The following is a 69,893-nucleotide window of genomic DNA, read 5'->3' as shown; positions in this document are numbered from 1 at the left end:
AGGAAGATGAGATTCCTTTGCAGCAGTTGAGGCTCTGGCTGCTGGCTCTCGTGGTCTTGCTGCATCTAGACGTTGGTGGCTGTTGCCTGGACCTTTAGGACCAGCTGTCAGGCCATGCTGGAGGCATTCACACCTGGCTGGGGCAGCTCACCTGGGGAAGTTCACCTTGGAAAGTGGCAGGCACTGCTGGCTCTGCTCCAGGCTCTGCCTGATCACACCATCACAGAGTGTTAAGGGCTGGAAGGGACCTCATCCAGTCCAACAGAATCACAGAAGGATTGAGGCTGGAAAAGTCCTCTGATATCACCAAGTCCAGCCTGTGACCTAACACCACAACATCAGCTGAACCATGCCACCAAGTACCACATCCAAGCTCTTCTTCCAGACCTCCAGGGATGGTGACTCCACCACCTCCCTGGGCAGTGCATCCCAGTGCCTAACCAGCCTTGCTGGGAGGAAGTGCTTCCTAATATCCAACCCAAACCTCCCATAGAATCATAGAGTCAATAAGGTTGAAAAAGACCTCAGAGATCATCAAGTCCAACCTGTTACCCAACACCTCCTGACAACTAAACCATGGCTCCAAGTGCCACATCCAATCCCCTCTTGAACACCTCCAGGGATGGGGACTCCACCACCTCCCTGGGCAGCACATCCCAATGGCCAACAACTTCTGGATCTGGTGCAGCTTCATACCATGGAATCATAGAATTGTCAGGGTTGGAAGGGACCTCAAGGATCATCTAATTCCAACCCCTTCCCTGGCAGAAGGGCCTGACCCCCACCTGACTACAGATTCCTTTTAGGTGGTTGTAGAGTGATAAGGTCCCCTCTAAGTCTCCTCTTCTCCAAGCTGAACAACCCCAGCTCCCTCAGCCTTTCCTCAGACAACTTTCCCTCCAGAGCAACCCCCCTGCCAGAGCAGGTCACAGAGGAACACATCCAGGTGGGTTTTGAATATCCCCAGGGAAGGAGACTCCACAACCCCCAACCTGGAGGTTGTAAGATGGAGCCCTGGAACCAAGCTGCTTAGGTGTCTAAGCACACCAACCCTAACACCATCCTGTGTCAGGGGGTAGTGAGAGAAGGAGCCATTTCCAGTGCTGGGCCCCTCAGTTCAGGAAAGATGTTGAGTTGCTGGAAGGTGTCCAGAGAAGGGCAACAAAGCTGGGGAGAGGTCTGGAGCACAGCCCTGTGAGGAGAGGCTGAGGGAGCTGGGGTTGCTTAGCCTGCAGAAGAGGAGGCTCAGGGGAGACCTTCTTGCTGTCTACAACTCCCTGCAAGGGAGGTTGTAGCCAGGAGGGGGTTGGTCTCTTCTCCCAGGCAAGCAGCACCAGAACAAGAGGACACAGTCTCAAGCTGTGTTAGTCTCAAGGCTGGATGTTGGGAAGAAGTTCTTCCCAGCAAGAGAGATTGGCCATGGGAATGTGCTGCCCAGGGAGGTGGTGGAGTCCCCATCCCTGGAGGTGTTTAAGAAGAGCCTGGATGAGGCACTAGGTGCCATAGTTTGATTGATGAGATGGTGTTGGATGATAGGTTGGACTGGATGATCTCAAAGGTCTCTTCCAGCCTGGTTAATTCTATTCTATTCTATTCTATTCTATTCTATTCTATTCTATTCTATTCTATTCTATTCTATTCTATTCTATTCTATTCTATCCTATCCTATTCTATCCTATCCTATTCTATTCTATCCTATCCTATTCCATCCTATTGCATTCCATCCTATCCTATCCTATCCTATCCTATCCTATCCTATCCTATCCTATCCTATCCTATTCTATTCTATCCTATCCTATTCTACCCTATCCTATCCTATTCTATCCTATCCTATTCTATTCTATCCTATCCTATTGCATCCTATCCTATCCTATCCTATTCTATTCCATTCCATTCTATCCTATTGCATTCTGCTCTACTCTATGCTATTCATTTGCACATTCTCCTCACCATCAGGTCTTGGCTTGTTGCCTGTGCTCCTCCCAGCACCCTCCTTGGCAGTTTTCACATGTTTCTGCTCTGTCTCCCTGGACCATAAATCATAGCCCCAAGAAAGGCAAGCTGGGCTGACAGAAGACATCAGCAATAAGCCAGACAAGAGCCGAGGTAGCCTGGCAGCAGAAAGCAGGGCAGTGCTTTAATAACAGCAGCTATTTGCTTTATCGGGCAATCGAAACCTTCTCACCGCCTCTGCCTCAATCCTCTGTGCCAGGGGACAGGGGGGGACAGCTGGAATGTAATAAAAGCTGACCTGAGCTGTTGTGGAGACTCTCAAGCACAAGACAACGAGGAAAGGACCCAGATGTTTCAAACAGAGTCTTGCTAGCACAGCCCTGCTGCCGTTGCCGTGTCTTTCGCAGGTCCTTCGTGGGTGACTCACGTTGGTCCAACACCACAGCAGGATCTGTGCCCAGGGAGGTGGTGGAAGCCTCATCCCTGGGGGTTTAGAAGGCCAGGCTGCATGTGGCTCTGAGCAACCTGATCCAGTGGAGAATATCTCTACCCATGGCAGGGGGGTGTGGAGCTGGCTGATCCTTGAGGTCCCTTCCAACCCTGACAATTCTATGATTCTATGACCTGCCTCCCCATTTGGGATTAGCATCTGGGCTGGGGGGGTTGGGTGCTCCATTCCAGCCCATGTGGTTCTCTACACCAAAGCCAAGTGAGTGCCAAATGCCCCCACCACGACTGAGAGTGCCTACCACCAGCTGAGCCTGGCAGGAGGTGAGGACCCCAAGCACCATGAGGTGACAACCTGAGTGGCTTACAGACCTCCCTGGAAGGCCATGGAATGCCTTGTCCCAGACTTGCCCAAAGCATTGTCCTTCCTCAGGCTGTGCTGCTGTCTGGCACACAAAGTGGAACAGAACCTTCTAAATATAGAGGGGGGGTTTAATGGCTACAAGAGGTGAAAATGTCCTGGATCCATTTATCTTTGCAGGAGAGCACCATGGGGATTTCATAATTACACTGTGCACAGCCAGTTGCTATGGAGCTCTCACCAGTCCCTGTATCCATCAGCCAGAGGAAAAATGGGTCAGTGTAGCTCTCTGCAGTCACCAGTCCCCAAATCTGCTTCCTCCCTCAAAGAGAGGCTGAGGGATCTGGGGGTGTTTAGCCTGGAGAAGGGGAGGCTCAGGGGAGACCTCCTTGCTCTCTACAACTCCCTGAAGGAAGGTTGTAGCCAGGTGGGGGTTGGTCTCTTCTCCCTGGCAAGCAGCACCAGAACAAGAGGACACAGCCTCCAGCTGTGCCAGGGGAGGTTTAGGTTGGAGGTTAGGAAAAAGCTCTTTCCAGAAAGAGTAATTGCCCAGGGAGGTGCTGCCCAGGGAGGTGCTTGGTGCCATGGTTTAGTTGATGAGATGGTGTTGGATGATGGGATGGACTCGGTGATCTTGAAGGTCTCTTCGAACCTGGTCTATTCCATTCCATCCCATTCCATTCCATTCCATTCCATCCTATACTATACTATACTATACTATTTCTATGACAAATAAACCCCATCCCAACAACTTCCCTCCAAGTGCTTTGGGAAATGGATGTGTAGTGCCTTGAGCACCTTTAACTAGGTTTCTGTAAAAGGTCAGAGCAGCTGTGTCCTCCTCGGATCCTGAGGAGGAAAAGCCAAAGCAGACAGCTGAGCAGCTGTCCTCAAGGTGGCTTTGACCTTATCAGATGCAGGCAAGGTAGGAAAGCACATTAAATAAATATTGCTGGTGCAATTAGGCAGCTGCCTCTGAGGCTGGGACAGTGAAAGCTTCTGCACGGCCAGCAGGGGGGCTGTGACGTGGGCTTGGAGCTGCATCACCTCCACAGAGCGTCAAGCAGTGGAAAGCAGTGGGGTGTGTTGCAGAGATGATGGGTTTTAATCATCATCATCCTCTCCCAGCCCCCACTCTGGAGCAGTCCAGAGGGCTGTGTTATCATCACTCATGTCCAGTGCAGGAACTTGCAGATCTCTCTTTTAATCAGTCAAACTGCTGGAGATGATTAGTTCTTTGCTGCCTCAAGGAGATGGTGCCTGGCAGGGGAGGTCATTCCAGGAGCCAGCTGCATCAGGCAAGGGACAGTCACCTCCTCCTTAGCTCCAGGCATGGCTGTGAAGGGCACCTTCTCTGGGGCAGCAGGATGGGAGCAGCATGGCACCAAGAGTCACAGAATCAACCGGGTTGGAAAAGACCTTTGAGATCATCAGACCTTTAAATCATCCAGTCCAGCCTGTCACCCAGCACCATCTCATCAACTCAACCATGGCACCAAGGGCCTCATCCAGGCTCCTCTTAAACACCTCCAGGGATGGGGACTCCACCACCTCCCTGGGCAGCTCATTCCAATGGCCAATCTCTCTCTCTGTGAAGACTTTCTTCCTACCATCCAGCCTAACCCTCCCCTGGCACAGCTTGAGACTGTGTCCTCTTGTTGTGGTGTTGGTTGCCTGGGAGAAGATACCAACCCCCACCTGGCTACAAGCCCCAAGACTAACAAGACAAGCCCCCAAACCAGAACTATCATCATAGAAGCCCTAATGAGCACTTGTGTGCAGAGAGGAGATGCCCAGGGATTTCTCCTCTCACAAACACCCAAAGCTCCTGGCCAAGGTGGTAATTTGTAAACCTCATTATGCCATCAGAGCAAGCTGGATGCTTTGCAGTGCTGCAGCCCAACAGGCAACCAAAGCCTCTTCTGGGATGTTAAGAGCAAGAGCTCAGGGAGGAAAAGGGCCATGGAAAGAAGGGTTGCTGATTTTCTGGTAAGGAGAGACTCCCACAGGGAGTGGTGATGCTTGGGCATGTCCAGCAGCTTGGGGAGGCTCAGCCTGGCCTCAGCTGCCTGCTCAGGCTGGGAAAGCAACAGCAAGCGACCCCAAGTTTGTGAAGCTTGGGGAGATGCTGAGGTATGAAGAAAGGCTGAAAGAGTTGGGCTTGATGAGCCTGGAGAAGAGAAGGCTTCAAGGAGACCTTATTGCAGCCATCAAACCATTTAGGAGAGTCTATGAGAAAGAGGGAGACAGACATGTAGCAGGGCCTGTTGTGACAGGCCAAGGGGTGATGGCTTTGGCTTGAAAGAAGGATACTCTGACTAGAGAGAAGGAAGAATATCTTTTACAGTGAGGGTGGTCAGAGCCTGTCCCAGGTTGCCCATAGAGGTGGTAGCTGCCCCCATCCCTGGGACCATTCCAGCTCAGGTTGGTTGGGGCTCTGAGCAACCTGCTCTGGTTGCAGATGTCCCTGCTGGCTGCAGGGGGGTTGGACTGGATGGCTTTGAAAGGTCCCTTCCAACTTAAACCATTCCATGCTGCCATGTGCAGGGAACCCCACACCCCCCCACCCCCAAAGCTGTCATGAAAGAGAAAAAAAGCCAAATCATTCCCAGCCCCAAGTCTGGACTCCCTTTAGCCCTCTCCTGGAGGACAGGCTGAGGGGGCTGGGGTTGCTTAGCCTGGAGAACAGGAGGCTCAGGGGAGACCTTGGTCTCTCCAGCTCCCTGAAGGGAGCTTGTAGCCAGGTGGAAGTTGGTCTCTTCTCCCAGGCAAACACCACCAGAACAAGAGGACACAGTCTCAAGCTGTGCCAGGGGAGATTTAGGCTGGATGTCAAGAAGAAAGAAAGATTGGCCGCTGGAACGTGCTGCTGAGGGAGGTGGTGGAGTCCCCATCCCTGGAGGTGCTTAGGAAGAGACTGGATGGGGTGCTTGGTGCCATGCTTTAGTTGATCAGATGGTGTTGGGTGATAAGTTGGACTTGATGATCTCAAAGGTCTCTTCCAACCTGGTTAACTCTATTCTATTCTATTCCATTCTATTCCATCCCATCCCATCCCATCCTATCCTATCCTATTCCATCTCATCCTATCCCATCCTATCCTACCCTGTCCTATCCTATCTTATCCTAATTAAAGCAGAGGCTGGTGCCACGTCCTGCAGCTGTGGGCACATCAGCTTGCCCATTAGTGCTGGAGGGTGCTGGCAATTAAAGCAGCTCTGGCAATTACTCCAGCGCTGCCTTGTTGGACTTGCTGTTGTTTTTCCACTCTCTTCTGAAGAGGGCTGCAGACCCCACGCACTCTTTTGATGGAGCTGGGAACTGGGCCCTGCTCCAAGTTCCATTTGGAGGGTTATCAAAGACTTGATGTACCCAAGGCACAGCTGAGCTGCAGGGAAAGAGGAGAATTTACCTAATGTTAATGTAAAAACTGATCCTGCCAGAGAAAAGAAATAAATAAAAGAGAGTCTGTGCTTTGATAGTTTCTAAACCAAGAGGTAGTCCCAGAGGTGAGCTCCTGCCCTGCCAGAGAGGAGGAAAAGCATAATGTGCACTTCTGAGGCTTTCCAGAGCTGTTCTGCGCTCTGAGGTTACACCTTCTACGTTTATTTATGTGCTGGTGACTTAATTAGCTGCTCTCTTGTCTCAAGTGGCAGCCAGATGAATCAGCACTCTCCGTACACATGCAAGGTCTCTGCTCAGGACCAAGCTCCTGGCAGCCACAGCCCTTCAAAAATCCACAGCAGAGGGAGGGTTGAGATCACCCCCACACACACACCCAGGGCCCCAGCCCAAAGCATCCAGCTCTGCTTTCCCTCCCCTCCCCCCCAGTGTGTCTTTGACAGCGCTGCCAGCAGGGGGTAAAAGCAAGGACATCCTCTTGCTGTCAGTCCTACCTCAGGCTGTATCAACCCAAGACCTGATGTGACCCCAGAACTGGCACTCATGTCCTGCACCAGGTCCAGACAAGGTCAATGAAGCTGGGGAAGGGTCTGGAGAAGAAGTCTTGTGAGGAGCAGCTGAGGGACCTTGGGTTGCTCAGCCTGGAGGAAAGGAGGCTGAGGGGAGACCTTCTGGCTCTCTGTAACTCTCTGAAAGGAGGTTGGAGTGATGTGGGGGTTGATTTCTTCTTCCTAGTAACAGGTTGCCCAGGGAGGTGGTGGAAGCCTCCTGCCTGGAGGTGTTTGCAGCCAGGCTGGATGTGGCTGTGAGGAACCTGCTGTGGTGTGAGGTGTCCCTGCCCATGGCAGGGGGGTTGGAACAGGCTGAGCCTTGAGGTCCCTTCCAACCCTGACAATTCCATGATGCTAAGTGGTAGGACAAAAGGAAATGGCCTCAAGTTGCACCAGGGAAGGCTTAGGTAGGACATTAGAAGAAACTTCACTGAAGTGGTTCTCAGCCCTGGGCTGCCCAGGGAGGTGGCTGAATGCCCATCCCTGGAGGTGCTTAAAAGGTGCAGAGCTGTGGTGCTGAGGGACATGGTTTAGCACCAGACTTGGTAGAGATAGAGAATGGTTGTGCTTGATCCTCTTAAAGGTCTTTTCCAACCAAAGCAATTCTGTGAAGGGATTGCTCAGGGACAGGGAGTTGAGGGTGTGAGAGGAGCTGATCCTTCCTCTCCTTCCCCTTCAGCCCAGGGACTCAGCACAGATCAACTGGAGCTTATGATACTACAACTTGTCAGATGAAAGAGCCAGAGAATGTAGATGAAAAGGCTTCTTCTGATTAACTTTGTGTTTCCTGCCTTTGTTGGTTATTCCAGCAGAGAGCAGTTGCCCCCACCCCACGCATCACCTTGCAGTGGCCAGCAGATCCCTCACCTTTCAGCACAAGCAACCTCTCCCCTGAGAATCTGCCCTTTGCAGAGCTGAAACCCTGTATCCAATACCCCACTGGCAAGCCCAGATAAGCCCCTGCAAACCCAGGGCTGTGGTGGTGGACTTAGAATACATAGAATACATAGAATACATAGAATACATAGAATAAACCAGGTTGGAAGAGACCTTCAAGATCATTGCGTCCAACCCATCAACCAATCCAACACCGCCCAAGCAACTAACCCACGGCACCAAGTACCCCGTCAAGTCTTCTCCTAAAAACCTCCAGTGATGGTGACTCCACCACCTCCCCAGGCAGCCCATTCCAATGGGCAATCACTCTTTCTGTATAGAACTTTTTTCTAACATCCAGCCTGAATCTCCCCTGGCGCAGCCTGAGACTGTGTCCTCTTGTTCTGGTACTGCTTGCCTGGGAGAAGAGACCAACATCCGTCTGTCTACAACCTCCCTTCAGGTAGTTGTAGAGAGTAATAAGGTCACCCCTGAGTCTCCTCTTCTCCAGGCTAAGCAACCCCAGCTCCCTCAGCCTCTCCTCATAGGGCTTATGTTCCAAACCCCTCACCAACTTTGTTGCTCTCCTCTGGACTCGTTCCAGCAAGTCAACCTCCTTCCTAAACTGAGGGGCCCAGAACTGGACACAGTACTCGAGGTGCGGCCTAACCAGTGCAGTGTACAGGGGCAGAATGACCTCCCTGCTCCTGCTGGCCACACTGTTCCTGATGCAGGCCAGGATGCCATTGGCCCTCTTAGCTGCCTGGGCACACTGCAGGCTCATGTTCAGTCTACCGTCGACCAGCACCCCCAGGTCCCTCTCAGCCTGACTTCTCTCGAGCCACTCTGACCCCAGCCTGTAGCTCTGCATGGGATTGCTGTGGCCAATGTGCAGAACCCGGCACTTGGATGTGTTAAATCTCATGCCGTTGGACTCTGCCCATCTGCCCAGCCTGTCGAGGTCCCTCTGCAACTTGTCAACCCCCTGCTCAACCCACACCAGCCCAGCTGGGCAGGTCACAGCCTGCAAAGCCACCCTAAGGACCTGGGTGAGATGGACCCAGAGGACATTTGACTCCTGAAGGCTCTTGAGCTGCTTCAGGACCATGGAGGGAGGTCACATCTCCCCCCAAGCAGGACCCTGAGGGTGTCTCATTGCTCAGCAGGAGCAGCTGCATCGTGGTGCATGGGCAGCACCCCCCCAGGTGCATGTTGGTGTGGCTGCTGCAGAGGGGCCCTGACTTCTACCCAGGGTTTTGCTGAGCTGATTTTTATTGCCAACAGCAGAACAGGTCTCTTGCTGTCTTGTAAGCTGAGCCCACACAGTCTCCTGCTCACTGTGCTGCAAGCCTGAGCCATAAAGTTTCACACATTTCCCCCTCCCCCCCCAAGTGCCTGGCTCCACTTCCCCTCAATGTTTCCATACACCACAGCCAGGATCACAGCACACACAGGGCACTGCCAGCCAGATGCCTGCATCCCAGCACCTTCCTGGGCAGCCTGCCAGGCCTCCCAGCTCAGGGGAGCTGCTGCCCACCCAATCCCTGTGCCAGCACCGGGATGGGTGTGAAGGATGGAGCAGGTGCCCATGCCCAGGGAATGCTGCAGGATGCAGAGCTCCTTCCCAGCTCTTTCTTGTTTTCACTCCAGCAGGAGTTTGGTGGTGGTTTGGGTGTTGGGATTTTTTTTTTTGCTAGCAGATGGGAGTGGGTTGCAGCATTATTTGATTGCTACCTATTTATGGCAGTCTCACAATATTCTGTTCCACCAGGGCAAGAAGCCATTTGCAGAGGGTTGGACATGTGAGTGGGAAGTCTTCTTGAGCTGCTTTTCTTCGGTCGAGGGATTATGCAAGAGGAGATGGAGTGCCCAGCCTGAAGCATCCGACTGGAGAGCTGGCCTGCAGAGCTCAGGCTATCAGAGGGGCAGGGAGGGCTGTGCCATCCCAGCTGTCTTAGACTGGGGATGAGAAAGAAATTCTTTCCTGGCAGGGTGGGGAGACACTGGAACAGGTTGCCCAGGGAGGTTGTGGATGCCTCAGCCCTGGAGGTGTTCAAGGTTAGGTTGGATGAGGCCTGGAGCAAGCTGGGCTGGTGGGAGGTGTCCCTGCCTGTGGCAGGGGGGTTGGAACTGGATGATCTTTAGGATCCCTTCCAATTCATAGAATCAAAAAGGTTGGAAAAGACCTCAGAGATCATCAAGTCCAACCTGTCACCCAACACCTCATGACAACTAAACCATGGCTCCAAGTGCCACATCCTGTTCCCTCTTGAACACCTCCAGGGATGGTGACTCCACCACCTCCCTGAGCAGCACATTCCAATGGCCAAGCTCTCTTTCTGGGAAGAACTTTCTCCTCACCTCCAGCCTAAACTTGAGACTGTGTCCTCTTGTTCTGGTGCTGGTTGCCTGGGAGAAGAGACCAACCTCCACCTGGCTACAACCTCCCTTCAGGGAGTTGGAGAGAGCAAGAAGGTCTCCCCTGAGCCTCCTCTGCTCCAGGCTAAACCACACCAGCTCCCTCAGCCTCTCCTCATAGGGCTGTGCTCCAGACCTCTCACCAGCCTTGTTATCCATCTCTGGACACAGCATTCCATGATTCTGCAGTGTCCTGCCCAAGGATGGAGGTGACAAACCACCCTGCTTCCCCCAGCCCAGCTTTGCTCAGCACTTCCCGAGAGTTGTAGTCTGCTCCCATCTCCTTTCTCAAGCCCAGCTTGCTGCCAGACTTTGCTCCTCCAAATACAGCTGGGTTTAGGCTTTGGAGAAAGCCTCTTTTAATCTGTATTTGCTGTGAGAAAGTGTGACTTAGCAAGGCAAAAGCAGAGAGAAGCCTGGCTCACCTCACACTGCACAGCCTGCCTGCTGCATTCCCTTGCAGCCCGGCTTTCCTCGAACCACCCGCCCCATCACGGAGAGTGAAAAGGCTCCCCAGGGTAAGAGCTCCTAAAATAACAACAGTCCCCACTCCAGCTCCAGGAATGGAGCTTCCCAGGCCTTTGCATGCCTCTGCTTGTCCCCTACACCCCAGCCCTTGAGCTCAGGAGCAGCTCTAGCTGTACCCAGAGGAATCAGCAGGGACCCTCCTGGCTCAAGGCTACGATGCCTCAGGAGCAGGCTTCTCCCTGCACCTGGGGCTGCTGCTGTTATTGCTTCCACGGCAGAGACAATATGATTTATTGAAGGCTTTGTTTATTTATTTATTTCCCAGTGGTTCATCCAGGGCTGTAGGTGTGGGGGAGAGAAACTGCCTCATTATTGCCCTGCTCTCTAATCCTGTCACCTTTGCAGCTGCTCTGCAGTGACGCCGGCACTCCGCCGCTTTGCTCTGCTCTGACACCAAGGTAAAAAAAAGCCAGACAGAGGAATGCAGAAGTGTGAGGCCAGCTCCAGAAGTCACATTCTCCTGGCCTTTTCATGGAGAGCCACACACACAGAAGAGAAAGCTCCAAGGAGACCTTAGAGCAGCCTTCCGGCACCTGAAGGGGGCTACGAGAGAGCTGGAGAGGGACTTCTGATAAGAGCTTCAAGTGATAAGATGAGAGGGAATGGATTGAAGCTTGAGAAGGGCAGATTTAGACTGGAGAGGAGGAAGAAATTCTTTCCTGGAACAGGTTGCTAGGGAAGTTGTGGATGCCTCCTCCCTGGAGGTGTTCAAGGCCAGGCTGGATAAGGCTTTGAGCAACCTGGGCTGGTGGGAGGTGTCCCTGCCCCTGGCAGAAGGGTTGGAACTGGATCATAGAATCAATAAGGTTGGAAAAGACCTCAATGATCATCAAGTCCAACCTGTCAGCCAACACCTCATGACTACTAAACCATGGCTCCAAGTGCCACATCCAATCCCCTCTTGAACACCTCCAGGGATGGGGACTCCACCACCTCCCTGGGCAGCACATTCCAATGGCCAACAACTCTCTCTGTAAAGAACTTTCTCCTCACCTCCAGCCTAAACCTCCCCTGGCACAGCTTGAGACTGTGTCCTCTTGTTCTGATGCTGGTTGCCTGGGAGAAGAGACCAACCCCCTCCTGGCCACAACCTCCCTTCAGGTAGTTGTAGACAGCAAGAAGGTCTCCCCTGAGCCTCCTCTTCTCCAGGATGATCTTTAAGATCCCTTCCAACTCAAACCATTCTGTGAATCTCTGGCTCTGCTTGGGTCTGGAGGCAATGTGCTGGCAGTGTGTGAAGCTGTCCACATGCATGAAGGACATTCAGGCACTTTCCAAGTGGAACATGCACCTCTGCCTGCTTGGGGTTGTATGCCCAGACTGAAGGGACACTGCTCACACACAGAAGAGACCTTCCCTGCTCGTGGCATCCAACCCAAGAGGTCCTGAGCAAGGGCTGCATAAGCTTATAAAGGCTCTGAGGATCCTAGACTCATACAATCATGAAATCATTTTGGTTAGAAAGAGACCTCTAAGATCATTGAGTCCAACCATCAACCCAGCTCCAGCATGGCCATTAAACCATGTCCCAAAGTACCATGCCTAGACTCTCTGGTTTTGGACTTATTTCCAGTTTGCATAGGAAATAATGGGACTTTCCCTTATCCCTCCACATAACAGAGTGGCACCCAGAAAGCAGGAACCCCCCCTAATAAACCCCACCTGTCCACCTCAGAGCCTGCAGGGTGCTCACAGAGTAGCCTTTGATCTGAATTCCCACATTTCCAAGCACCCTGGTGCTTCTCAGCCCTGCTTGGAGTCTTCCTTCCAGTGGCAACAACCCCTCTTTGGTTAGGGGGGTTTGGGGGTGCACACACAGCACCCACCCCGTGCACAGCCTCAGCTTGGAGGGACATGGCCTGAGCATCACTGCTGGATGCCAGGCTCTGCTGACAGGGTCTCTTTGCTACCTGCCTGGCACAGAAAGAGCTGAGCTGAAAGGCTGAAGAGAAACTGAGCTGAAGCTTCTTGGCACAGGCTGCCCAGGGAGGTGGTGGAGTCCCCAGCCCTGGAGGGGTTCAAGAAACACTGTGGCCATGGCACTTGGGGACATGGTTTAATGGCCATGGTGGTGTTGGGTTGATGGTTGGACTGGATGATCTTGGAGGTCTTTTCCAACCAAAACAATTCTCTGGAGTAGGATTTGTAGGGCAAAAACTCCACAGGAAGTGCTTGGATATTATTGTCTCTGCTGTCATTAAGGGAGGGAATGGTCTGACCAGATGCTCTCAAAGAGGCTGCTGGATTCATCAGTGAACACCAGAGAAACCATAATGACTAAACATATTAGATAGGGAAAGACAGCAGAGGATTAACTTCAGCACTTAACTGCAGTGCCTCTAATCTTCCCTTCTCTCTCTTACTTTCCTTCTCTTCCCTCCCCTAGTTTGTCCACATGTGCTTCCAGAGAGCATCCTTCAGGGAAGAGGGAGGTGTGAGATATGCCAATGTTTATTTTAACAGCTCCTTTTTTTAGGGCTCTGCTGTGAACATGCTCCTCCTGTTGAACAGGCTTGTTGCTATGGGATGAAGCTGCCCAAGTTCCCCTGGTTTGTACTTTTCCTCCTCTGTTCCTTACCTGCAGCTCTCCTTCCTTGCCGAAGGACACCTTTGGCTGTGCTCCTGAGGCACCGGTGACCAGGGGTGCGTGGTCCCATGGGGAGTCCCTACCCTGCACATCCATTTCTTCCTATGGAATTCATTGGCTGCCACCAGTTTTATGTCCTCATGGAGCTTCAGCTGCAACTGGGCTGAATCAACCTTAGTGTTCTCTACAGCTGCCTGAAAAGAGGTTGAGTCAGGTGGGAATTGGTCTCTTCTCCCAAGGAACAAGTGCTAGAAGGAGAGGAAATGGCCTCAAGTCTCATCTGGGGACGTTTATGCTGGATATCAGGAAACATTTCTCTGCTGACAGAGAAATGACAGAGAAATGTCAGAGAAACTCTGACAGACTGCCCTGGGAGGTGGTGGAGTCCCCATCCCTGGAGGGGTTCAAAAAATCTGTGGCCATGGCACTTCAGGACATGGCATAGGGAATATAGAATAGAGTATAGTGATGTTGGGCTGGCTGCTGCACTTGATCTTAGAGGTCTTTTCCAGCCTTAATGCTTCTATGATTCCACATAACCAAGGGGCTATCTGGACTGCTGCAGGGAGCAGGCAGTGCTTGGGCAGCTTCTGCAGCGCCCCAGGACTCCTGTGAGGATCAGGATGGGTGTTGGAGGTAACACAGCACTCGTGACACCGATTTAAGAGGCGAGAACAACTCCATTAATACTGCACTTGATATTTAAAATGCCAAACATGTTGGAGCAGCACTGTGGATTACCAGGTCTGGTGGCCTGCTTCCAGTAGCAGCAGCAGAGAGCATTACAACTCCTAACACAGTCCATTAGGTAGCATCACCCCCAGGACAAATGTCTTCCTGACCCTTAGCCGACAACCATCGTGTGCCCTGGTGCGTGAGGGCTGATTGCCCTTCTGCAGGTTTTTATCCCATCTGCTTTAACTGCTGAGGTTATTTTTTATGCTGAAGGCTGGAAGATTTTACAGCTCTTTATCCCAGATTTGTGCATGCCCAGGCTGGTGGGGCTGGGGCTCCTCAGCCTGGCTTCCAGCCGAGGATGGGCATCACCACCCTCAGCACCGCTGTATCAAGCTGGAGCGTGAACATCTGGCAGTCAGAGCAGCTTCTCTTCCCTCCCATTAGGATAACACAGTAACAATGGGTGGTAATTAAAAGTCTGAGGTTTTTTTTCCCCCTGTGCAAAACATGGGTTTGAGGCTTTGAAAGAAAGTGCTGTGGCTAAAATCTGGGCACAGAGGTTCCTTCTTTCAGAGCAGCTTCCCCTCCTCTGCCTCCGCTGCAGCAGCAGCTGCTCTGCTCCAATCCCCTGCACCTCAGCCCTGTGTATGTCAGTATCATGTTAGGTGCTTCAGGATGGTCAGCAGAAATGTGGGATCTCCTCCCCCCCAGTATTTCCAGAGGCTGGCTTCTGCTGAGGAAAACCAGTGGCCAGCCCAGCATCCAGCAAGGAGATGCTCAGACCTGGCTTAGCATCACCATCAGTGCCGCTGTCACTGCAGGTGCAGCAGAGCATCGCAGCCCTGGTTTGCTCCGTTCACTGCAAATCCCAAATGCCTCTGGCCACTGCTGCCTCGGTGATTTGGGTCGATTCTTCCTGCTGTTTCAGGGGGGGAGGATAACAAAGAAGAAAAGTGGAGATTTGGAAGCATTTTTCAGCTCCTGTCTGAGCCCTTTAATGCACTGTGCAGCCTGCGCCTTCGCGGCTGAAGGCTGCCAGCTCGTGAGTGATGTGTTCAGGAGGAAGTCTTGCTGGAGAAAACAAATATTTGTGTTCAAAGGCAGGCCTGAGCCAACACCTTTTCTTCAGGCAAATCCTCCTGGATGGCAGGTCTCACCCAATTCTCATTTCTCACAGCGCTGTCTGAAGCCCAGCTCCCAGTGCCACTTGGAATCCCCAGGATGATTCTTCTCACCACCACACTCCGGGAAGCCAGCTGTGTCCTTCCATCCTTCCCACCACATCTGCTCCCAGGTGATCCCAGCTGTGTCCTTCCATGCTTCCCACCACATCTGCTCCCAGGGGATCCCAGCTGTGTCCTTCCATCCTTCCCACCACATCTGCTCCCAGGTGATCCCAGCTGTGTCCTTCCATCCTTCCCACCACATCTGCTCCCAGGGGATCCCAGCTGTGTCCTTCCATCCTACCCACCACATCTGCTCCCAGGTGATCCCAGCTGTGTCCTTCCATCCTTCCCACCACATCTGCTCCCAGGTGATCCCAGCTGTGTCCTTCCATGCTTCCCACCACATCTGCTCCCAGGTGATCCCAGCTGTGTCCTTCCATCCTTCCACCACATCTGCTCCCAGGGGATCCCAGCTGTGTCCTTCCATGCTTCCCACCACATCTGCTCCCAGGGGATCCCAGCTGTGTCCTTCCATCCTTCCCACCACATCTGCTCCCAGGGGATCCCAGCTGTGTCCTTCCATGCTTCCCACCACATCTGCTCCCAGGGGATCCCAGCTGTGTCCTTCCATCCTTCCCACCACATCTGCTCCCAGGGGATCCCACCTCTGTTCTTGCCTAACCTGCTAGTCCTGGAGAGTGAAGCCAAGTGGCATCAGCATATTTTTTCCCTGGGCCTTTCTCCTGCCCACTGCTCACCACCAGGACCTCTGGCAAACTCCTACTCATCTGCCCAGTTGAAATCCCAGCAGAGAGGCTCCACCTTGCAGAACTGCAGTAAAACTTCCATTTAATGCCTCCTTCACAAGGGGAATCTCCCCTGAGCTGAGGTCAGCCCCTCTGAGTGACCCTTCACAGCCACAGCATGCCTGGTTTATTATGGCATGCCATGGACAATATGATGGCAAAAGGAGACTGCTCAGGCCACGGAGAGGGAAAGCTTTAACAGTCATTCAACGTGACAGTGCCCTAGTGGAATGTGACTGGTATATACTAAACTGCCACAGATGGCAGATTTATGTTTCCTTTCCCCAGGGTCCCTTGCACTGAGTTGCTGGGACTTGCTTTGTGTGTTTGAGGAAGGACCCACAGTGCTGCTGCAGGTGCTTGCAGACACCTTCTCACATTTTGCCTGGCAGCCAGGTGCTTACAAAGTGCAATAAAAAGATGGGGAAATATGCACAGACAGGTATTAAAAAACCAAAATGATCCAGAAATGATGAGGTCTTTAAAAGCCAGAGGAGAAAGAGCTCAGCCCTTGTCTGTTGAGGGGGAGATGATTCATTGCAAAGCAGCCCCAAAGCTGGGAGAACGCTGAGGGCCAGGAGGGAAGCAGCATCCTAGGGACAAAGGCAGCAGCACAGCAGCTGGAGATGGCCCAGAGCCCCTCTCTGGGTGTCAGCCAGTAGTCTGAGGTGGATCCAGTCCAAAGCTGTTTCTCAGGGTCATTTCTACCTCCTCTTGGAGGGCAGCAAAGCCATGAAGCTGGCAGTGCCCGGGGTGGCCATAGCTGCCAGCGCAGCAAGTTCCTTATGTAATCCCTCCTTTGCATTTCTCCTCTCAGGCTTTTTTTTTTTTTGGGTCTGTATTTGACAGATTTGCTTCAAACCCAGCATGGGAATACAAATGACATGTTCAATAGAGATCAGCTCATGGCTTTACAACATCCCAGAGAACATAAGTACCACATTATCACAAGTCCTCGGCGCAGGCTGAGAACAAAAGCCTGGCGCAGGGCGCTCCGGCGCGGGGCTGTTTGTCAGGGCTTGACAGATCTCTCCTCACAGCTCTGCTGCACACAAAAGCTGCTTCCCTCGGTGATGTGTGTCCTCCTGTGATGATTAGACACCACACACTTCACGGGACCTGAACTTATTCAGCCTGCTGGACCTGGGGACTCTTAACAGGAGGAAGAAGCTGCTTGGGGTCAGTTAAAGCTCTGCACGCCGGTGCCTGTTGTGCCGCAGAGAAGCTGTGGCCCTGCTTTCTGCTTGGAGGTGACGAAGGTGGCCATCCCTGCCAAATGGCTTGGGAATCAGTTTTAAGAGGCTTTCAGCAAATCATTTGATCCCTCTCCAAGTCAGCAGAGCTATTGCTGCTCCTCCTGCTTCATGTTTGCTCTGAAAATTCTAGGAAGAGCTTCATCCTAGGCTTGCAAGTTGTCCATCCACCTCCCCATTTCATTCTCCAGCACAGCAGATAAGGCCACAGACTCATCAAGGGACTCAGGTGAAGCCCTGGAACAGGTTGCTCAGGGCAGTGGTGGCATGCCCATCCCTGGAAGGATTTAAGAGCCATGTGGACATGGTGCTGAGGGACAGCAGACTCAGTAGCTCTGGGTTACCAGTCGGACTCACTGATCTGAAAGGTCTTTTCCAGCCTCAGTGGGTCCAGGAGTTTTCCCTTCTGTGTTGGTATCTGGTTGCTGCACTCTTGCAGCTAACAGCTTGTGCAACACAGTGAATATAATCCATGCCCATCTGGCTTTTATTTAGTTGTGACGGGCCTGATCCTGCAGTGTGCTGCTGGGTGGAGCTGAGCCTCTGCTGAAGGGCCTCAGCACCCAACCGTCATGCGGGAGGGACATGCCCAGGGTAAGCTGATCTAAAGGGGGGAAGAGGGGATGTTCACATTCAGTTTTACAGTGCTGTAAAAGGAGTCATTAGGAAATCAGCCTCTAATTGCCCTCTTAACGACTCCTGCTCTTCCACACTCGGAGAGCATCATCTCGACTGCAGCAGGTAGAAGAAGAGAGCAGCTTCGCCGAGGTGCTTTACGACTTCATTAAGCCCCAGGATTTCACATTAATAACCAGCAGCTCCCTCCAGCTCCATTTCCCCAGTGAGGGCAACGTGGGGACCGGTGGAGGTCCGAGGCAATTTGTAAACACCAAGTATTCAAGGGCTCAACAGCTTCCCCAGAAAGTTTTAATTGCAAGCCCAACAAATCGCTGCGCCGCAGCTTAACGCTTCAGCACGGCGCTCTCAGATAACGAGGAGCTAATTAAGGGGCCAGGATTCATGGGTGGGGGGGTTGGTTTTTGGGTTGGTTTGGGTTTTTTTTTTTATGATCACTCCCTCCATATGGGCTCTGCATGCAGTGCTTGCAGAACTAATGAAGGTCAAAGGAGGAACAGTGAAGGAAGAAAAGGAAAATTTTTAGCTCTCTGCGTTGTGATGATGCTAAGCAACAGCCAAGCGTTTGCTGCCTGGGTTTTTAGGCCAGGTGCTGAGGCAAACTTCATTTAATTCAAGGGGACAGGCTGGGGAAGAGCTGTTGCAGCTCTCAGCTGCATTTCGCGGCCCTCAGCTGCTCCCAGGGGCTTTGCCACCAGTGGAGGAAGGCTGAGCTGCGTTTCCATAGGGTAGTCCCCGAAGCCAGACTTCCATGGACTCACAGAGTCCTTTCAGTTGGAACAGCCCTCTAAGATCACTGAGTCAATCATCAACCCAACACCACCAGGGCCGTTAAACCACATCCCGAAGTGCCATGGCCGCGTATTTCTTGAACACCTCCAGGGCTGGGGACTCCACCACCTCCCTGGGCAGCCTGTGCCAATCCCTGACCGCCCTTTCAGGAAAGAAATTGTTCCTAAGCTCCAGTCTAACCCTCCCCTGGTGCAATTTGAAGCTATTTTCTCTTGTTCTATCACCTGATCCTAGGAAGAAGAGACCAAGCCCAATCTCACTCCTTTCAGGTAGTTGTAGAGATCCATGAAGTCTCTCCTCAGCCTCCTCTTCTCCAGACTAAACAGCCCCAGTTCCCTCAGCCATTCCTCAAAAGGCCTCTCACCAATCTTCCCTGCACACAAAACCAGCTACATGAATTGTTAGACAAGGACTAGAGGGGAACCAGAAGGATCATGGTTATGAGCTGGAGGGAGCCTGTGGTTAGAGCTGGCCAGACAGAGCTGGGCTGTCAGGAGGCTCAGAGCTGTGTTCCCACGGTACCTTCCTGCCCACATTTCTCCTGTAGCCAGGCTTAAACCACAGCAGTTGCTCTGTCACCTGATGACCCCTACCCAGCCAAGAGCAGGGATCAGGCAAAGCACTGAAGAACCATGGGCTGAAGTGGAAAATGATTTAGTGAAGCATCCAAACTAATACCAGCAGCAATGTAAAGCATATAAAGTCACACTAACCTCAGTGAATGCAGGTGGTGGTCATGGCAAACAAAGGCAGTCCTCAGGAGCAGGATCTTCCCTCCAGGGAGGAAGATAAGCAGTAGAAAGGAGAAACAGAAGGAGCCCCCTCTGAGCAAACTTCCCCCTTTATACTGAGTATGACAATTATGGGATGGGATACACCTAAATCAGGTCAGCTGCCTCCAAACTGCCCATGAGCTACAAGCCTTGGCTGGCCCAGCAGAACCACTGCATGTGCCCCAAATCTGGGCAGGTATCTTCCAAGGGTGACCAGGACAGCTCCTGGGAAACTGATTTGTCTCAAAGCAAAGGGCAGAAAAGGACCATGGCTTGGGGAAGTGCAAGGATGAGAGCAAACCCCATCAGATACTCCGTTCACCTCCAGCAAGGTGTGGACCACCGTTGGTTCATGTGACTCAGAGGATGAAGGACAGCAGTGCTGTGATGTGAAAAATTAGATGGCTTCCAGTTACTTGCTCATCAGTTAAGCTGGGACTCATCAGAGTTACAGTGCCACAGTACATTAGAGCTTGGAAGGTGTAGGGGAAGATTATCTATACAACAAGAGGAAGGGACCTCCAGAGATCATCCAGTCCAACCCCTCTCCCAAAGCAGGATTGCCCAGGGTGGTCTGCACAGGAATGCATCCAGATGGGTTTTGAACGTCTCCAGAGAAGGAGACTCCACAACCTCCCTGGGCAGCCTGCTCCAGGGCTCCAGCAGCCTCACTGCAAAGAAGTTTCTCCCCATGTTGAGCTGAAATCTTCTATGCTCCAGCTTGTACCTGGGGTTTCCTGCCTTATTACTGTGCACCACCAACAAGAGCTTGGCCCTCTCCATTTGACAGCCACCCCTCAGATATAGCTAACACTGATGAGATCCCCTCTCAGCCTTTTCTTCTCCAGACTAAACACCCCCAGGTCTCTCAGTCTCTCTTCACAGGGGAGATGCTCAAGTCCCCTAAGCATCCTCGTGGCTCTCTGTTGGATTCTCTCCAGCAGGTCTCTGTCCCTCTTGACCTGGGGAACCCCAAACTGGACACAGCATTGCAGGTGTGGTCTCAGCTGGGCAGAGCAGAGGGGCAGAAGAACCTCCCTAGCCCTGCTGGCCACACTTTTCCTGCTGCACCCCAGGATCCCATTGTCTCTCTTGGCCACCAGGGCACATTGCTGTCCCAGGCAGAGCTTGCTGCCCGCCAGCACTCCGAGGTCTTTCTCTGTGGAGCTGCTTTCCAGCAGGGCAACCTCTAACCTGCCTTGGTGCCTGGGTCGATGGGGCAGAACCCCTCACAGATTCCTAGTCCAGTGCTTTGGCATTCATCCCTTGTGAAACATGAACAAAACACAAACACACCCACACCCAGCCCCCTCCCCAGAGCAGGGTCAGACGCTCCTCTGAAGCTCCTGGCTGACTCCCATGCCTAAATTTGGACCAGCAAGCCTCGTGCACCAAATAATTAAGTCATAGGCTATAGAAAGCAATCCTCTGGGATGTACTTGTCTTTGAGTGGCTCATCCACTTGAGAAGCAATACATACCATTAAGGATATGACCATATGGCATCCATTTATAGACTATTGCACTACGGGCAAAGAGGACAAAGGTACACCCCTCAAAGCACTTTCTTTCCCTTCCCCCCTCCCCCCCTTTCTCATCTCATTAACTTTGGGTACATGCTCCAGAAAAAGCTTCTCTGCCTTTGTTGTGTTCAAGGACATTTTGTGCTGTTGAGCCTCGTCTTAAAACGAATTGCACCAGGGAAATTAGGATCTGGATGGTGCTGTGCCCCAAAGCAAGCAGAATTATTTTGCTTTTCCCTAATCCAATTGCATTTTATTTCCCCCTCCCCCCCCCCCCTATTTTTGGGGGGGTGGATCAATGTTTTGAAGCAAACAGGTTCTGCACATTGGCCACAGCAACCCCAGGCAGTGCTACAGGCTGGGGTCAGAGTGGCTGAGAGCAGCCAGAAAGAGAGCTTGGCCATTGGGATGTGCTGCCCAGGGAGGTGGTGGAGTCCCCATCCCTGGAGGTGCTCAAGAGAGAATTGGATGTGGCACTTGGAGCCATGGTCTAGTAGGCATGAGGTCTTGGGTGACAGGTTGGACTTGATGATCTCTGAGGTCTTTTCCAGCCTTATTGATTCTATGATTCTGTGATCCAGTTCTGGAGCCCCTGTCCACAGCACAGCTCCCATTTGTTTCACTTAGCTTCCCTCTGCCCAGCAGCTCCTCCCTGTGCAAATCCAATCCCCCTCTACTCCGCTCTGGGGAGACCCCACCTGGAGTACTGCATCCAGTTCTGGAGTCCTTCTTACATGAAGGATCTGGAGGTGCTGGAAGGTGTCCAGAGAAGGGCCAGGAGGATGAGCAGAGGGCTGGAGCTGCTCTGCTATGAGGACAGACTGAGAGAATTGGGGTTGTGCAGTTTGGAGAAGAGAAGGCTCTGAGGAGACCTCATTGTGGCCTTCCAGGATCTGAAGGGGGCTCCAAGAAAGCTGGGGAGGGACTTTTGAGGGTGTCAGAGAGGGATAGGACTGGGGGGAGGGAGATGGAACAAAACTAGAAATGGGTGGATTCAGATTGGATGTTAGGAAGAAGTTGTTCCCCATGAGGGTGGTGAGAGCTTGGCACAGGTTGCCCATGGGGGTGGTGGCAGCCTCCTGCCTGGAGGTGTTTGCAGCCAGGCTGGATGTGGCTGTGAGCAGCCTGCTGTAGTGTGAGGTGTCCCTGGCCATGGCAGGGGGGTTGGAACTGGCTGAGCCTTGAGCTCCCTTCCAACCCTGACAATTCTGTGGTTCTATAAACCCCTCCGCCAAAGTGGTTAGATCTCCATGAACACCTACAGAGGGCTTTGAGAAGAACCATCTGGTGCTCACACAGGGTGGTGAGCACAGCTCTGTGCTGTGCAGGTGGGTAGGAAGCAGAATATGCAAAGCTGACCAGGGTCAGGGCTGGGTTGGCCACCAGAGAAGCACCAGAGGCTCTCTATGAATCCCTCTGCTTCCCAAAGGGAAGAGAATAGGATTAAGGGAGGGAGGCTGAAGGGCTGGGAAAGAAACTAAACCTGCTGGGATGGAAATAAGAACAATAAACTGAAACAGAGACAGAAAGCAATATCAAACCAATATCAAATCGATATCTAACCCAAACCATGCTGGCAATGACATCACCAGCACCACTGATGCTGGGGGCAGGCACAGGGGAAGTCCCAGACTGGACTGAGCAGCAGATGGGAGCCAGAGTCAAGAGCTGGGTTCTGGAACTGCTTTCAGGAGCTCATGGATCAGGATCAAAGGCAGAACAGAGAGAGTCTCCTTGGATGCCAGCCATGGAAAAGGCTTGACCCTGGTGATTCCTCTGCTTTGTATATGAAAATTTGAATGTGATGGGTATGGAGTGGAATCCCTTGTTGGTCAGTTCAGGGTCCCCTGTTCTGTCCACTCCTCCTCACAGCTGCCACCTCTGACTTCGTGTACCCCGAAGTGGCACACAAGATGAGGCAGTGCCCTTGGTCTGCAGCCCAGCCCTTGGCAGCCATAGAATCATAGAATCAATAAGGTGGGACAAGACCTCAAGGATCATCAAGTCCAAGCTGTCACCCAACACCTCATGACTACTAAACCACGGCACCAAGTGCCACATCCAATCCCCTCTTGAACACCTCCAGGGATGGGGACTCCACCACCTCCCTGGGCAGCACATTCCCATGGCTAACAACTCTCTCTGGGAAGAACTTTCTGCTCACTTCGAGGAGTCACTCTCCCCATCAGCCTTCTCACTGCCAGGAGCAGCCACTGGCTGTGCAAACCTGCCCTGAACTTCAGAAAGTGCCTCACAGAGCAGAGACTGAGCTGAGAGGTCAAATCACTGAGCAGAATCCGGTCTGTTCTGACTCTAAGCAGGACTGGAGCCCAGCTGCTGGGACAATACTCTGCACTAAAAAGCAGCTCAGCCTGGAGTTGCAGCTACCACCAGCAAGACCATGCAGGAGAATTATTATTACCCTGGTGCTCCTGAGGAGCTCTGCAGGGAGCAGGTTCACTGCTGGTGCAGGCATCAGTGTCCATCCCATTGATTGCAGCAGTTGCTGGATCCAGCTCTCAATCTATAAACTCAGCACTCTCCCCTTTAATGAGTTTGCACTGAAGAAATACCTTAATTAAACACAAATGGCTGTGGGTGCCTTACAGTTTTTTGGCTTTAACAGGTTTCTCTTTTGCATTGAGGATCAATACTGCTGCCAATTACACCATGGGGCTCTAGCCCACGTTTTTGAGCTTCTGGGAGGGAAAACCACTGCTTAATATTGAAGACCTCCACAAGGCTGGCAGTCCAGAGCCCTGGCAATAAGATATGTAGCACAGAAAGGAGTCCTCAGAGAGCTGTCCCCATTCTGGACCCAGCCAGCATGCAGTGCTGACACTGGGCAGTGTCTCAGCCCCCTGTGGCCGGCTCAAACATCTCCATGTGGAGGATCGTTTGCTGCTCATGGTTTAATCCAGCCCTGAGGAACCACATTGCACCATTTGGGTTTTTTTCCTCTCCCCTATCTGCTGCAAAGCCCAGCAGGGCCCTTCTGCTAAGGCTGAGAGGCTGCAACCCCTATGTGCATTTTGCAGCAGTCTCTGCTTGCTTATATTCAGTATTTCCTGACCTCAGTGCTCCAAACTCCTTCCAAGGGCCCTGATGCACCCAACTGCCCTGTTGCAAGGCTGACCCTCACGAGTGACCAGAGCTTGCCTGGAAAACCACCATGCCTGCTGCTGCTGCTAAACATGGTGCCCTGCTTCTCTGCTTGGAAAAGAGGCAGCAACAGTCCTGTGACACCAGAGTGAGGCCTTTGCAGCTTGCACAGGTACCAGACATTCCTCCTGTCCATGAGATTCAGCTCAGTGGGCTCCTTGGGTGGGCAGTGAAAGCAAGATGGGTCAAGTCCTTTTGCCCTGGGCCAGCTGGGATGTGGGGATTACTGAGTACTGCTTGGGGCAGAGGGGAAAAAGGAGGCTTACATCTGAGATGAGAGGGGAAAGACAGAAGCCCACATCTCACATCAGAAAGGAAAGAAGGGACTCTATATCTCAGATCAGAGGACAAAGACAGGACCCCATTTGTCCCACTGGAGGGGAAAGACAGAACCCATGTCCCATTGGAGGGGAAAGCTAGGGCCTCACATCTCCTGTGAGAGAGGAAAGAGGAGACCTCACATCTCCCACCAGGCAGTAGCAGCAGCCTGAAGCTGCTGGGTTCTGAGCACACCGAGCCTTGCCACTGGGACAGCAAAGGGTGGAAGTGTGTAAGGGGAGAGCAGAGACGTGCAAGATTTAATCAGAGAGGAGCACATCAGCATCCAGCATCTTAAGCTTCAGAACACTGAGAGCTTTCGAACTGTTCAGCTGGAAAAGTGCATCAGATCATTTCAAGGTGCTTGCTGTGGTGCTGCAGCCTCCTGCCAGGCTGTGAGGCTCCTGCTTTGGCAGAAACAAGAGGAACTATTGTGCTGAGTGCTCAGGCCCCAACAGATGCTCCTTGTAATGAGCATCTCAGTGCCTGCACTAAATGGAAGGAGATTTTTTACTAGCCTAAGATTACAGCAAATTAAGGACAAAGAGCACTCTGAGAAGGAAAATGATGCCTTTGCACCCAGCAGTCCAAGGCACAGTGCATCCAACTCAAACAGAAGCAACAGACAACATGATTCCCTCCTGTTGTAGCCCTGCTACCAAACGCTGTCACCTCCTGAATCCCACTCTCAGCCCCATGATGAGGAGAGGCTGAGCACAGCAGCTGGAGCTCAGCAGAGGCACAGCCTCACTGCAGCCACCTTTGCAGCAGAGAGTGGCTGTAAGAGCACAAGAAGGATTTTCTCTCCTTGAAGGAATATCTGGAAAGCAATCCCACTGCCTAAGCCAAGAGCCAAACCTTCCACCTTTCTCCTCTCACCTCCAGCTCCTTGCTGCTGGTCCCTCCAGCTCCCAGCAGCAGCCACACACCAGGTCACCCCTGATTTGTGTTCAATTCACCTTACATTGATTCAAGAAGTAAGGAAAGTTGTGAGGAGCATCCAAGGGAACTGGGATTGTTTAGTCTGGTGAAGAGGAGGCTGAAGGGAAGATCTCATTGCCCTCTACAGCTCCTTGAGAGGAGGCTGGAGTTGGTCTCTTTCCCCAACTAACTAGTGATATGATGAGAGGAAATGGTCTCAGGCTGTACCAGGGGAGGTCTAGGTTGGACATTAGGAAAATTTTCTTTGCTGAAAGGGTGGTCAGGCATGGGAACAAGCTGCCCAGGGAGGTGGTGGGGTCACCATCCCTGGAGGTGTTCAAAAAAACCGGTACAGATGGAGCAGGTTACCCAGGGGGGTGGTTGAGGCCCCATCCTTGGAGATATTTAAGGTCGGGCTTGAGAGGGCTCTGGACAACCTGATCTAGTGGAGGATATCCCTGCTGTCTGCAGGGGGGTTGGGCTGGTTGACCTTTGGAGCTTCCTTCCAAGCCAAACCATTCTGTGATTCTATGACTCTGTGGTTCTCTGATTTTGTAATTCTGTGACTCTGTGACCCTGATTCTCTGGTTTTGTGATTCTATGACTCTCTGATTCTCTGATTTTGTGACTCTCTGACCCTGTGACTCTCTGATTCTATGACTGTGATTCTCTGACTCTCTGGTTTTGTGATTCTCTGACTCTGTGACTCTCTGATTCTCTGATTTAGTGACTCTTGGACTCTCTGGTTTTGTGATTCTCTGACTCTGTGACTCTCTGATTCTCTGATTTTGTGACTCTTGGACTCTCTGGTTTTGTGATTCTATGATCCTGTGACTCTCTGATTCTATGACTGTGATTCTCTGCCTCTCTGGTTTTGTGACCCTGTGACTCTCTGACTCTGTGATTCTATGGTTTATTGGTGGTGTTGGTTGACAGTTGGACTCAATGACCTTAGAGGTCTTTTCCAACCTTAATAATCCTCTGCTTCCAAGATGGTTGCTCAGCAATCACCCCAAACCCCCTTCTCTAATTCCTGCCTCCCTTCCCCTTTAGCAGAGCAAGGACAAACCAAGCAAGGAGGGAAGTCTCCTAATATTTTTATTGTCCTTCAGGTAACTGTGGATAGTACAAAGTTTGGTTTTTTTTGTCCTCTTAAAAAAAAAACCCACAACAAAATTGATTCCCTTCACACTTCCCATGGGAATCTGCTGCCACAGATTGGGTTGGGTTTTTTTTCCCCAGAGAAGCCATTCCCACCCTCCCCACCTCCCACCCCCCATTAATGCTATGCAGAGAGTATAACAGGAAGAGAATAGTCTGGCAATCCTCAACATGAAGTTGGTTAGCTGGGTGTAAGGGTGAACACAGATTGTTGTTGGCTTTAAATAGTATGATGAGCATCATTTAGTTAGTTATTTCTTCTTCTTCTTCTACTACTTCTTCTTCCTCTTCCTCTTTCCTTCTTCTTCTTCTTCTTCTTCTTCTTCTTCTTCTTCTTCTTCTTCTTCTTCTTCTTCTTCTTCTTCTTCTTCTTCCCCCCACTAATACTACTACTTCTTCTTCTTCTTCTTCTTCTACTTCTTCATCATCTTCTTCTTCTTCTTCTTCTTCTTCTTCTTCTTCTTCTACTTCTTCTTCATCTTCTTCTTTTTCTACTTCATCATCTTCTTCTTCTTCTTCTACTTCTTCTTCTTCTTTTAGAAACAACCCCCCCCTCCCCACCCCCCATCATTTATTAACCCCCAAACTACATCATTGCATTTACAACATTCATTGCATAAACTGGACATAACAAAGTCAAGGGTGGGGTGGGGTGGGGTGGGGTGTTTTTTTTTTGTGTGTTTTATGGTTGTTGGGGTGTTGTTTTTTTTGTTGCCACCTCTCAGGTAAATAACAGACAATACAGTATACAATAGAAGGGTTTGCTGGATACAGGGAGTTCAAACGAGATGGGGTTTACAACAACTTGTTCATAATACATACTCCAACCATCGTGTTTAATAGGGTTACTAAAGACACAGATCCATGAGCTACTTCGGGGGGGGTGGGGAGGGGGGGTCTCAGCACAGGTTAATCTAAGTGACAAGAACACAGTTTGAGAGGCAGGAGCTGCAATGGGAGGCCAAGGGTGGGGGGGGGAGGCAGGGGGGGAAGAAAAAAACCTAACCGGTGGTAGGGGCTTGATCAGCCAGCAAGAGCTCCTCACGGGGCGGGGGGTCAGCTTGGCCCGCTTCGAATCGCAGCCCGCACCGCCAGCACCGCTGGCCGGGATGCCAGGGGAGTGTCCGTGCAGCCCAGGCGCGGCGGAGAGCGCATCCCCCCGCCCCGAGGACGAGAAGCTTCCAACAGTCATGGCCTCGCCTCTCGAGTAGGTACTGCAGGTCGGCTGTCGGAAACGGGGGCGGAACGGAAAGCCCCAAGCCGAGGTGGTCCTTGGAGTGCAGTTCCAGCTGCAAGGAGATGGTTCTTGGTGAGTCTGTAAGACGGGGCCAGGCTTCTAGAAAGGCAGAGGTGATGCTGATCTCTCAGGTTGATGCTGATCTCTCAGGTTGATGCTGATCTCTCAGGTTGATGCTGACCTCTGGGGTCCGTGCCGGCTGGGCCTTCGCTTTATGGCAGCTGTTTGGGCTCTTGGCTCGTTTAAAGTGTGTCGCCTCCACGCTGAGCTTTTGGCAGGCAAAATTCTTAGCTTCTCCCTCTTGTTGTTGTTGCTGCTGTTGTTGTTGTTGTTGTTTTTCCTCCCCCCTTTGCTGTTTTGTTTTGGTTGGTTGGTTGGTTGGTTGGTTGGCTGTTTCTAAAGCAGTTTCTGAACCAGGCTGGACTACAACTCGTCGGACCTGATGACGTGGAAGAGGGTGACGTTGTAAAGTATCTGGTGCCCGTTGTTCCAGGCATAGAGGGCCCGATCCTTGGGGTTGTAGTCCAACATGGAAATGTGGGAGTACTTGTTCTGGAAGGGGATGTCGATGTACTCGTAGGTGGAGGCGTTGGTCTGGTAGGCGTAGTGCACCTTGGTCCCTCCCGAGTAGCCGTTGGTGACGTAGAGGGTGCCGCAGATGATGAAGGCCTCCCCGGCGCTGCGTTTCGGGTAGCTGGTGTTCCAGGTCTGGAGGCTCTGCAGGGTGTTGGGGTCCAGCTTGCTGATGACGATGTTGCCGGCGTTCTGGTTGGTGGCGTAGACGGCCCACAGCCCGTTCTCGTCCACCATGAGGTCAATGTCCGAGTGGCCCCCCCAGGCGTAGTGGTACATGTTGTTGTAGCCGGCGTAATCCAGGCTGCGGGTCTTGAGGATGGTCTCTGTCTTCAGGTCGAACCTGATGATGATGTGGCTTTGGTATTTGTTGAAGTAGATGGAGCCGTTGTAGACCACTTGCCCGGTGCCTGACCAGGGGTGAGGGAGGCGGTGGGAGGTAAAGTTGTCGGTGTTCATGAAGTCTGCCATGGACTTGTACTCGCGGACGAAGCGGTTGTTGTGGTAGCTGTCCATGTACCAGACCTGGGCCAGCGACAGAAAGGGGAGGTTAGGAGACAGCAGGGACCCAGAGCTTCCAAAAGACCTCTGAAATCGTCAGGTTCCCAGAATCGTAGAACCATGGAACCACAGAATCAACCAGGTTGGAAAAGACCTCAGAGATCATCAAGCCCAACCTATTACCTAATACCTAACACTTCCTCACAAGAAACCATGGCTCCAAGTGCCACATCCAATCCCTTTTTGAACACCTCCAGGGATGGGGACTCCACCACCCCCCTGGGCAGCACATCCCAATGGCCAATTACTCTTTCTGTGGACAGGCTTGGAAGGGATCTTAAAGATCTGTCTAGTTTCAACCTCTCTGCCATGGGTAGGGACACCGCCCACCAGCCCAGGCTGCTCATCCAACCTGGCCTTCAACACTTCCAGGGAAGGGGCATCTACAACCTTCGCAGGCAACCTGTTCCAGTGTCTCATCATGCTCAGTGTCAAGAATTTCTTTCTAATCTCCAGTCTAAATCTGCCCTTCTCAAGCTTCAATCCATTTCCTCTCATCCTGTTGCTGCAAGCTGTTGTAAAAAGTCCCTTCCTGGGACTGGAAGGCTGCTCTAAGGTCTCCTTGGAGCTGCCTTTTCTCCAGGCTGAGCAGCCCAAACTCTTCTGGTGCCAAGGTTTAGTTGATCAGATGGTGTTGGGTTGGATTTGATGATCTTGAAGGTCTCTTCCAACCTGGATAATTCTGTTCTGTTCTGTTCTGTTCTGTTCTGTTCTATTCTATTCTATTCTATTCTATTCTATTCCACTCCACTCCACTCCACTCCATTCCATTCCATTCCATTCCATTCCATTCCATTCCATTCCATTCCATTCCATTCCATTCCATTCCTATTCTATTCCATTCCATTCTAACCAACCAAGTTCAACCATCCAGCTGAGCCCTCTGACCATCACCCTAGAAACTGAGCCCTTTGATCATCACCCTAGAAACTGAGCTGGGAGCAAAATGCAGAGCAGGGAGCACAAACTGCTGGCCAATGGTGTGCCCAACACCTGCCAACTACACCCAGAATAACCCAGCCAAGAAAACAACTGAAGGGCAAAGCTTTTCCAGGGGCTGACATGGGATCTCCCCAGGAGCTTGGGAGCTTAAGAGGTTCCCTGGGACTGCTGCATGACCCTCCCTGTCCTTCCAGAGGGTAATTAACAGCTTTCCTCTTGCTAAACCCAGCAGGTTACGTTGCTGCTGCTTTGCAGCCTCACCAGGGCAGCGCTCAGTGAGTGATACCAGCTGCTGGGCAGGAATTCACTCTCTTGGCACGGGGAGGTGATGGATGCAATTCCTCCTTGTCAAGGAAATTCAGGTAAAATCCATATTGGTTTACAAACCAAAGCATAAATCACACATCTCTGCATCAAAGGCTGAAACCAAGGCCACTCAAAAGATGAGTAAGACATCCAAACCTTGCTGTAGGTGGATGGAGGAGAGATTTGGGGTTGTCATTTAAGTGCCAGTTCATTAGGGACACTGTCTAGACTCCTCCACCACAAGAAAACAACCAACAAGCTTTTGTCACATGAAACCAATCCTGAGGCAAATGACAAAGCTCTGCAGTTAGCATCAAGAAGAAACAGCCAGGCAGTGAGTGACATTCTCAATGCAGCTGCTTGCTGCAGGAATTGTTTAGGAGGGAGAAAAAGTGAATGAAACAAGCAAGGGGGAAGCCCTTTAAGGATGTGGACTGGGGGAATGTTGGGATCTTTTGCAAAGCACTTTGCAACACCTGACAGCACTGGCTCTGCAACAGGGCTGGCTTCAGGTTCCCTTGGGGGAGCAGACAAACATCCATGCCCAGTGGGAGTGTGTCAGCTGCTTCCAGCTGCTTCCAGCTGCTGGGTTTTGATGTAAAAATTTCGTGGGGAGCTTCACCCCTCCCTCGTTACCTCCCTGGGAACACTGGTGGGGAATGGATCTGATCTTTGTATCTCCACTGTGGGCTTAAGGAAGGCTGTGAAAGCCCCAGGGAATTCTAGAATCACAGAGTGGTAAGGGTTGGAAGGGATCTCCAGAGATCCAGTCCAACCCCAAGGGTCACCTGGGGCAGGTCACACAGGAATGCATCCAGATAGGGCTTGAAAGTCTCCAGAGGAGGAGACTCCTCTCTGGGCAGCCTCCTCCAGGGCTCCAGCAGCCTCACAGCAAAGTTTTTCCTCCTCATGTTGAGGTGGAACTTCCTGGGTTCCAGTTTGTACCTGTTGCCCCTCATCCTAAGAGACATGCACGTCCCTGAGCCCACAGCAGAGAAGTGCCTTGGGAGAGCTTCTGCCAGCAGCTGTGGTGCTGGTGACTGCTCCTCACTTAAGGAGATGGCTGCACTCAGTGAAACCAGGTTGGGAAATCACAAAAACAACCCCAGCAAACTGATTGTCTCTCTGCTGCTCTCCTTACCTTATCTGGCCTTAAAAAAATTACATGTCAAGGCTTTGTGCTCAGTGGTCAGACAGACAAAGAATAGAATAGAATTAACCAGGTTGGAAGAGACCTTAGAGATCATCAAGTCCAACCTGTCACCCAACACAATCCCATCAACTAAACCATGGCACCAAGTGCCTCATCCAGGCTCTTCCTAAACACCTCCAGGGATGGGGACTTCACCACCTCCCTGGGCAGCACATTCCCATGGCCAATCTCTCTTTCTATGAAGAATTTCTTCCTCACCTCCAGTCTAAACCTCCCCTGGCACAGCTTGATTCTGTGTCCTCTTGTTCTGGTGCTGGTTGCCTGGGAGAAGAGACCAACCCCCACCTGGCTACAGCTTCCCTCCAGGTAGTTGGAGAGAGCAAGAAGGTTTCCCCTGAGCCTCCTCTTCCCCATGTCCAACCTAAACCTCCACTGGTGAAACTTGAGGCCATTTCCTCTTGTCCTGTGGCTTGCTCCCTGGGAGAAGAGCTCACCCCTCACTTTGCTCCGACAGGGGGACTGCAAGGTGGCAGGACCCAGAGGCATTTCACGTTCTGGAGAAGCAGAGATTGATGGGCAGCAGCGTCTCAGCACAGCAGCTGGCTCTGAGCAACCTCCTCCTGCCCACACACATCAATCCCAGCTCTCAGCTCCCAGCACTGCCTTGCTGCAGGGCTGCTGCTGCCAGATTTGCAATTTTCCTCAGTCGCATTCAACGATTTCCTGACACGAACAAACGACCACATGGAGCCACCAAACACCTCCTGGGGCTTGGTGTTTATGATCAACTTCCCATCTCACTCCATCCCCAGTTTTCCACTCTGCTGAGTAGCCAGTGAAGTGCACATGATGGTGTGGGTTTGATGAAACTCACAGCAGACACACTACGAGTCATGGAACGGGTTGGGTTGGAAGGGACCTCAAAGATCATCTGGTTCCAAATCCCCCAGCCATGGGCAGGGACACCTCTCACCAGCCCAGCTTGCTCAAGGCCTCATCCAGCCTGGCCTGGAACACCTCCAGGGAGGAGGCAACCACAACCTCCCTGGGCAACCTGTGCCAGTGTCACAGTCCAGAGAATTCTGCTTGCTTCCTCTCATGACAAAGCTAATGAAGAAAAAGGAATGGGTTGAAATAAAAGATCAAAAAAACCCCAAACCAAACAGCTTGCTTTGAGACAAAAACTCTCTGAAGACATGGGAAAACCTTTAGCATTTGATCAACCAGCTTCAGCTGCACCAAGGCCTGGCTCTTCCTTCACAGATCATAAAGGATGTTCATGCTGAGGGATGCAGCAAACACCAAGGGCTGCAAGCTTGTCCCTTCTGCTGAGCAGATCAAGATGTGATGTGGGTAAAGTCCTCCCATCTCACTTTGTAATTAGGATCTTACTGGGGCTACAGGTGACATCTTGTTTGGTAACTACAGAACATGGAGGTGGTGTCTTGGAGAGCCAGTGCCAGCCAGCTGGTTGGTGGAGGGAAGTGTTGCTCTCAAGTTGCTGCTGGTTCATTAGGAGAAGAGGGGGCAGTGGATAAGATGACCTTTGAGGGTTCCTTCCAAACTCCAAGGGTCCCTTCCAACCTCTGAGAGTCCCTTCCAAACTTCAATGGAACCTTCCAACCTCTGAGGGTCCCTTCCAACCTCTGAGAGTCCCTTCCAAACTTCAATGGAACCTTTCAACCTCTGAGGGTCCCTTCCAAACTTCAAGGGTCCCTTCCAACCTCTGAGGGTCCCTTCCAACCTGATACAACCTGTGAATCACTGCTGCACATCCCCTCCCAGGAGCCACCCCCAAAGGTGACTCTTCCAGAGCATCCCTTGTCCTCTCTTAGCTCCAGAAAGCTGCTCACAGGGCAAAGCTCTGTGAGGAGCTGCCCCACTGCAGCCCTTGCTGGTGCCTTCACCCCTTGCAGAGGATGCTGCATGCAGCCAAGCTTTGTGGCTTTTGTTTTTGGTTTGCTGCCTGCAAATCCTCAGCAAACACTTGAGCTATTTTCCATTCCATCAGTCATGGGAAGCCTGGATTGATTTTCAGCCAGTTATTGGCCTCCTACCTCCTTGGGATCAAAATTGAGTGGTCTGAATGGAACAAAAAAAAAAGAGAGAGACCAAAACAAATCTCTCTCTGGCTGCAGCCAGTTAATTCCTCACAACAATGAAGGTGGAGGATGGAGAACAAATGCAGTCAGATGTCATTATCAGAGGCAGCAGCAGGAGAAGAGCAGCAGAGACTGGGACCACAGGTCCCTCTGCTCAGCCCCAGCTCCCTCCTGGCTGCCAGTCCCAGGTGAGAAACCAAATAGTTGATTTTGAACTTCCCACAGGGGGGCACAGATCTCGTGGTGACATTTCTGAGCCCATTCATACTCATCCCTGCAGTGAGCTTCACCCACCCTGGGAAGGGACCACTGCGTGGGCTACTCAGCCCCATCCTCTTCCTCCCTCCCTGTGGGATCCTCAGCCCCCCTCCCACTGCTGAAGAGTCCAGCAGGGCCCCAGGACACGAATTAGGACCTGCCACAGGTTTCACAGAGCACAGCCTGGGCTCTGGTGCCTGGCTGCAATGTCCTCAGCCGTTCTGGTGGGAGGTGGGAACAGAGAGGTGAAGCTGTTGTGGTCTTACCTTGTTCTCTCCCTCGGGAGCCAGAGGGTCTGTCATCCAGGATCCAAACCTGGACCCCGAGGTTTTAATTGTGATGGGGTCACTTATTCCTGTCAGCTTGCCACAAGCTGTAAAAGAGTTGCAAGGCTGGTGAGGACCACATCCAACCACCCCCAGGGCTCCTTTGGCCACAGGCCACCCCCAAAGCCCCAGTGAGGGACACCAGAGCTGGCCACCACCCAGCACCACTCTGCCCAGTGCTCTCCCTCACTGGTGGGCAGCTCTGCTTTAAGTGGAGGTAATGAAGCTAAGAACAACTGTTGGATGCTTTTGCTTGTTTCATGCCTCTTAATATCCTGCATCACACTGCCCTGACAGAAAAAAACCCACCCCATAACACAGCAGCTTTCCTGAGCCAGCCTGGCTTCTCATGTCATAGATGAGCAAATGAGAAGAATTAGCCAGGGTTGAGTGGCTGAGAAATTAGCTGTATTACAACATTGCTGCTCTAATAGAGTGGCTGGAGCCAGTGTGAAGAGCCCAATGTGCCTATGCCAGCCCTGCTAGCAACAGGCATTATGCAGAGGGAAGGGGGAAAGAAAGGTGGAAAATTCTATGCCACAGAAATTTCATCCCTGCAAAGATCCTTCAGCAGCTCCCACCAGCCAGCTCCTCTGCTCTCCAGCCTGGCTGCACACTTCAGAGACTCTAATGAATTCCTCCCAGCTCCTCTGCCAGCTCCTCCTCCGAGAGAGGAGCCCAAATGCAGCAGGATGGGAAGCAGAACGTCCCAGGGGCTCCTCGGGAGCCGCCCTGGGAATCCTGCCCAGACTCAGCATCACCACAACGGGGAGGTGCAGCCTCACAGCACCGGGAGCCAGGTTTGGGAGCATCCCCAAGGGCTCCACCCCGCTGTTTCATGCTCTGCAACTCAGTGGGCATGGCAGCACATTTGCAAGCCCAGCTGTGTGCCTGGCTGTGCTTTCAGTTCCTAAATACGAGGTGAGGAAGCAGCAGCACCTCTCTCCTCCAGCTTGCTATGCTGGCTCCCCATGGCAGCTTGCTTCCCTTCCATGTTTCTGTCCCCTGACACTGGACCCAGCATCCCCCTGGGGACACCCTTAAATAGAGGCAAAGCTCCAGCCTCAGCTATACATTGAGTTCCTGTTTCCAGCACTACCCTTAAGTTGCAGGAAAGCTGCTGCTCTGCCTTTCAGGAACGAGGGGAAGTGGAGAAGAAGATGCTGCAGGAGAGACTGTGAGCTGGTGCTGGATGGTCTGCTGCTACAGGAGCACTCATTTAAAACCTGGACACATTCAGTGCAGAGCTGGTCCTGCAGCAGCAATCTCCTGAGCAAGGCAAGCTAATGTCAGCAGCACCAAGGGGACAGCCACAGCCTGAAGTTCAGGAGCTGCTTCCTGACTTCTCCTTTTTGATGTGGAAGCCTCTGGCAGGCTGAGGAAGGGGAAGGTGGTGGTGGTGCTGCTGGGATGAGCTCTGGGTGTTAGGGTTGCTGAGCTGCACTGCAGTATGGATGGCCCCACTGCCCAGGGAAGGGTGCCCAAGGGCAGGGCTGCAGGTGGGAGCCTGTGAAGGTGATGCTAAGCCCTTCCAGACTGGGACAAGGTCCTTCTGCTCGAAATTACCAAGCAGAATAATAGATTGGGTTGGGTTAGAAGGCTCTGTTAGAGGTCATCCAGTCCAACCCTCCCTGCAGTGAGCAGAGACATCTTTAGCTAGATCAGGCTGCTCAGATCCCAAGACAACCTGACCTTGAATGTTCCCAGTACATCCATCCTCCATTATGTCCTAGCTGCCTCTCTCCTTAGCCTGCTCTCATCTGCCCCCTCAAATTTCTGATCATGGCCACGGGACACATCCACCCACCTCAGCCCTGACCTGTGGCCAAAGGGGTTACCTTAGCTTGGGGCTAACAGATGAAGCTATTCTTCATGTGCATCAGTGTGGCATAGCCAAAGGCACCATCAGACTTCCCACAGCAGGCAGGTACAGACAGACCCCACCAAAGAGCAGAGAGCTTTCCTGGCCTCACTGAGACAGGACTTAGGGGAACTTGTCCTCCTGCCTGTCTGATGCTTTCAAAAGCTCAGCTCAGGAGGAGAGCAAGATGCTGACAAAGGGATGCAAGGGGTTAAAAGAACAAATGCCTAAAGTCTTGCCAACCACCCTTGCAGAGGACCAGCCTGGCTCTAATCACAGATCTGCTCAACACTGCCTAGCATTATCACAGCCCTACATTGCTGTCACTTTATCTCTTCCCTTCCATTTCCCTGGAGAGAAAGGTTGTGTAAAAGCTCATTGATATAAAAAAAGGGGGTGGGGGAAATAAAATAAAGCAGACAGCAGCAGCTGATAAGGGTAAAGCAGTGCTGTCTGCAAGTGGTAAGGCTGCATCTCACACATGTTTAGCTGGAGGCACAGCCACAACAGCTCTTCAGCAATGCAAGAGGGTTGCTCTTATGCAGAGCAAGGTGTTGTCTGCCTTGGTGTAAAGCTAAGACAGGCACTCAGGTGCCAGGGGGAAAGCTTGAAAGGGTTCTTTTAAGATCCCTGGTTGGCAAGGTCCCAGCAGTTCTCCCAGCCCTACCACCCAGGGATGGACAACTACAGCCTCAGAGGTCCTCACTCACCCCTCTCTCTGTTCCTGGTGGGATCCACACCACAGTCTGAACACCATCAGCTGGTTTTTTGCCCCTTCTGTGGGCTAGCAGTCATTAAAAGCAGGAAGATTGCTGGGGTCTCCCAGAGGGGAGTCTGTCTTCTACTGCTTCTCTTGGACAGTAGCTCACAGGAGAGGATTCCTCCATCTCCCCATGCTCAGACATGAAGCAGGAGCCTGCACAGCCTTCAAGCACCCACCAGCAGCATAGGGCAGGCTCAGCAGTGTCTACTCTGCAGGTGAAGAGCTGAGCATAAGGTGGTGGGCTGGGAGTAGAGCTGGGGTGAGAGCCCAAGACACCAAACATCCTCTCTCAGACTCCAGTGACTCACACAGGGGACATTTCCAGCCTGTGATTGCCCTAAAGCTGCTGCTTGGTTGCCCAGCAGAGCCCTGCCCCTTACAGCCCTGCACCCATGGGTGCTGAGCCTTTTAGGGGGACTGCCCTTCAGCAGCTGGCTCATGCCCTGCCCTTGTCTCTGTCACCTGGCTGGGAGCCCCTCTATCCCCAAAACATCTGGGGCAGCCTTGTCAAGGCTCTGTCCCCATCCCTGCAGCAGGACTGTGGGGTGGGAAAGCTTCTGCTCTCAGGCAAATGTGAGCCTGGGGAGCACAGCTGAGTGGATTTCCCCCTTGAATCAGGGAGTGACAACCTCTCCACTGCTCCAAGGCTCCTGCTAGGAACATTCACGGGCACGTTCAAATCCCTGTATAAATAGTGATCCTTCAGAGTGTAAACAGAATAACAGATTGGCTGTGCCTGTATTGATTCCTTTTTCCCTTCACACACATGCCAGGGTCAGGAAGTGTTTTCACTATTGATCCATCAATAACACTTAGGAAATCCAAAATGCAAACCAGGACTTTGTCTAGGAAGGAAAAAGCTGCTGCACTGCAGAGCATTCTGGAGGATGGGGAGAGGGAAACTGAATGGGAACGTGGCAACATCCCCTTCTCTTGTCCTGTGCTTATTGCAGCAGCTCCCTGACCCTGCTCTGGGAGCTCTAAGCTAAGGCATTCAAGGTCAAACTTGATGGGGTCCCAAGCAACCTGATGCAGGTGGAGATGTCCCTGCTCACCGGGGGGGGAGTCGGACGAGATGACCTCTGAGCCTCCCTCCCAACCTTCTGTGATTCTGTCAGCTGTACCCTGAGCTCTAGCAGGCAGACAACTCAGCACTGCTGGCCTGTGCAGGAGCAATTCTAAGCTCAGACATGCTCCTTGAAGCATCAGGTGGATCCCTCTGAGCAGCTAATTTGCTGCGAACAGCAATCCCCAGCAAACAGAAGCTCAGCGTGTGGCAGCAAAAGTGTCTGGAAGGTTGTTAGCCAAATTTAGGTCAATTAAGTGCCATTTCCACTGGTTTATGCTCCAGAGCCATCAACACCATTGGAAATTCAATCCATGCTGCTTGCTGTTAAGTGACCAAATGAATCACCCTCCTGGGTGAGCAGCAAACCCTCCAAGGTGAACCCCTTGCGAGACTCAAGTGTTCGCCTCCACGAGCACCCAGGGGTGCTGCAATGCCCCGAGGTAGAAAAGCTGCCCTGACCTCAGGGGTGTGGAGACAGCAAGAGGAGGAAGAAGGGGCACAGCCAAAAAAAGCCTAAAGAAAGCCTCAAAGAGATTAAAAAGACCCTCAGAAGCTTCTAGAAAAGGCTGCCTGCAAGAGTGAGAAGCAGAGCTCAGTCTTACCTGGGCTCCTGCCTTGGGTGGATGTCCCAGCTGGAGGACCTGAGCATGAGAGGGATGTGATGAGCCAAGACATGGCCCAGAGCAGAAGGAGCTAATGGTCCATGAGCAAACTCTGTGGTTTATGGAGGGTTTGGTTTTTTTTGGGGGGGAGCTACTTCTTAAAGCCTGCCCAAGAGGATCACCACAGCTTCCCTTCTTCTGGCAGAGTCAGGCAGGCTTGGGCAGCTCCCCCAAGGCTGGCTCTCGAGGTGCTGTGGGATCCAGGATGGTTTGCTTTAAAGAACTAACCTCAGGAAACTCAAATCCCTGGTCCCTGGTCCTGCTGCTCTTCCCTCCCCCTAGCACCCACAGCTCCTTTTCATCTTCAAGAGATAGGCTGAAGGGATGAAGCAAGTGTACCCCTCCTTGGCCACCATCTGCTCTCATCACACCCACCCCTGCCTTGGACAGGGGAAGAAGGGGAAAAGCCATTTGCAGGGCAGAGCTGCCTTGTGCTGGCAAAGTGGGGATCCCAGGTGGGGGTTGTTATGTGACCTTGGCCAACTGTCCTCTCCTGGGCCTGTTCTCCATCCTTTCTTATCTTACCCACTGCAGGACTGTCAGTCCTGAGATGTTTGTAGTCTCTCCATGATAACTCTGCAGGTACTAGGCACTGCTAACACAGGAAGCAGCAAGTCATCACCACCTCCCTCGTTTCTGTCAGGGAGGATCTCAAGTGGGGGAGGACAAGGTCAGGACTTCCCTGACATGCCCCAGCCCTGCTGCCTCCCCTGTGGCCATCATCAGGCAAGGAGAAGGACCACAGACATGGAGTGGAAAGCAATGGCACAACTCTCCTCAGCCTCTTCTGCCCCTAGAGCAAACCTGGGCAAGGCAGAGCTCTTAATAAATGAGAAATCAGGCTCTGCCCTCTCACTTAGCTGGGGCAGGGGGCTTAGACCCTGCCTGCCAGGCAACTCCTCAGGGGTATCTCAGTGCCTGACTTGTAGTTCAAATACCTTTGAGCATCCAGGCTCATGTGGAAATTCAATTCCCTCCCTGAGTTTTCAAGTGAGAGGCAGCTTAGAGGATCACAGAATTGTTTTGGTTGGAAGAGATCTTTCAGATCATCAGGTCCAACACTGCCAGGTCACCACTTAGCCAGGTCCCTCAGCAACACATCTACAAGGCTTTGAAGCCCCTTCAGAGTTTCAATCTCCACCACTGCCTTGAGCAGCCTTTTCCAGGGCTTGACAACCTTTTTGGGGAAGAAATTATTCCTCATGTCCAACCTAAACCTCCCCTGATGAAACCTGAGGCCGTTTCCTCTTGTCCTATCACTTGTTACTTGGGAGAAGAAACCAGCCTCCACCTCACTCCAACCTCTTTCCAGGGAGTTGTAGAAAGCAAGAAGGGCTTCCCTCAGCCTCCTTTTCTCCAGGCTAAAGAACCTCAGTTCCCTCAGCTGCTCCTCACAAGCCTTGTGCTCTAGAAGGGCTGTACAAGGCGTCAGAGGACAGGATGCACTCGGAGGGGGGAACACATGGGAGGTGTCTGCTTACAGAAGTGTGGAGGCATCTAGAAACAAGCAAAAGCAACCCCAGCAGCAGAGACAAGAGAGAAACAAAGTGTTACCTTGCCAAGGGTATAGAGTGCTCAGAGGAGATCTGATCTTCCATGGAGTTACCTGAGAGTGTAATTTCGTATGTGCTACCGAAATAGACTGCAGAGCAGTTAATGTGTTTAGATTATCTAAATTGCTTAACAAGAAAGTCAATAATGGAAGGAGAAATTAAATCAAGCCAGAGCTGGGCCAACCGGCGGTGGGAAGGTTTCCTGCAGCTGCAGAAGGCAGTGCCCTCCTTCCCCCCCCTTCCTGCACCCTCGGTTTGGGGGTCAGCTGCTGGGTTCTCAGAGGTGCCTCCCCGCAACGGACCCGCAGGCTGCGGTCAGTTAATACTCCCTGGATGAGAGCACGGATGAATCTCGGATGGCTTAGCAGCGCTGCTTGGGTGGGGCTCCATCTCCGTTCCATGCCACCTCCGTTCCCCTCAGGGAATGGGAGAGATGGGGAGGACTGACATCCTGCACCGGATCAACCCCCCTCCCCCAGCTCCATCATGCTCTTCTCAACTGGGATTCGCAAGATGCAAAGAAAAGGAGAGGGAAAGGGAAACTGAGCCACAGCCTGCGACCACACGCACGCACGCACACGCACGCACACACGCTGCTTAAAGCTGTGTGTGGAGACCTTTGCTGGTGTGCTGGGTCCAGCAACCAGCCCAGACATGGATGCAGAAGCAAAAGGGGGGGGGGGAGGGGGGGGGGCATGTGTTTGCTTTGCATAAGCGCCCGCTCGCCGGGGGCCGGGCGTTTCCCCCGCACGTCACCATCCGCTTATGCAAACGCCGCCCGAAGCCACATGCCTAGTGGAGGGCCTGATCCTGAAGCACTTACACCATGAGCAACGTGGCTCACGCAAGCAATCCTCAGCAGGACTGAGCTCCCGGGATTCAGGTTACTCATAGGGTAACTGTTTGCAGGATCCAACCTGGCTGCGCCAGCTCATCCCTCGCCGCCAGGCCGAGCCCAAGGAGATGTCCAGTCTAACATCTCTCTCTACCTCCAAGGAGGGATGAGTGGTTTTTGAACCAGTGCCACCATGTCGTTCTGAGCCTACCTAATTTTTGCATGCATGCACGAAGCCTTTCTTCAAGATTTGACACTCTGTTCTGAAGCTCTTCGTAGTCATAGGCGCCAATCTCTTCCTGGAGTTCGTTTAGAACTGACGTCAGATTCTGGACCTCCTCTTTAAACTGCAATACCAATTTGGCATCGGCTTTGTACTCTTCCAACACTGGTATCAAAGGCCTAAGTTCCTCCATTTTCGCTTTTATCGCCTGCAAGGTTAAAATAAGCTTGGTTCAGTGCTATGCGTGCAAAAATCTGCCACCCTCTGCCTCGACCTGGCCGCTTCCTACGGTGAGCACAAAGGCTTCTCACTTAGCTCTTTAGGGGGGGGGTTGTTTTGGTTTGGTTTTTTGGGAGGGGAAGGGGGGGGGGTCTCCCCCACTCATTAAGCATTCAAATTGGCTTTTAGGTCTTATTTGGGGGGTGGGGGTGGGGGGTGGTTGGGGGGGGGTGTCCCAAGAAAAGAGCAAGATTAAACAGGCTGCAGAACACCGAAACATTTGGGAAAGGCCTTTATTTATCATTTGTTGTTTTTTTTTTTTTCTTGTTGTTGAATGCAACATCTTAGGGGTTACATGCTTCAGGTCACGTACACAAAGAGTTCCTTGGGTGGTTGGTTGGTTGGGTTGGGTTTTTGTGTGGTATATATAGGTTTGTTTTTCTTTTTTTTTTGTTGTTGTTTTGTTTGCTTGCTTGCTTTTTTTTTTTTTTTCTTTCCAAACAAAAAGGAAAACCAAAACCAAAAGAAACAAAAAGAAGAAAGAACCAAAAAGAATCAGAAGAAAAGAAAGAAAATCAACTCATATATAGAGAGAGATATGTATGCATTGACAAGGGTTTCAAAACTAGTCATGAAATGCCACCTACAATTGCATGCAAAGGAAGGTTCTCAGCTGGGAGGTTCAAGGTTCCTTAGAGTGAGCTACGGTGCTAATTTGGAAAATAATGAAAAGAATAGAGGGGGAAGGGGGGGGGAGGAGGGGGGGGGGGGAAGGGGGGGAAAGGAAAGGAAAGGGGACCAAAAATGAAAAAGAGAAATCAATGCATGGTGCAAAATGCTCTGTGGCCCTCTTTTTCATGGTTACATGGGAGTGAACTGCTTCTTCAGTCACTGCAGCATTGAAAAAACTTGCTTTTAAGTTAGCCCTGTAAGCAAGAAAATGAAATACTGTTGAGGATCTAGCTGGCTAGCCTGCCTTATATAGATAGCCATTCATAGACAAATACTCTTCACAGAACTAAAGAGAGAGAGAGAAAGAGAGAGAGAGAGAAAAGGCAGAAGGAAAAGCAAAACAACCCCAAAACCAACAGGAGAGAGCTTCCGAACCCCTCGCAGTTGTGTTCTGCTGTGTTGCTTTTACCGCTGGCATCAGCGGAAACAAAATGCTGCGGCTGGGTAAGTGTAAAGCGGTGCTTTGGCAGCAAATTAGACCAGGAACAACAGAAGAAAAAGCCACCCCACCCCCAAAACAAACCCCCAAACCCATCCCCCCCCCCCCCAAAAGAAATCAAAATCCCCCTTTTATTTATATTTCTTTTTAAAGGCATGCTAGAAAGAACATTAAGGAAATCCGAGTCATTATCAGATTTATTTCACAGAAATAAAGGCTTCTCTCTTGGTTCTCTGGTTAGCACCATTAGTGTTTTGTTGCTGTTGCTGTTAAATTAAATGATGGCCTCGTTTACAGCAGCATTTTGTTGAGGATGCTTTGCTCCAGCAGCTAATGAGCAGACATAAATATGCATGCACCTAGCCCTTAACGAAGCGTGTGAGCGCACAGAGCCTACCTGCCGCTGCCCCAAACTGCCGCACAGCAGCCAAGTGCACAGCGCTCAGGGTTGGGATATCAGGCTCGGGAGAGGAGGGCAAAGGGGGTGGGGGGGGTGTGAAATTTGGGTCTCAGCCTCAGGTTTTGGTGTGTTGTTTTTTTTTTTTTCCTCCTTCCCATCCCATCCTATTTAAGCCAAGAGGAGGGTTGTTGGGGGTTTTTGGTTTGCCACCTGCTGTTTGCATGTGGGGAGGGAGCTGCGGTCGTTTAGCCTGGAGGAGACTCAGGGGAGACCTCATTGCTCTCTACAACTACCTGAAAGGTGGTTGTAGCCAGGAAGGGGCTGGTCTCTTCTCTCTAGCAACCAGCCCCAGAACAAGAGGACACAGTCTCAAGCTGTGCCAGGGGAAGTTTAGGCTGGAGGTGAGGAGAAAGTTCTTCACTGAGAGAGTCATTCATCATTGGAATGTGCTGCCCAGGGAGGTGGTGGAGTCCCCATCCCTGGAGGTGTTCAAGAGGGGATTGGATGTGGCACTTGGTGCCATGGTTAAGTCATGAGGTCTGTGGTGCCAGGTTGGACTTGATGATCTTTGAGGTCTCTTCCAACCTTGGTGATACTGTGATGTGGTACTGTGATACTGTGAAGGTGTTTGGCTGTTTCACTTTCGATCCCCGGGGCAAGCCTCTTGGAAGGCAATGGGGAGGATTAAAGTTATCAGGGTGGAAGGAGGAGGGGTGGAAATAGAAGCATAGAATCATGGAATCAATAAGGTTGGAAAAGCCCTCAAAGCTCATCAATAGTAAGGATTAAAGTTATCAGGGTGGAAGGAGGAGGGGTGGAAATAGAATCATGGAATCATAGCATCAATAAGGTTGGAAAAGCCCTCAAAGATCATCAATAATAGGGATTAAAGTTATCAGGGATGAAGGAGGAGGGGTGAAAATAGAATCAATAAGGTTGGAAAAGACTTCAAAGATCATCAATAATAGGGATTAAAGCTATCAGGGTGGGAGGAGGAGGGGTGGAAATGGAATCATAGGATCATAGAATCAATAAGGTTGGAAAAGACTTCAAAGATCATCAATAACAGGGATTAAAGCTGTCAGGGTGGGAGGAGGAGGGATGGAAATAACAATAGTAGTAGTAATAATGATATTAAAATATTCATAGTTATTATTAATAAACTATAAAAAGCTTGGTTTATTGTTAGTATAATAAATGATAAACTCAAAAGCTTGGTTTATTGTTAGTATAATAAATGATAAACTCCTCCTCTCATCAGAAAGATGGTTCTTCCCTCCAGGCTGCAGAGCTAAATTTAGGGTCCTGCAGTAACTGGAGATGGGGGAAGAGGAGGAGGTGGAACTGGTGAAAAGTTTTAAGGGCCTCCTTCCCAGCTTTTTTCTGATGTCATCTTGGTATTTTGGTATTTAATGTAGAGATGGGGGGAAAAAAAGCCTTGCTTTTTCAAACAGCAGGCAGCTGGGTCGGAGCTGGCAATCAGCTGGGTGGCTGCTCAGAAATATCTCCCCAACTCCGCTAGAAACCATCTCCCTTGCCTTTTTTAGGTCTCTTAATCCAAAGCATGACTGAAATGTGAGGTTCCAAATCTTGCTGACAGTTTGGGTTTTTGGCCATTTCCTTGGTTCTCAATCAAGTTCTCGACAGTCTGACCATGGCTTGCAGCGACAGATTCGTTTCAGAGGCTGAGATCTTTGCTTCTCATTTGCATGACACCAGGTCAGGGCACAGCCAATCCGTCAGAAGGTGCTGGCTCTGCTGCCAACTCCTTTACTTCAGTACCGGACACCTGCACAGCCTTGAGAGGTGCAGTTTGCCAGCCCAACCCCAAGAGCCACACTCTGGTTTGGGGTTTGGTTTTTTTTTTGAGTGGGATCGATTTGGTTGATTGCTTGCCCCATTGCCACAAGCACCCCAAAGAGGGGAATGATTTGCTGGCAGCTGTTAGTGCTGCAGAAATGGAAATGGAGCTCCAGCTCCTGACTCTTCCCCAAGAAAATCAGGTCCTGGACTGCCTGGTTGTGGAGGGGAATCCAGCTCAAGGCTGACCTCAGCTGCCCCAGGCTCTTCCTTGCAGACCCCCCTCTCATGGGGCAGTGCTGCTCTTTGGGGCACTAAAGTGGTTTGTGGGCACAAAACCACAAAGACTGATGCTTCCACCCTATGGCTTGTGGCTGAGGAGGAGATGCCACAGCTTGGATCTGGCCATGCTTTGGGTAGGAGGGAGCTTCTCGGGTGGGCAGCCACCAGTGCAGTGTAGAACTGGACCAGTGGCTGCATGAGCTGACAGGGACAAGGGCCACACCCCCATGCACACCACTCCCCCCCAGTAAATCCCTGGCCACAGCCTCGTTAGTGATTTGGAAAGCACACATACCTTAAACTGCCTTGCCAGGTGCTGCTTGTGGCTTTCTTCCACTTGCTTAAATTTTGTTTCCAGTCCCCTCATCTGGTTTTCCATCTTCTCCACGTACTGTAGGTCTCTTTGAGTTCGCCTGTCCAACACCTCTATCGACTGGGACATGTTTTGCACCTGTCAAAGGAGAAAGGGACTCATTAAGGAGGTGCTTCCCCCAGCAGCAAAGGCAGCCCTGCTTGCATCCCAATGCGGAGTGCTGACCTTTTCCTAGGCAGTCAACACAACTAAAGGGTAATCAGCCCATGCATTATTTACCAGTTCATCAACAGCCTCTCCCAGTACTACGACCCCATGCTCTAAAGGAGAGCAAATTGCTTGCACCAACATTTATCCTGCCCCGCTGCAGAGACTACATTAAGAATCACACATGCAAATAAGGGTTGCAGTCCAGGCTAAAACACCTCACTCTTGATGGCCTCTTGGAGAGGCTGGAGCAGCTCCTGCTGTGGCATGAGGAGAGGCTCTCAGCTGAGCAGAAAACACTCTGGCTGAGGTGCACATCATCATTTCTTCACGTACACAAGTGACACTTACTGATTGCCTAAGTGCAAACTTTACTCCCAGCCAGTAAAAACCTCATTATCCAAACAGCCCTGCTCTTCACACAGCTTCTGCCACAGCCAATTCCAGCTGCAGGTGAAGGCAACCTGAAGCTGGGAAGTACCATGAGGCTGAGGTGTGCCTGCCCACTCGGGTGGCCGCGCTGCCCCAGCAGCTCTCCTAGCCGAGCGATGCCGCATCCCGGCGGCTCCCCGCGCTGCTCCCATCTGGTCCTGGAGAAGGAAATGATGCAGGGAGCTTGGCTGGCCTCATGGTGAGAAAAAGAGCTGAAGGTGTAAGGAAATGCTAGCTAGGCTGACCTGATTTTGAAGGTTGGCTGCCATCTGATTTATTAAGATATTCCCTTCTCTCCTTTTTTTTTTCTCTCCAGGCTGGGAGAGGGTGAAGGAAGCTCTGACTTCAGCAGGAACCTAAGCACCTATTTAGCATGAAGCCATGAGTGTAATTTTAGGCCTTTGCATCAAAGATGGTCGTGTTTGTACATGGTGGGGCTCAGCCCACGACGGGTGGCCCTGCTGCTGCTGCTGCTGCATTACCCTCGGAACTGTCGGCACCGGCAGGGATGACGCCGGAGTCTAAAATGAATCAGGCACCCGAGCGTGCTGCTGCGTCAGGGCCCTCGCATTAAAGGCATCTTGGTTCAAGTCTCTTCCTCTGTGGGTGTCTAGCAAACCCCAAATGCCAGCCAGCACCGTCTCTGCGGATCCCCTCTGAGACACCTCCCAGAGCCCAGGCTGCCACATCCGCTCCCGTCTCCGTCCTTGCCAAAGCCCAGGCGCAGCCAGGCTGGGATGGGGGAGAGGATGGTGGAAGTGCAGTGTTTCCTCCAGCAAATCTCCCTGGGCTGCTGTGACTTACCTCAAGTGACAGAGGCAGGGGACAGCAGGACACCCGCATGCAGCCAGCTCTTGGAGACTGCTTGCTGGAACCAGGCAGTTGTTTGAGACACTGAGTTGTTTCAGAGTGAGCCCAGAGCAATGGAGAGGCAACGGCGGCCTGATGACCCAGGTGAGATTTGTGGGGTCAAAGCCATGGTTTAAACCCTGCCCAAGCTTCCCTGTGGATCAGCTTTTCATGTCAGCTCGGGAAGGGCTGTTCCAAGCCCATCTTTTGGGGTTTGAATTGGGATGAATCTCAAGCTTTGGGGCAGTCAGAACGACTGGTGGAGCAACAGCATGAGGCATTTGAGGGAGATTTTCATGGTCTACAGGAAGAATTAGCAGAGAGATGGGCTCAGCTGATGAAACAGGACTTGAGAAGTTCATCTCATGAGGGTCAAATGCCAACTTTGGTGTCTGCAGCTCCAAAGTGATCAAAATGCCCATTGCTCATGCATGATGACAGGAAAACTAGTCCAGGGAACTCTTAAAGTTGCATGGATGACCTGTATTTCAAAGGCCACCAGTCAGGAGGCATTCTGTAGAACCAACTACAACTGCTCCAGGGGTCTAATAGTCTTCCTCAGCAAAGGGGGAAGCTATTTCCAGTCTCTGAGCCCTGACACATCACCCAGCATCCATCCTGACTACCAGCAAGGAGCTGCTTAGGGAGGTGAGAGGAGCAGGGAAGAGCTTAACAAGGCTCTCTTGGTTTGAAGAGGAAAAGAGCTAAACCCGAGCTCAGCTTCTGTGGCTCCTGTTCAGCCATATCTCCCTCGGGGTCCACACAGTTCTCAGCAGACACGGTTGGGTGCTAATTTACTTGAGCTGGATGTGGAGGAGTTTGAAGACCTCTTTCTACCCTGAGGCAGGAGATGGGAAGTCTTAGGCAAGCATGACTGGTCTGCAGGTATTTTTATCCTGGTAATTCAGTCCCTCCTCCTTTGAGTCCAGCTGTATCTACACAGCAGAATTGTTCCAAAGGGATGGAAGAGGAATGACTTGCAGGGAGCACACAGAAAGGATCTCATTTATTCCTCTAATGCCTAACCCAAATTAGAGGTCCAGCTGCAAGTAAGCAGAAAAGAGCATTTCTGTACTGATACCCTTGAGTGGGGTTAGAAGGGGTTCCTTACTCTGCCTCTTGGATGATGGGGAGGAAGGACAGACTCTGAGAGGAAACAAATTGGAGCATCTTGTTCAGGCTTCTGTTCTGAATCACCTCCAGAGGAGTCTGCCTGTCCTCTGACTGCAGAGGAAAACAGCCTCCTCACATGTCTCTGCACTGAGACACCTAAAATGAACTGCTGTGGCTGTGCTATTTTGGGGATGTCCAGACTCTCCCTGTTTGTTTTTGATATTGTTTTCAGCCAGGCAAGATTCTGGCCAGACTTGTAGAGAGTCAGTCTCTATCGCTCCTGATCTCTGCCAGTAATGTGTGCTTCATCAGCTGGAGATGTGCTTGTTTTCCTTCATTAGCACATCAAACCCTTGATCCAGCAAAGCACTTGGGCAAATGATTAGATTTCAACGAGGCTGGTCATAGCTTAAACTTAAGCATTTGTGTTAAGTGCTCCGATGAACCCAGCCTCAAGGAGACTGCCTCTCAAATTCCCTCAGCTCCATCCATTAGCTGCTATCCTCAAATATCAGCTAAAACGCTTTTTGCCTCCGTTGGTGGAGCACACAATCTCGACATGAAACCTCATTTTCCATCAAGCTACCATGAAAGAGATACCTGTGAGTGTCTTGGGGGAAAAAGAGTCAATTTTAGCATTTGAAATAGAAAATTGATACAAATGAAAGTTCCAGGGCTGCTCTTGTTTGACATTGAGTCGCTTCAGTATGAAACCAGAGTAATGGAGAGTCAGGATGACCCTAGGAAGAGATATATGGTCAAATCCATGCTTTCGGTCCTGCTCAAGCTTCCCTGTGGATCAGCTTTTCATGTCAGCTCAGAAAGGGCCGTTCCAAGCCCATCTTTGGGGCTTGAATTGGGATGCATGTTAAACCTCGGGGAGGCAGACAAGCTGGTAGAGCAACAGCATGAGGCATCTTGAGGGAGAATTCTGTAGTCTCCAGGAAGAATTAGCAGAGAACTGGTGGAGCTCAGCTGGGGGAGCAGGACACGAGAAGTTCATCTTATAAGGACTGTAAAAGTCAAACCAGAAGGCTGAGAAGAGATGTCTCTGTCCTCCTTGTGTACACCTTGGAGCGACTATCAAGCCAGCAGAAAGAACTGTTTAATCTGGAAATTAGTGCTGGCAAAGAAGAAGAATTGGCAGGAAGCCAAAGATGGTTTAACCATCAGAGGAGGAAGTCCTCCCAGACAACAGGGCCAAAAAACATTCCTTTTGAAGAGGAAGAATAATCTGTTTATGAACAGGATGGAGGCGATGCCTGGGCTTGGGTGCAGTCCAAGCTGTGGACTCAGCACCTGACACAAGGCTGGAAGGACTCAGTGTGCTCCAGCCAAAGATGAGCTCAGACAGCTTGGTGTCAAAACGGGGACTGAACAGTCTGTGCGGTGGCGAGCAGACCTGGCTCACCTCCCCTCCCTCAGGGCCTGCTCTTTGCACTGATGGGGTGCCCAGGACCTACTCCCAAGCAGCATCGACATATGCCTGTGGCCTTGTGGGGAGGGTATCACAGAGGCATAGAATTTCAGGGGCTGGAAGGGACCTGGAAAGATCATCTAGTCCAACCCCCCTGCCAGAGCAGGATCACCTACACCAGATGACCCAGGTAGATGGCACCTTGGCAGCTTTGAACCTCCAAGTACCTTCAAGCTGCTGAAGGCTCTGTGCAGAGCTTTGCAGTGGAGCTGCTGGAATTGGTTTGTGTACACACACAGGAGACTCACACACGCACACGAATGCAGCTGGTTTCTTGCCTGTACAAGCGGTGCCTTATTATTGCTGTAGGTGACTGCCAGGTCTCCTCCTTTGAAAATCCAAACACAATTTACCTCGTTGACACAATTAGGCTGGCAGAGAGAAATCAGGAAGACTTTTCCCATCACAGAGAGAGCTGGAGTTAAAATGCCAGGGGAAAGGGAAGGAGTTTTCAGGTCTGAAATCTTTCCTGGGGAGCTGGAAGCTCTTCCCTGCGGTGGCGTTTTCCTACGGGGCTGAGCATTTCAGCCTTCCTCAAAGAGCAGCTGTCTGGCAACTTAAGAAGCCTGTTCTTTATTTTGGGAGGGGTGTGTGCTCATCTAGGTTAGCATAGGAGTGAGAGGCAGACAGAGCAGCAGCCGCTACCACATCCCCACAACACACGCCTGGAAACACCGCTCCTCCCTCACCTCATGCAGCGGCAGCCGGAGAGCTGCAGGAGGGAAAGCCCCACCCAGCACAGGCACCCTGCAGCGGAGATGTTAGCCCAGGTCTCGCCTGCCCGTTAAGCAGAGGGCACGGGGTCAGATCCTGCTCTTTAATGCTTATCGAGCAGCTCTGGCAACTCGCTGGCTCCCGGACGCCCGCGTCAGCTGCTGAGAGAACGCCCGCAGCAGCCTCTCAGACGAACGTGCTGCTGGACCAATTGCTGTTCTTGCTTAGGGAAAATAAAAGCTCGATTGGGGAGCGGGGGGAGTGGGGTGGTAGAATTATTTTTAGACGCCTCTGACATACCAAAGAAGTGTTTTAGGGCTAAATGTTTCCTGCCTCAATTTATTGTCCTTATCACATCAGGAGGAGGGGGTGGGGTGTGTGGAAAAAAAAAAACCCCAACCACTTCAGGGTAGGTTTCGTATCCTTCCCAGTGACTAACACAGCAGCTTCCTGCAAGCAGCAGGAGCAGCTTTATTTGGCCATGCACAACACATGCCAACGCAGCACTAGGGCACGAGGGATAATTACACACCCAGCACAGGAGTCCACTTAGATTTTTAGGGAGAGGAGCACCATTTCCCATGAAGCAGCAATTTCTTCAACGAAACCCCTATTATCTGGAAAATTTCTTGTTATCAGGAGCGTTTCCCTAATGAGATTCTTTGATCTCCTCGGGCAGCAGACTATTAAAAACTAATCAAGTGGATGTCAACCATCAGAAAGCAAACCACTGGCTGTCATTTCTCTGCTGTTTGATGTCGACAGCTCGGGCTGGTTTGAGTTGACCTTTTTAATATCAGCTTGGCTAGGAGTGCATGGGGCTTGGGGGTTTTTAATTCTATCTCCTCTCATCTGGTTGAGGCTCATCCTTTTAAACTGCTTGTGTTAACATAATGGGAAAAATAAAAGTGAATTACATCTTTTTGTTTTTTCCTATTTTTTTTTTTTATGGTTCAGGATTGTTGTTTTGATGTCAGCAGTTTGAACTCGATCTTAAGCCATGGTCCTGTTTCCTCCATGCCTCGGAAACACTTAGATTTACCCCACCATGCACATGGGGATGACTCCGGCGTGGGATAGCTGGCCCAGGGGGGGTGCATCTTCCCTGGAAACCACAGCTCAGGCCAGCTGGCTGGTGTTTTGGCCCCCACAGGTCATGCCAAAGCAAACCACCTTTCCCCAAAGGGGTCAGCTGTTACCTTTTCTAATAGTTGTCTCAGCTGCTTTGTCCTGGCATCACGCGAGCACATCGTCTGTTGAGGTGCCACCACTGTGCATATACAACGCCCCTCGCTATCCTGGGCAGAGCTGTAGACCTGCCAGCTTTCCTCTGGGTTGGTTGGCAACACCTGATTAACACAGGGAAAGAGGGGTTAAGTAATTGGGGTGAGGCCTGGCAGGGGTCGGGGAGGTGACAGGGGCAGAGGGGAGGAAGCAGGAAGGATGTGGCAGATGCTGGAGCTGCGCTGGAAGAGGAGGGAGGCTCCTGCGAGGGCCCAGCCGGCAAAATTCGCTTGTAATGCAAAAATATGGATTGGGGACAAATGAAAGAAGGGTCTGAAAGGGAAAGCAAGAGCCGGAGGAAGGGAAAGCATGGACGTGAGGAAAGCCACCAAACTGCAAGGGTTGCAGCGCGCCGTGAGGCACCGAGCGCATCGGGGTGGAGAACCACTCCTGGCGTTGAAGCACTTGACTTCTCCTTGACACCACGAGAAGGATGTGCCCAAGCCACCAGTGAGGATATGGTGACCTGGCTGAGGGCTGAGCAGTGATCAATGTGCCTCTGCAGAGCTCTCCCGGCTCCGGCAGCAGGAAAATCGGCTCTCCTGAGTAAACGGACACTGGGAGTTGGATTTCCTCCCCTCCTCTGCCAGACTCTCCTGGGCACGGGGAGGTTCACCCACCATTCATTTCCCTCTGAATGGCCTGTGGGTGAGGGCAGGGAGAGCCCAGTGCTGTGCCCTGCGAAGCACAGCAGCAAAGAAGGGATGCGGTGGGGAGGGCACAATCAGTGCCTCTCTCCCAGCTCCCAGGACACGCCGCAGAAAAGGAGCCCAGCCACGAACACAGCACGTTCCCCAGCCCCCATCCCCCCCTCCCCAATACCCCCCTGGTGCTCTCCAAACGTCTCTGATCTTAATTTTTCCTTTGATCTCACAGCACTTTGCAAAGATACATTATTTAACCGCAATTCAGCCTCCGATCGCTTTGAAGGCAGCACCGTTTTGCCATCCAGGAGGGAAACGTTCCTCCTGCTCTTTGGATAGCAGAAATAACCTTGCAAATACCCCTGGTGACAGACACGCACCGAGAGAGACAGCCAGGCAGACAGACAGACACTGCCTGAGTGTCTAGGGGGAAGAAAGCCAATAAATGGGGCTCATAACCCCACGTCCAGCTTCATTCACCATCAGCACAACCACTGCACGGAACACCCGCCTCCAAAGAGCAGAGCTGAGATGCCTTAGCTCTTTGAGGAGACACAAGCATGCAACACAGAGGCAAAAGGTGCCCCCTTTTTTTTCCTCCCCCCTCAACCCCGTGCTAAGGTAAGACAGAAGGATTGTTTCTCCCGGCCAGGCACCGCACCAGCCCTCCAGCAAAACAAGGACAGGAAACACGGCAGAGCCAAAAATACCCTGCAACTTCTGCGCTGCATTTCCCCATCCCATTAACGACTATCGATTAAAGGCGGGGGGGGGGCAGCGAGGTGGCACTTCAGGACATGGTTTAGTGGTGGTGGTGTTAGGCTGACGGTTGGTCTTGATGATCTTTTAGAGGTCTTTTCCAACCGTAATGATTTCATGAGCTTGCAGGACTTGCACCTGCTGCCCTAAGGAGGAGCCAGATGGACGGGGAGGTCCTGGGGGTACCGGAGAGATTCGGGGGGGGGGGGGGGGGGGGAGGTCTTTGGGGGTACCGGGGAGGTCCTGGGGGCGGCCGGGGAGGGCACCCGGGTAAGGAAGGATTTAGGCACACCGGAGGACATCCAGGCGAGGAAGGACCGGGAAGCCGCTCCGGCAGGAAGGGATGGTCCGGGCAGCCTCCCACCTCGTTCCCCGGCCCCATTCCCTTCACGCCGCCGCCCCCCATCCCCACCCTGCACTTACTCCCGTGCTGCGGTCCAAGGTGCCGCCCGTGGCCGCCGTGAGTTTGGTGGTGTTGAGCCCCACGAGGGAGGGCAGCGTCTGCGACATCCAGTTGGTGATCATGGCCATGGTGCTGAGGACGACTCCAATCTTGAGTAAAGGCACAGACATGTCTGCGGGGCGGGGCGCAGGGCACCCTTCATTCTGCACCGGCACCGGGCTCCATGCCGCTGGGGACGGGCTGGACCAACCGCCCGGCCACCGCCACCGCCTCTCTCCACCTGCCCATCGTCCGTCGCCTCCTCGCCGCGGCCCTGCCCGGCGCTGGCGGTGGTGTTGCCGGTGCCTGTGCCGGTATCGACGGTACCGGTACCGGGGCTGCCTCCCTCAGCCCGCAGCCACCGCCGCCGCCCGGCGAGCCCCAGCCGGAGCCGAGCGGAGCGAGAGGCTGCAGGAGGCGGGACGGGACCGGGGCGGGACGGAGGGAGGGGCTGGAAGGGGAGGGGGCGGTGTGAGCGCCCGGCGAGCCGGAGAGACTGCGGACGCGGGGGGGGGGGAGGGATTTGGGGAGGGGGAGAGAGAGCTTTGGGGGGACAAGGGGGGGCTGTTGGGGGAAGGAAAGGGGGGTGGGGGGAAAGAAGGGAGAAAAGATCTGGGGAGAGATTTGAGGAGAGGGGAAAAGAATTGGAGAGAAGCAGAAAGGCTTGGGGAAGGGAGAGGGAGGGTTTGGGGAGAGGGGGAAAGGTTTCAGAAGGGGATGGAAATTAGGGAAAGGGGAAAAGATTTGGGAAGGGAGGAAACATTTTGGGAGAAGGGGAAAGAATTGGAGAGAGGCAAAAAGACCGGGGTAAGGGAGAGAAAGGTTTGGGGAAAGGGAAAAGATTTAGGAAGACGGGGGAAATTAGGGGAAGCAGAAAAGATTTGGGGAGAGAGGAAAATTAGGGGAAGAGGAAAAGATTTAGGGAGGAGGGAGAAGAAGTAGGAAAAGGAGGAAAGGATTTGAAGAGGGTGAAAAGAATTAGGGGCAAATCGGGGGGGAGAAGGGAGAGAGAGGAATTAGGGAAAGGGGAAAAGATTTGAGAAAGGGGAAAAGAATTAGGGAAAAGGGAAAATTTGGAAGGGGAGAAATTAGGGGAAGGGGAAAATATTCGAGGAAGGGGAAAAGTTAGGGAAAGGGGGAAAGATTGGGGGAGGGGGGATTAGGGAATGGGGAGAGATTTGTGGAGGGGAAAAATATGGAAAGAAGAAAAAATAGGGACAGGGGAAAAGATTTGGGGAGAGCGGGGAAGATTTGGGGAGGCGGTGGAAAAGCTTCGGGGAAGGAGGGGCAGAGCGGCGGGGGGGGGTGCTGGGGGCGGCTCCCCCGCTGCGGCGCGGCATTGCAGCGCCCCCTGCCGGCTGCAAGCGGCACCGCCGGGCGCAGTTGCGCTGCGGTTCCGAGAGCGCTGCGGGATCGGAGCCGAAGTCGCTGTGCCACTCCCATGCCACCAGTCCATGAGGTGTGGGACCCAGCTGGGGCACCTGGTGGTCCCCAGACCCGTGGTCTCTCAGGGTGGTGGGCTGCTAGAGCATCCCCCACAGACCTGCTTTCCCCCTCAGCGTGCTCTGCAGCCACAGACATCCATCAGTATGAGGACTCAAGACTAAAGCATAATGCCCCCAGCAGCCTTGCTGTTGCTCTGTTCCCAGCAGGCAAGAAGAGACGGGACTGCCAGAATATCTCACCCCAGAGTTTGCAGAAAACTCTTGGCTTGTGGCTGGTGAGGCTCTGAGGCAAACTCTGCCAAGGAGCCCTATGGGCTGTAACACTGCAAACACCACAGAGCCCATCTGTACAGACCTGGCATACGATCTGCAGCGAGACAGAGCTTGCTCACCACTCAGGATCACTGAAGGCATTCACAGGAGTATCCTGGTCACTTCAGAACCTGACCAGCAGAGACCTGCAGTTCCTTGTACATCTTTCCCTAAGCAAACCTTTAAACACTCTGTGCAAAGCAAATTGTGACATTCCAGAGGACAGGAGTGACACCCTTCACTCAGCTGGCCTCAGCATGGTGGAGCTGCCACCACCACTCTGCCCCTGCACTGGTCTGTGTCCACCACATTCCCACTAGAGTCACAACAGTCCAGCCACAAACCTACCACATCTAGAGCTGCTCTCTGTTGGCATGGCTCCTTGGACTCATGGGTCTCAAGATCTATTGCCCAGAAGCTGGCTGGGCTGTGGCTGAGAGGGCATTGAGGAGTGCCCCAAGGCACCCATCAGAACATCCATGCCCTACAGCATCAAGTCCAGGGTGCAACCAAGTCCCAGCTGAGGAAGCAGAGAGCTATGCACTGAAGCGCTGAGCTGGCCTGCCCCACCTTAGTGGAACCTTGCCCCTGGCTGAGGAATTGGCCCTTGGTGTGAGATCATCCCAGCACCTGCCAGCACTGTGGGTCTGGAGCAGAGTGGTGACAGCCAAGCAGAGCTGGTTCTGCAGAGAGCGCTGGGGAGTTTCTGTGCAGCACTGAAATGAAAGCACATTTAGCAAGTCCACCAGGTGGAGAAAAAGAGATGAGTTAGAGCAGGAGCACCGATGCCAGCTTGGATCCTGTCCCTCAGACAACACACAGCAGACCTGGATGTGGCAGTGGCTGGTGCATGTCACAGGCTGCTGCCATTCCCTTGCTGCCACCTCTGCCCTTGTCACCTCTTCCCCTTGCTCCAGCCAGAGCAGCTCTGAACTGGATAAATCAGCCAGCTGACAGCTCAACCTGCTGCTGAAATCAAGGAGGAAACCTTCCTGCCCTCCAAATCCCTGTCCTGCTCGGTGCTCCCACAGTACCTATACTCCTTCCACCCCATGAAACAGGCTTCAGCCAGCCCAGGTGCCCTTGCCCTGGCCAAACTGCCACCAGGGCATGCTGAGGAGCTCAGCACCAAGGAGATTTTTCAGCCTGTGGTTGTAGGAACAGGCTCTTTAGGCAAAAGCTTCAGATGGCTTTGACCCTTCAGAACCAATCCCACCTCCCCATTCCCTTCCAACTCAGCCCATCCTGCTCTAACAGGTGCTTATGCTGTGCTCAGCACTGTAGCAGCTGATTGCTTTCACAGGGTATAAAACACTTAAGGGCTGCCCTTAAATCATCTTAACATTCATGCTGAAAGTGAGTTTGCAGGTAAAGTTTATCCCTCCTATTTGTCTACTCCACACTCATACAAAAAGGGAATTAGACCTAGGGATGCTTTATTATTCAAACTGCTGCTCAGCAGGGGAAGAAACACTTCCCTGCCTTGCTCTGGATTCCATCTGGGCTGAAGAAAGACTCAATTTCTTACCAGTGCACCCAGGTGGTTTCATTCTTATGCCCTCCAAGCACTTTGCAATGATTAAAGCTTCTGCAGGCAGCGACCAGGGATGCACAGAGAGAGGAGCAGCAGCCACAAGTCTCCTCGAAGGAGGAGGCTCCGTCACCAGGAGTCTTCTCCCCCCTCCTGGCACAGAAGGTCTGTGCAGGTGGGGGGAGGCTGGGCTTTGGGAGTCAGCAGAGCTGCTCTGCTTCCCTAGGGCAAACTCCTTGATGCCAGCTGAAAGAGGAGCTGAGTGTGCAATACTGGGGGAGAGAGAAACCCAGGGGATTCTAGAATGAGAGCATCATGGAATTCTTTTAGCTGGAGAAGAACCTGAAGATCATCAGGTCCAACCATTCACCCTACACTGCCAGGTCACCGCTAAACCATGGCCCTCAGCACCACACCTATGCTGCTTTTCAATCCATTCAGGTATGGCGACTCCACCACTGCCCTGAGCTTCCTGTTCTGGGGCTTGATAACCCTTTTGAGGAAGGAATTGTTCCTCATGTCCAACCTAAACCTCCCCTGGGGCAACATGAAGCTGTCTCCTCTTGTTCTATCATTTGTTCCTGTGGGTAGCAGGCCAACTCCCTTGCTGGGGAGAGGTTTGGAGCACAGCCCTGGGAGGAGAGGCTGAGGGAGCTGGGGTTGCTTAGCCTGGAGAAGAGGAGGCTCAGGGAAGACCTCCTTGCTGTCTGCAACTCCCTGAAGGGAGGTTCTGTTCTGTTCTATTCTATTCTATTCTATTTCTATTCTATTCTATTCCTATTCTATTCTATTCCTCCAGTGTTCAAAAGCTAATCCAAAGCAGCAAGTTTGGGGAGTCTCTGCTGGTAAGATCAAGGGAGGGACATCAAGGGCTGGGCAGTTCTTTCATACCTCCTCAGGAAGTTCAGTGACTTAACCAATTCATGGCCTGCACCAGGATCCTGAGAGCCCTGAGCCCAGCGTTTATAACCCATGTCAACAGAGCCATGGCCCTTTCCCAACGTGCCAGGCTGCCCATGGGCATGCAATCTAAGCCCACATCAGCTGGCATGAAGCAGAGAGACCTGAAAGGAAAGAAGCTCCTATAAGAGCTGCTGTTTCCCTTCTTCTGGCCTAGGGCTTGCCTGAGAGGGAAAGGTGATGGTCACCACTGTGCCTCACACAGAAGCCTGACCTTTGTCTTCCCAGTGCCTTGGAGTAGGTGACCTGCAGATATGGAAACCTCTTCCCTACCCTGCTGATTTGCCTGGTTTTTAGAAGCTCAGCATGGCAACAAAAGGAAACACAGCCAGCACAAATAAAACCCCCAAACCCCAGCAAGGACATGATCTCGGTGTGGGAGACCTGACATTGCCTGTACTCATGCTAGAGAAGAAACACTGCAAAAATCAAGAAGGAGGAGACTCAGAGGACTCTCTTTTTTTGACCTGATAGCATTTGTTGCTGGGTCTCTCCAAGGCAAAGCAGGATCTGGCCATTAAAAAGCAATTTTTCCATCACAGCATCAGCAGAAATCTCCTCAGCACCACTTTGCCTGAGCTGGTTGAGGTCACCTTTCTCCTGATGGGTTTTTATTTGTTTGCACAAGGCTTTTGCCTTGAAAAAAACACCCAACCCCTGATGCTTATCCCCCAGCTTTTTCTTGTCCTGATGCTCTTGCTACAGCCACCCTCACAACAAGAGCCAGGGTTGCAGAGCTGCTTTCTTGGTGCTTCTCCTGCTGTAAGCAGGGAAAAGGAAAGTGGGGAGGGAGGGGGAGAAAAAGAGAAGAAATCAGGGAAAGATGAATTGTTAGGGCACAAAAGATCCTCTTTGCATGCATATATTCTGAGCAGAGAAAGAAGAGGGATGAGAGATGAAAGCAAGGAACAGGGGCTTCCAAAATAGCTCCTCAGTGGAAAATTCCACTGCTGGGAAGTGCTGGTGAGAAATGGGACTGTCTGCCTAAAGGAGCCCTCCAAGGGTCAAGGTTTGCCAACCGTGGCCACCTCCTCGGTGCCTGTGCGTGCAGGACACGGTGGTCATTGTCTCCCTCTCCTGGCTGGTTCAGAGAAGGTGCTGAAGCTCTTGTTGCTCCCAAGATTATGTGGAGCTGGTGCCTGTAGACCACAGGCAGAGAACTCCCATTTAATGCACAGGGAGAGGATGGGACCTGCTTCACACCTGCGTTTTAACAGCCTCAGCTCTTGCTGGGGATCCCAATTGGCTCAGTAAACGGTGGGGGGCATCTCAGCTAGCACTCAGCATCTCCAGGGAGGAGGATGTGTCCAGCTGAACTGGTGGCCCAGTGGAGGGCAGTGCCTCAGGCACACTGCCAGGGCTGGAAGCTCCTGTCCTGGGAGCATGAGGCTCAGGAATTTGGCAGGTCCTGCCCTGGGATTGCCCTTCAGTAAGTGGGACAGCCCCTACCCCAGCTCTTCTCATCTCCTCCTACAAGACTCCCCAGATGTGCCATGCCCTCTGACAAAGGGTTGGGGGAAAGGTCCTTTCCTGAAGCACCTTGCTGTGTAACTTCAGGAATCCCTCTTAGTTACTTGGACTAAGAGACTTCTCTAGAGCTGTTGCTGGAGGGGCTGAGGACAAGCCTCTGGAGGACTCTCCACATCCACTGACCCTCTGCATCCCTCCTGGAGTCCTGACTGACGCCAGGCCACTGCCAGGTACTGCTGTGTGGACACAGCATGGAAAGGACCATGTCCAGCACACACAGCTGGGAAAGCACCCAGAGAACCAGGGTGAGATGCTGCACTCCCTGGCACTGCAGCTGAGTGCTGAGCAGCTCTGGCAGGGTGTCCCTACAGCAGGGTTCAAGGCTGAGGGTACAGAGCTGCTGTACAGCACAGCCCAGCCCTGCCTGCTCAGCAGGCTCAGGGCTAGGGCTCCAAATCCATCCCAGCACCACACTGGGTGGTCACTTTGCCCCTCTGCTTTCTGCTCAGCACCTCAGAGTTACAGAGAGCCATGAACTCTCCTCATAAGAGAAAGATGACCCTTCTCATCCCACTCAGCTCAGTAAAAGTTCACCCCCTTCCCTCACATTCCCCATTGCCTGGGCTTGTGCAAGGAGGCATCCAGAATCCCTCTGCCCCAGCCTGTGGGCAGCAGGAGGGCTGTGAGCAGTGCCAGGCAGAAGAGACATCCCACCTACCCTGGGAGACACCCTGGGCAACTTCATCCTCCTTAAGGAACATACTCTGTACCCATCACCTTTGGAACGTGGGACAACCTTCTCCTGCATCTGCTGGAGGGTATCTGTCCCTCAGCAGATCATGAGAGCCACAGCAACAAATGGTACCAAGGCTTCCCTGATTTTGGGGTCTGAGGTCCAACTTTCCTTACCCCTTTGTCAGTTTTTGTCACTGCTTGTGGTACCATCACTCACACAAGCCTCAGTCCTGCACCTGGGCCCTGTCACCTCTGACTTCCAACTTTCCTTGCCCCTTTGCCTGTTTTTGTCACTCTTTGTGGTGCCACCACCCACACAAACCTCAGTCCTGGAGTTGGACCCTGTCACCTCAGCACTGAGCAAGCTCTTCACCTCCCATCACAGGAAGGGGATGGATGGACAGATGGGGAAAGCAAAGCAAGGAATAAAACAGCAACTAAAGACCCCAAAGTGCTTGGGAGACAGTGACCACGACGCTGCAGATCGCCACAGGCTCCCAGGGGGACTTGGTGTGAAACTGCCTGTGCCTGGTGCTGAGCTTGGCTCCAGGAGTGGTCACGTTGTGGGAACAGGCAGTTAGGGACTTCCACTGGGCAGTGGAACTCCTTCTGCACACAAAACCCACCCTGCAGCCTTTCCTTCTGCTACCCACAGGGCGAGCAGAAACCCACACTGCAGCGGAGACAGCCTGCTCCTTACGCTGGAACAGAATCAGCCCCTTTGCAGCTCTGCCCTTGGCTGGATCTGTGTGCAGCTAAAGCTGCTCTTGACATTAAACTCCTGCTCTAACCACCGGGGCCAGCACATGTCAGAGCCTCTGGGCTACAGCAGAGCTCATTAAAGTCAGCACAGCTTTCATGGGCACCTCGCTGGGCTCCAGTTCTCAGCTGTTTTGGTTAGGGATGCTGATCTGGGGGGACAGATTTCCCTAGGCCTGTCACACACACACCCCCCCAGGCAGAAAGTGCCTGGAAGCTTGCTCTGCATGTTGCTTGCTAGAAGGCAGAGCTCCACAGCATCACTGCTGCCTGCTCCTGGGGCCAGGGCTGACACCCTGCTGTTATCTTTCCAGGGCATCTTCTGCATTTTGGGTGGGTTTGACTCCTGCCTCTCATGCTGGGCTGGGGAGAGGAACTGGGAGTCAGGATCTGGGACCCAAACTTCCCCAGGACCAAAACCCAAGGCAAAGCCAGTCTGGAGGCGGAGACCAAGGCTCCTGGGCTCAGCTCCTGGAGGGCAGTGGGAAGCAACAGCTACAGTCTACAAAAGAAGGGGAAAAGAAATCAATCAGGATTTTTAGATGCTTGCCCCCCACCCACAACTGAGATTTCCTGGTGCTAACACAAGAACAAGAGGACACAGCCTCAAGCTGTGCCAGGGGAGGTTTAGGCTGGAGGTGAGGAGAAAGCTCTTCCCAGCAAGAGAGATTGGCCATGGGGATGTGCTGCCCAGGGAGGTGGTGGAGTCCCCATCCCTGGAGGTGTTCAAGAAAGGCTTGGATGTGGCACTTGGAGCCATGGTTCAGTTGTCAGGAGGTGCTGGGCATTAGGTCACAGGTTGGACTTGATGATCTCTGAGGTCTTTTCCAACCTGGTTGATTCTGTGGTTCTGAGACACACCTGAGGCTCCCTGCCTCAGTTCCCCCAAGTGCATCTCCCCCTTTCTGGGGAAGCCTCAACCTTTTGAGCATCCCCTTGCCCACCCAGGCCTCCCAAGGAGCCTGAGCAAGGCACCTACAGACCACAAAGCCCAGAGGGACACTCCTTGGTGGCTCCTGTGCCTGCCTCCTGCCCTTTGGATGTGTTTGTAGCTCCCTCACAGCAGAGCAAAGCCAACACTTATCGCTCATAACTCCAGAATGAGCTTCTACCCACTGCCAGCACGAGTCCCCAGCCTTAATCTATCTAATTCACTGAGAGAGTAATTAGTTTTGTATTACTTTAAGCAGTGATGCTAATACTGATTACAAGGACTGATAATGAGGAATAAATACGACCCAGGGCTGGAAATTACCTTTCTTTTTTATTGGCTAAAGCTGAAGTTAGTGACATTAGACACAAATTGGTTTATGAGATGAGGCAGCTGCCTCCTGTTCCAGCCTTGCAGATTTGCAGCTTAATCCTACTGGTTTTCCATGTGTCTCCCAGAGAGGGGAGGGAAGAGCCCAGTCACCAAACTAGGCACTGGGGAGGCTCCCATGGGTGGGAGCTGCTGTGGGGGGAGAGGGGCAGCACGGGGAGGGCAGTGTGCATGCCTGGAAGCTCCCACACCCTACTCCTGCAAAGAGCCCCAGGAGGGACCTGGGCTGCTTTTAAGAAACTCAAGGCAAAACTGCTTTGGGTTCTTTGTTGTTGTGTTTTTGGTTTGCAGAAACTCTAAATGGTTCTTAGCTGCCTGCTCCAGGGTTGCCTCTTCCAGGGAAGTGGATGTCAGAGCACCAAGTGCCCAGCTCTGCACCTGCACTGCCAGGGAGGTGGCAGAAGCCTCATCCCTGGAAGATTTTAAGGCCAGGCTGGATGTGGCTCTGAGCAACCTGAGGTGTCCCTGCCCATGGCTAGGGGGGGGGGTGGGGGGGGGGTTGGAGCTGGCTGATCCTTGAGGTCCCTTCCAGCCCTGACAATTCTGTGATAAAACCTTGAGGAATGCAAAGAGCTCTTCACCAGTAAGCATGGGGCTTGGTAAAAGGATAGGCTGGATAGACAGACAGACAAGCAGATGGCATCCTGAGCCCCCTCTGCTGATCCCCCTGGCTGTACTCCAGCAGCTCACATCCTCTGCCCTGCTGGCAGCACTCTCCTGCTGCTCGTGACAGGCAGATCCTTAGAGAGCATAAGTTGGCTCTGCTCCTCCATGGCAGCAGGGTAGCCACCCTGGGTCTCACAGAGAAGAAGGCAAAGGAAGCAAGCCCAGTGCTTTACCTGCTCAGAGATGCATGCCCTGTCAGAGCTGCAGCCTGGGGTGCCCAGAGCAGAGGCTCTGCCCCTTCAGCCCACCACTGGTACCCCAAAACCAACCTGCTCAACCCAGCCAAAATATTTCTCATTCCAGATCTCAATCACTGACCTGTGGAGAGCCAAGGCAAGGCACAAAGCAAATCAGGAGACCTTTGGCAGCTGGAAGAAATCCCCAAGCCCTGTGCAGGTCTTGCTCTGGGGCTTGGGCCCCTGCCATGCCCCTCAGCCATGCCTGCAGGGGTCATGCAGGGGACAGAGGGGCAGGTAGGGGCTTCTGCAAGGGACTGGGATGTGGGGGTAGGGGGGGGTGGGGGGTGTAGAGCAGCTCTCCTCTTGCTTCAGACAGATTAAACCAACACCTTAGGCAGGTCTCATAGCTCCTACCAAAGCTGGGGGTGCAGCCTGCAGTGTGTGCATCACCCACATGCTCCCCACCGGGCACAGGCATCCTTCCTCCCCACCCAGGAGGGGACCATCAGAGGATGCTGCAGTACCAATACCTTGAAGACAACTCCCTTCCCTCCATGGAAAGCACCCAGCTGGAAGGACAGCCATGTGCTCACCCTCTCCAGCACCATTCAGCTGCTGTCCCTTTCCCCTTCTCTTCCTTTCTTGTGCACTGGCCTGCCGGTGTCACTGCAGGGAGGGAGAGGAGGGGACAGCAGCAGCTTCTGCATCGTCAGGGAAAGCTGCCTAAATCAGCAACCTCTCTCTCCCCTGAACCTCCATCCCTCCCCCACCCCCTCCCCGGCACGGGATCTCAGCAGGGGGTGAGAGAGACTGAACACGCGATGGGGATGTGAATCCAGCACGGAATTAAACGTGGTAGAGCCACGGAGCTGGGCGGTGCCTGGGCTGAAAGGCATATTTGGGGATTGCATCTGGCAGCTGGGCTAGAGAAATGAGATGCTAAAACTCTGAAAGAGCTCTGCAGTGCCAAGCGAGTCAGCAGGCAGGCTGGCAGGAGAGCTCTGCATGGCCGGCGTGCAGGGCCTGGCAGCACTCTGCTACCTGCAGGCAACACAATAAGCCCAGGTAGAGGCTGCAAAGCAGAAAGCAGCCCTACCAAAGCAGCTCAGCAAAGCCAAGGCTTTAAGCAAGGGCTTCCAAGCCTCCCTCTGGTGGGAGGTAACTCTGCCAAAGTCAGCTCGCAGCCCCCCGCTCCACCAGCTCAGAGCGAACCGAGTTCCCCACCCCCGGTGGAAGTTGGGTGAAGAGTTGGAGTGCTGCATTCAACCCCCCCCCAAAAAAAGGGCAGGCAATGGAAAATCAGCCAGGCACAGCAGCATCCTTGGCACAAGGGGTGGTAACCCAGCGTCCTTGGCAAAACCCAACCGAGCAGAGCAACGAGGGCCGCTCAGGGATGCTGACAGCCCCCGCGGAGGGGGCGGGTACCACCCAGCTACTCCCCGGGGACGGGCAGGAAGGGGAGGCTGGAGGGACCGCTGGGACAAGGGGCGGCTTTTGCTACCCTGCTCTGCCACCCTGCTGCCATGGCCCTGGCTGGTTGTACCTCTGGCTGGGCTGGGGGGGGGGGGGGTGAGTGACACACACCCCACACACACCCCCTCCTCCTTTCTGTCGCTCGCTCCCCAGCAATGCTGGCAGCCGCTGGCTGCTTTGTCCAGCGCCGCGCATGCGCTGCCCGCGCAGCCTCCCGCACACCAGGAGCTGCTGCTGGGCGCTCACTTGCAGCTCTGCTTTCTTCCCACCCCTCCTCGTCCACACAGCTTTGGTTTCTACTCCCTCACCTCCCCACCCCATCCCCCCAGACTACCTCCCCAAACGACCACCTTCTCATCCTTGCCCTGTGTGGTTCCATGCAATGCAAGCAGCTCTTGGCTTGAGCCAAGCTTTCCTGGGGTGGGGGTGGGGGGAAGCAGGAAATACTCTGAGGGTGCAAAGCCAAAAGGCTTCAGCTGGCTGAAACTTCAGCAGTAGGGCAGCGACAGGAGGGGACATTGTTAGCAGGAGAAAGGGGGGGAAAGGGGGGGGGGAATTATCTCCATAAAGCAACCAAGATGAGAGCCCAGCTGCTAATTGCTCCTACAGAGAAGCCTCCATGCCCCTCCTATTTATAGCTTCTTCTCTTCTTTATCATCCAGGCAGCACCACAATTAACCCCCCCAATCTAGAGCATCCTCTTGCAATTACTTTTCTTCCTCTCCTCAGCGACTGGGGAGGGGAACCCACCCCAAACCAACAAAAGGCAACCGCCCTGCCTGCCTCTCCTCTCTTATGTTAAAGAACTCAAATGGAGTTGTATTTCCACTTGCAAGAGGTGGCTTTTGTGTGCCTTCTGCCCCCCCAGCCCCAGCCCCACTACTCACTGGGTTCAGGGGCTGGGATAGTAACGACAAGCAGTAAAATCCAGCAATAATAATAAAGGGGGGTGGGGGGGTGGGATGGGAGGTGGGAGAGGGAGCTAAAGCAAATGTCCCTCTCTCCCACCAGCCTGTCACAGATGGAAACATCAAGGGACGTTTAAATGTCACTTAAAATCAGCCAAGTTCCCCCCGCGTGAGGAGCTGCTGTGGAGTGGAGGGTGGCAGGAGGACTCCCACCTTGCACTCCCACCTGGTCCCCGCGGGGACCCGGGACAGGCAACCCCAAACTTCACCGACCTGAGCCCAGCAGGGGGGGGGGGGGGGGGAGGGTCCCGCTGCCCCTCTTGGGTCTCCCCAATTCCCCTCATGACAACTTTCCCCTCAAGTGGGGCGAGCAGGAGCATCCCCCCTCGTACATCCTCAAGCCCCCCAGGAAGGGGGGGGGGGGGGGGGGGGGGGGGGCACGCTGGGACAGCTGGGACATAGAATAGAATTCTATGATTCTATTCTATGATAGCTCCTTTTCGGGGTCCAAACTCCTGAGCGCCCCTGCAAACCCCACCCGGGCAGGGTCCACCTGCTCCACGGACCGAGCAGAGAAGGATGCTCAGGGATGAAGGGATGGATGTGGAGGGGGGGGGGGAGGGAACACCACACCAAGATGCAGCTTCCTACTCCAGTTTTCTTTTGTGCTCTCGAGGTTTAATAGAAAATGGCGTTGGGGAGAAAGGGAGAGAAGGTGGAGAGGGTGGTGGTGGTGAAGGGGGGGGGGGGGGAAGAAAAAAAGCAAGAGAGAAACCTACTTGAGTGAGTTCTGTGCCCATCAGGATGAGGAAGCAGAGGGTCAGGAGCTTGCTTGCCGGTTGCATCTCTCGCACCCAGTTCTAAGCACCTCGCATACAGATCAAGCTCCCCGGCGAGTCTCCCTGCGCCGATCCCCGGGCTCCTCGCTGCCTCCTTTCAGTCTGATTACGATTTTAATTAAAATAACAATAACAGCGATAAAGAGAAGGGGGGAAAAAAAAAAAAACCACCAACCAAACAAAAAAAAAAACACCAAAACGAACCGCAAAACCCAAAAAGGCAAAAAAAAAAAAAGGCAGCAAGGCAATACAAAAATCTGAGGAGGAGGGGGGGGGGGGGAGGGGGGGGAAGAAAAAATGAAATTAAAAAGAAGAATTCAAACCCAGGCTGATATTTATTATTATTTCTTTCTTTTTTTGTTGTTGTTTTGGTTATCTCCCAGGCAGCTCTCAGCACCCCCAGGAAGCAATGCAAGAAATCTGCTCGGCAGAGCCTTCACTTTGCATATTTATTGGGATCTCGGGTTCTTTCCTGTGCTCTCGGTGCTGGGCTCCCTGCTAGAGGAGTAAGAGGTGGTGGTAGGGGGGAGGGGGGGGGGGGGGAGAGAGAGGAAATTATTTATTTATTTTATAGAGATATATAGATAATTTTTCTTTTTTCTTTCCCCCCCCTCAATGGCTCCCCTCAATCGAAAGAGATTTGCGAGGAGAAATCCGGCAGAGCCCGAAATGATGATCGCTGCTATTGCCAAAAGTTTGCCTGGCGAAGGGAGGGAGAGGAGGGGAGGAGAAGGGGGGGGGGGGGGGGCGGGGAGGGGGTGTGGGGGGGGGGGCGGCGATGGGGAGAGGACAGAGATTAAACCGAATGGGAAAAAAAAAAAAAAGAAAGAGAAGAGAAAAAAAAAGAAGAGGAAAGGAATTGGTAGGGGCTGGCTACGAGCAGGGGACGGCTGTGGAACAGGATGTGACATCAAGTGAGGCGGGGGAAATTCAACCGGAGACGGCAAAGGGAGAAGGGGAAAAGCAGCCCCGGCAGCGGCTGTGCGCGATGAGGGAGGGATGGGGGGGGGCCGCAGCTTCCCCACCCCCCACCCCCCAGGGTGATGCGGATAGAGCAGGGGGTTAACCCCCTCCCTCCTTCCCTTGCTTCGGCTCTGCAAGGCAAGGATCTGCTGAGCTGCACTCCCCTCTAAGCGAGCCAGTCGGGAGCTGTCCAGGGCTGGGGAGTGCAGAGGGGTCTCATCCCCTGCAAGGTACCAACCTCCAGGGGCTGCGGAGGGATCTCACCCCGCTCCCAAGGCAGCAACCTCCCCTTTCTTCCACAGTACCAATCCTCAAGGGCTACAAAGGGATCTCACCCCCCTCCCAACCAACCTCCAAGAACTGCAGAGGGATCTCATCCCCCTCCCAACCAACCTCCAAGAACTGCAGAGGGATCTCATCCCCCTCCCAAAGCAGCAACCTCCCTTTTCTTCCAAAGTACCAGCCCTCGAGGGCTGCAAAGGGATCTCATCCCCCTCCCAAACAACCTCCAGGGGCTGCAGGGGGATCTCATCCCCCTCCCAACCTCCAAGGGCTGTTGAGGGATCTCATCCCCCTCCCAACCAACCTCCAAGGGCTGCTGAGGGATCTCACCCCCCCCTCCCAAGGCTGCTGAGGATCTAACCCCCTCCAGGCAGCACCTCCTTCTTCCACAGTACCAATCCTCAAGGGCTGTTGAGGGATCTCATCCCCCTTCCAACCAACCTCCAAGGGCTGCTGAGGGATCTCATCCCCCTCCCAAAGCAGCAACCTCCCCTTTCTTCCAAAGGGATCTATCTCATCCCCCCTCCCAAAGAACCTTCAGGGACTGCAGAGGGTTCTCATCCTCCCCTTTGTGATGCAGGAAGGGGATGTAGCCCCTCAGAGCAATACCCACCATAAGCCTCACACCCAGATTAACTTGAGGCAGTAGGAGCATGGTGCCAACCCTCTTGTTCTGCTCTTCCTCCCTTTCAGCTGCTCCCAGCACCCTACCAGGGTCCTGCTAGCGCACCTGGGGCTTGGCTGGGGGCGCTGCAGGTAGTGCCCAACCTCACACAGGTCTGGCTGTGCCCTTCCCAAGGTCTGTGGGGAGTGGTTACCTCTCATTTCCCCCTCACATGCACCCCCTGAGTGCTTTCCAGACCACTTTTTCCAGGACCTCCTAAGTACTGTTAGGTAAATGCCATCACCCCCACACTTCTGAGGTGAGGAGTGGAAGAGAGATCAGCCCTTCATGACCATGGAATGAGTTAACTGAAGTCACTTGCCACAGGCCCACAATTAGCAGAGACCCCACAACAGGACCTCCCCCCTCGATTGCTCCTTGCAAAGGGTTTCTTCTGGTTGTGGTTACTCTGGAGCAGGAGGTGGGATCTCTGGAGCAAGGAGCTGCCATGGGGCCTTCTCAGAGAATCAGAGAATCAACCAGGTTGGAAAAGACCTCAGAGATCATCAAGTCCAACCTATTATCTAATGCCTAACACCTCCTGACAACTCAACCATGGCTTCAAGTGCATTATCCAATCTTTTAATGAACACCTCCAGGGATGGGGACTCCACCACCTCCCTGGGCAGCACATTCCAATGGCCAATTACACTTTCTGGGAAGAACTTTCTCCTCACCCCCAACCTAAACCTCCCCTGGTGCAGCTTGAGACTGTGTCTTCTTGGTGCTGGTTGCCTGGGAGAAGAGACCAACCCCCACCTGGCTACAACCTCCCTTCAGGCAGTTGTAGAGAGCAAGAAGGTCTCCCCTGAGCCTCCTCTTCTGCAGGCTAAGCAACCCCAAGTCCTGGTTCAGCAGAACTCAGCTGATGGAGGCTCTGTGAGGGCAATCAGCTGAGAACAAAGTGGGAAAAGACTTCTGTGTGCTGCCCTCAGGAGAAGGTTGTCCCAGACCTAAGAGGGGAGTTCAGCAGCACCCCGCAGCTCCGGACAGCTCCTCTGCGGGAAGTTACTCAACAGAGAGCTCAGGCAAAGGCGCTTCAGCTGTAGGAAAGCTGGAAGGTCTGACTGCCCCACACGTCAGTATACCCCCCTCAGCACCTCCCTTTAAGGTCAATGCTTGATAGCCTTTATAGCTGAGGACCTTTAGAAAGCATTAAGCTCCCCCTGAGTTTATCAAGAGCAAGCCCAATGAAGCCAAATGCTTCAGTGGTACGGCAGAGTTGGAACACATCCTCCCCTGGGGCTTTAGAAGGTTGAGTTTTTTCACCATGGGCATCACCTTCCCTCTGGCAGGGATTGGCTGCAGGGTGGGATGCCCTGGCCATGAATCTGCTCTCACCAAAAATCAGGAGAGGGAAGGGCCCCTGTGCTGTGGCCGGGTGCAGCGTTCAAAGCGCCTTCAAAACCACCTGAGAAGCTTCCTTACATTAACCCCATGGCACAAGGCAGCACGGTGGGGATGTGGCTGAGGATGCTCCATGCGAGGGCTCAGGTGCAGCTGGAGCTCCACAGGGCTTGAAATAGATTTGAGAGGGGCAGAAGACTAGCCATGAGAGCTTCTGCCACACACAAACCTTCAGGGATGAGATCAGTGTCACCTAACATTGCAACAGCTATGGAGGGTGACTTCTGTCCCAGGTTGCCCAGCGAGGTGGGAGCTGCCCCATCCCTGGAACCATTGCAGGTCAGGTTGTTTGGGGCTCTGGGCAACCTGCTCCAGTTGTAGGTGTCCCTGCTGGCTGCAAAGGGGTTGGACTGGATGAGCTTTAAAGGTTCCTTCCAACCCAAACCATCCTGTGATTGCATGACTTCAGTTTGAGTGGCTTAGACCTCAGAACAGAAGAGCCCCCTGACCTTGTCCCCTCCCACCTTGTTTTCCACAGTGGGACCAGTGGAAGCCCTGGAATGCACCATTTCCAAGTCAGCAACAGCATGTGCCCAGAAGGGACTCCCTCTTCTCCCCCTCCTTTGCTTTTATGCACATCCACTCCATTGACCTTCATGGTGATAGTCATAGCTTGCACCTGGGTAAATGACAAAAGCATCAGCTCTGCAATTTGTTTTAATTTATTCCTCTTTTGAAGTCTTTCCTAATTAAGATCAAGAGCCTTGTTACCTTGAACTGGAGCTCCAGGCTCCAGAGCTTGAGGCCTTGTGAGGTCCTTCCTCTGGGAAAGAGCCCTGTGCCACAGAGCTCCACTCCTAGGCCACAGAGCACAGAAAGCCAGAGAAATCCAAGTGTGGCACACACACAGCAGAGGAGCCCAGGAACTCAACCTGCACCTTTTGCTTCCCAGTACCTCACCCACCCTTTGAAAAACACCTCCAGGAATCTGGAAGGGTTCAAGATATGGAAAGCCTGCCCATGGGGTGCAACTAAAGAGGCTCCAGCTCTGTCACCAGCAAACAGAAGGGCTGAGAAGAGGCTGCCCAAGGGAAGGTTCCTGTACATGAAGGCTCTTTTTATCTGAGAAGAAAAATTCAAAGCTTGGATTAGAGTTTGGAGTGGAAATAGGAGCTGCTTTTTCCCTCAGGGGAGGGTA

At 52.7% G+C, this 69,893-nt stretch overlaps 1 protein-coding gene across 2 annotated transcripts; it reads right to left on the bottom strand.

Moving 5' to 3' along the window:
* Positions 1 to 27,474: 27,474 nt before the first annotated feature.
* Positions 27,475 to 65,600, bottom strand: OLFM1 (olfactomedin 1). Of its 2 annotated transcripts, none has more exons than XM_054174477.1 (6): positions 65,380 to 65,600; positions 50,912 to 51,061; positions 44,903 to 45,058; positions 40,724 to 40,943; positions 33,710 to 33,816; positions 27,475 to 28,646 (listed from the first exon to the last, which is right to left on the bottom strand). In XM_054174477.1, the coding sequence occupies exons 1-6, from the start codon at positions 65,443 to 65,445 to the stop codon at positions 27,972 to 27,974; spliced, it is 1,374 nt and encodes a 457-aa protein (XP_054030452.1). In that variant the 5' UTR covers positions 65,446 to 65,600; the 3' UTR covers positions 27,475 to 27,971. The 2 variants fall into 2 exon arrangements, with proteins under 2 accessions (XP_054030452.1, XP_054030451.1); XM_054174476.1 differs by lacking the exon at positions 65,380 to 65,600 and adding an exon at positions 52,823 to 53,209.
* Between the last annotated feature and the right edge of the window lie 4,293 nt (positions 65,601 to 69,893).

The sequence above is a fragment of the Dryobates pubescens genome, chromosome 29 (assembly GCF_014839835.1).
Source record: "Dryobates pubescens isolate bDryPub1 chromosome 29, bDryPub1.pri, whole genome shotgun sequence".
NCBI lineage: Eukaryota > Metazoa > Chordata > Aves > Piciformes > Picidae > Dryobates > Dryobates pubescens.
Note: the sequence above shows the minus strand (reverse complement) of the source record. Positions and strands in the feature narration are given on the sequence as shown.

What these genes read in the sequence shown, in the direction of transcription:
- OLFM1 (XM_054174476.1), bottom strand. Translation starts at nt 52,972, where the DNA reads ATGTCTGTGCCTTTACTCAAGATTGGAGTCGTCCTCAGCACCATGGCC. An exon ending in CCTTGGACCGCAGCACGGGA is followed by an intron (nt 51,062 to 52,822) that starts GTAAGTGCAGGG and finishes TGTGTTAATCAG; the next exon opens with GTGTTGCCAACCAACCCAGA. An exon ending in TGCATGCATGCAAAAATTAG is followed by an intron (nt 33,817 to 40,723) that starts GTAGGCTCAGAA and finishes ACTCTTTTACAG; the next exon opens with CTTGTGGCAAGCTGACAGGA.